The sequence below is a fragment of the Erythrolamprus reginae genome, chromosome 11 (assembly GCF_031021105.1).
Source record: "Erythrolamprus reginae isolate rEryReg1 chromosome 11, rEryReg1.hap1, whole genome shotgun sequence".
In the NCBI taxonomy this organism is placed as follows: Eukaryota; Metazoa; Chordata; class Lepidosauria; order Squamata; family Dipsadidae; genus Erythrolamprus; species Erythrolamprus reginae.
The window spans coordinates 107,666-174,706 of NC_091960.1; the positions used below are offsets into that span (position 1 = coordinate 107,666).

General features: G+C 55.5%; 5 protein-coding genes across 8 annotated transcripts in view; 1 reads left to right on the plus strand and 4 right to left on the minus strand.

The window, feature by feature from the left end:
- Window positions 1-214: 214 nt before the first annotated feature.
- DHX34 (DExH-box helicase 34) lies at window positions 215-14,705 on the minus strand. 3 transcript variants are annotated; one of them, XM_070764313.1, is made up of 16 exons: window positions 14,139-14,705; window positions 13,753-14,064; window positions 12,423-12,680; window positions 11,928-12,030; window positions 9,934-10,151; window positions 9,296-9,470; window positions 8,920-9,119; window positions 8,610-8,711; window positions 8,157-8,396; window positions 7,901-8,077; window positions 7,552-7,657; window positions 1,961-2,067; window positions 1,602-1,877; window positions 866-1,045; window positions 599-749; window positions 215-486 (listed from the first exon to the last, which is right to left on the minus strand). In XM_070764313.1, exons 1-16 carry the CDS (start codon window positions 14,688-14,690, stop codon window positions 353-355), a joined length of 3,291 nt encoding a protein of 1,096 aa, XP_070620414.1. In that variant the 5' UTR covers window positions 14,691-14,705; the 3' UTR covers window positions 215-352. The 3 variants fall into 3 exon arrangements, with proteins under 3 accessions (XP_070620414.1, XP_070620415.1, XP_070620413.1); XM_070764314.1 differs by lacking the exon at window positions 7,901-8,077; XM_070764312.1 differs by having other exon boundaries at window positions 599-1,045.
- A 2,276-nt stretch (window positions 14,706-16,981) lies between these two features.
- C5AR1 (complement C5a receptor 1) lies at window positions 16,982-19,985 on the minus strand. The gene is made up of 2 exons (XM_070763675.1): window positions 19,946-19,985; window positions 16,982-18,350 (listed from the first exon to the last, which is right to left on the minus strand). The coding sequence occupies exon 2, from the start codon at window positions 18,329-18,331 to the stop codon at window positions 17,252-17,254; it is 1,080 nt and encodes a 359-aa protein (XP_070619776.1). The 5' UTR covers window positions 18,332-18,350; window positions 19,946-19,985; the 3' UTR covers window positions 16,982-17,251.
- A 10,755-nt stretch (window positions 19,986-30,740) lies between these two features.
- Window positions 30,741-35,501, minus strand: CCDC9 (coiled-coil domain containing 9). The gene is made up of 13 exons (XM_070763683.1): window positions 35,399-35,501; window positions 35,204-35,308; window positions 34,861-35,007; window positions 34,438-34,644; window positions 34,265-34,348; window positions 34,004-34,180; window positions 33,658-33,845; window positions 33,515-33,561; window positions 33,251-33,374; window positions 33,073-33,166; window positions 32,521-32,908; window positions 32,311-32,435; window positions 30,741-31,095 (listed from the first exon to the last, which is right to left on the minus strand). Exons 1-13 carry the CDS (start codon window positions 35,399-35,401, stop codon window positions 31,057-31,059), a joined length of 1,728 nt encoding a protein of 575 aa, XP_070619784.1. The 5' UTR covers window positions 35,402-35,501; the 3' UTR covers window positions 30,741-31,056.
- Window positions 35,502-43,794: 8,293 nt separating this feature from the next.
- SAE1 (SUMO1 activating enzyme subunit 1) lies at window positions 43,795-48,488 on the minus strand. Of its 2 annotated transcripts, XM_070764478.1 has the most exons (9): window positions 48,301-48,484; window positions 48,095-48,206; window positions 47,816-47,989; window positions 47,482-47,624; window positions 47,170-47,269; window positions 45,939-46,044; window positions 44,662-44,806; window positions 44,110-44,176; window positions 43,795-43,983 (listed from the first exon to the last, which is right to left on the minus strand). In XM_070764478.1, the coding sequence occupies exons 1-9, from the start codon at window positions 48,414-48,416 to the stop codon at window positions 43,882-43,884; spliced, it is 1,065 nt and encodes a 354-aa protein (XP_070620579.1). In that variant the 5' UTR covers window positions 48,417-48,484; the 3' UTR covers window positions 43,795-43,881. The 2 variants fall into 2 exon arrangements, with proteins under 2 accessions (XP_070620579.1, XP_070620580.1); XM_070764479.1 differs by lacking the exons at window positions 44,110-44,176; window positions 44,662-44,806 and having other exon boundaries at window positions 43,835-43,983; window positions 48,301-48,488.
- Window positions 48,325-67,041, plus strand: part of ZC3H4 (zinc finger CCCH-type containing 4) — a 22,954-nt gene continuing 4,237 nt past the window's right edge. Inside the window, exons 1-10 of the mRNA XM_070764477.1 lie at window positions 48,325-49,073; window positions 58,631-58,841; window positions 59,175-59,285; window positions 60,584-60,809; window positions 62,000-62,151; window positions 62,239-62,338; window positions 62,445-62,587; window positions 65,494-65,601; window positions 66,700-66,811; window positions 67,014-67,041. The exon at window positions 67,014-67,041 is cut by the window's right edge and continues 82 nt beyond it. Of these exons, the coding sequence (XP_070620578.1) occupies window positions 48,415-49,073; window positions 58,631-58,841; window positions 59,175-59,285; window positions 60,584-60,809; window positions 62,000-62,151; window positions 62,239-62,338; window positions 62,445-62,587; window positions 65,494-65,601; window positions 66,700-66,811; window positions 67,014-67,041 (1,850 nt within the window). The 5' untranslated portion in view covers window positions 48,325-48,414. The remainder of the gene's footprint in view (window positions 49,074-58,630; window positions 58,842-59,174; window positions 59,286-60,583; window positions 60,810-61,999; window positions 62,152-62,238; window positions 62,339-62,444; window positions 62,588-65,493; window positions 65,602-66,699; window positions 66,812-67,013) is intronic.

Genomic DNA, 67,041 nt, shown 5'->3' on the forward strand with positions numbered 1-67,041 from the left:
TTTGCTGGGTCCTTTGGAATCATATCCGTTATAAACCAGGCAGTGATGTCTCTTTTTTCATTAAGCTGTTTAATTATAATGGGATGGCAGCTGGTCAGATATTTTAGCTAAAATTCAGTCATGTAATTGATGATTTTTAATCCCTTTCACCCAATTTCAGCAATTTCTGCTCTTGTTCTTCCACTTGATTTTTAATAAATTCATCTCCAAATTCTTTTATCCACCCATCATTTTTATTATAATTTGAGTTTCCTGTAGTCTTTCCAAACTGGATTTTTCCCTTTTCGTTTTGTTTGCCGGCCCCTCCCTCTGGGCCCATCTTCCGAGCCACGGCTCCCATTCCAGGGGGGGGTCACAGCAGGTCCCGCTGGTGCTGCTTCCGATGCCTCAGGATCTCGGCGGGCGTGAGGCGCAGGCGGTCCTGGCAGATGGCACAGTGGTAGAGTTGTTGCAATGCGCAGGTGCCCGATGCGCCTGCTCTGGGCTCTGGGGGGGGAGCAGAGAAGGCGCCATGAGAGGGAGGCCCCAGTGGCTCCGGCCCCTCTGCTCCCCCAAGGCCAGGAGGCCAGGCTGAAGCTGCGGCCGCAGGAGGACTTGCCTTTGGGGCCGGGCCCCCCGTCCTGAGGGTCAGGAGACCGGCAGGCCTCCTCGTGGGCCACGCGCTCCAGAGGAGTGAAGGGCATGTAGAGTCCGCACCGCGGGCAGGTCCAGAAGCTGCGCAGGCAGTCGCTGTACAGGTCTCCCTCCCCCTGCGGCGGTGCAAGGAGACAGCGGTCACAAGGCGGGCGGGCTGCTGCCCCCTCCCATGGCCGGGAGCGAGGGACACCCCCAAACCTTCCTTCCTTCCCCCCCCTTCTGGACTCACTGCCAGACAGTTAAATGTCAGGAACTCCCCAATCCTGTAGCCGCCTTTCAGCTCGTGGGGCACCAGCCGCTCCCCCTGGAAGGAGCCGGGAAGCCCCACAGCCTCCTCGCGGGCCGTCCGAGGGGCTCTGTACAGGTGCTGCCGCTCCAGGGGGGTCATTCGCCGGAGGCTGTACTGGACCTAAGGGGGCAGCCAGAGATGCCCACACCAGAGGCTGAGCCCCTGCTGGGGGATCCCTCCTCCACTCCTTAGCCCAGCAGCCACAGCCCACCAGCCTTGGCCAGCCTCCACCTCCCTCCCTCTCAAAGGGGAGGGGAGGGATGCCAGGGGGGGGACGTGACCGGGGGGATCAGGCCTTTTTTCACGCAGGGAGTGGGAGGCGTGTCCTGCCTGGCACTTCTACCAGCACCACCATCGCCTCCCTGGGCGTCGTCTCCAGGGCAGCCCGTTCTGAAAGGAAATGTCTCGCGGGTTCAATCAAACTCCATGAGCTCGTCAGACGTCTCCTTTCAGGACAGGCTGCCCTGGAGACGACGCCCAGGGACGCGACGGAGGTGCCGGTACAAGTGCCAGGCAGGACGTGCGTCTCGCGGTGGGGGGGCAGGGCGGGAGGGGAAGCGGGCTGCAAGACACGGATCAGTGGAGAGTTGGGGGGGTTTAAATGTTTACTTCTTCATGGGGGGGGGGTGTAACAGAAGAGAACTGGAAAGCCCAGCCCTCCGGCAGAGCCACGTACCTCGGTCTTCAGGAAGCTCAATAGTTCGTGTGTGAGTTGGCACAGCTCGGGGGCGCTGGGTGGCGGCTCCGCCTCTTCTTCCTCCCCAGCCTGGTGCGCCAATCTTCGCAGACACCTGTCCAGCACCTGGTCCCAGGAGGCCCGGAGGCGCAGGGCAGTGCTAAGCATCCGCACGGCCGTCTCTGCCACGTGGACTTGGAGCTCAAGCCAGGAGTCAGCCACAATGCGTGTGCAGTCCACGTTGGTGTCGAGAGAGCGAGCCAGAAGCAGCAACGCCTGGGGGGGGGGGGAGAGCAGCTTTTGTCTCGGGGGGGGAGAACCGAAGGGACGGGGAGAGACCCACACCGCGGCCCACTCACCTGCAGTGCTGGCAGCCGGAGACAGTTCACCAGGTAGGGCTTGTGGGTCTCCAGCAGCGAGACGAAGGACAGGACTTGGGGGTGGCTGGTCACCCTCTCCTTGGCGTCTGTGGGCAGGAAGGCCACTCCCTCAGGTTCCTCCAGAAGCCTCTTCCCATCCCTCCCAAAGTCTATGCCCTCCGACTGGACCGGTCACAAAGGGGGAGGAGAACCTGTCTGCAGCTTCTCCCAGCGTCCACTGCTTGGCTCCCACAGTGCAACAGTCTCTGCACTCCAATTGGTCTCCGGTCAAGGTGTTGGTTATCACCTATATAGCCGTACGTGGCTCAGGGCCAGACTATCTATGGGACCATCTCCTGCGGCCCCCCCCCACCAGAGACCAATAAGACCACACAGAGTTGGCCTCTTGCAAGTTCCGTCAACTAAGCAATGCAGGTTGGTGAGGCCACGTCGGAGGGCCTTCTCTGTGGCTGCCCCGGCTCTATGGAACCAACCCCCCCCCCATGTCCGTACTGCTCCCACTCTGCTGGCCTTCTGAAAGGCCACGAAGACCTGGGTGAGCCGGCAGGTAACATCTGCCGTGGCCAATTATACTGTGTGTATGTATGCATGTGTGTTACTGGATTGATTGTTTTTTAATTGGGGTTTACAAATTTAGATTTTCCTTATTTGACTTCTTTTTTTTAATGTATTTGTGTTTTTATATCGTTGTAAGCCGCCCTGAGTCCTTTGGGATTGGGCAGCGTAGAAGTCGAATGAATGAATGGACGGACGAAGAGGACCGCCAACTGCCCTCCAGGTGCAGAAGCGAGCCGGACCCCCCAAAGGTCTCTTGGCCTTATTTTAATCGCGGCATGAATAAAGAAGACAGAATCGAAGAAGAAGTGGAATGAGTACATAATATCTCTCCCACAACAGAAACAGGGGTTGTCACTTGCCTTGACAGGAGGAGCTGTTAGATCTAAATAACATTGTCTGAGATTTTTCTACATTTCAAATCTGGTTGACCCCCCCCCCCCTTCAGCTCCAGATGCAGCACTTGACCAACCCATTTCAAGAAGCCACTCTGTCATTCAAACCCTTGCAGAGGGACGGATCATCCCCCCTCCCCCTCCCCGGGTAAGAAATTATTAAGATAATCCTGGCATGAAAAGCTGGGTTTTCCCTCCTCCCCGCCCCCCCCCCCCCCGCCATAACATCCGAGACGCTCAGCGTGGGGGCGGGTGAGAGCCGCTGCGACCTGGGCGTCTCCTGAGGAGCCCAGCCCAGCGGAGGACCGGAGGGGGCTGCTGGCGGTTTTTCTTTTCCGGTTCCGGCGGAGCAGCGGGAAGGAAGGAGGGATGCCGCTGCTCCGCCGGACTACGGTGATAACAACAATAATATAGGTAATTTTGAATTAGTTTGAACGCCAGTGTGCATGTTTAGTGAAAGTTCCTTGTGTCGGTGTCCGGTTCCTGTGTGTGCGTCCTCTCCTTGGTTTTGCCGTGGGAGAGTTAAGAGCTGGGAGCCTCGATCAGCTGGGGCTCGGAAGATGGCGGCCGCTGTGGAGCGAGCGAACTTGACAGCCAGGCAGACCAAGACGCCGAGCAGCTGTGCGGTGGGTGCGCTCGGCGCTGGAGGAGACCTGGCGGATGGAGGACCGACCATTGCGATAGGAGAGAGGAGATTGAAAGGAGACCAAGGGAGGAGGACTGGTAGATCAAGGTCTGATGGTGGGAGAGTTTTACAGACATGGACGCCCCCCTCCCTAGTCTGGGGGGGGGGAGAGAGAGATGCTGAATGATCCTTGACTTTTGAATAACCTCTGCCCCTGAGAACTTGGCACTTTGAGAAAATTGGCACTTTTGAGGAACTTGGCACTTTGAAAAACTTGACACTTTGGGAAACTTGGCACTTTGAGAACTTAGCACTTTTATTAGTTGCTGCTGACCGTATTTCCTAATCGAATTGAATTATTCATTATTACCTATGTTTGTATTTTTATTGTTATTTTTAGTCAGTTTTAATAGTGTTTTTAATATTAATATCGTTCTTAATTGCTATTTTTATACTGCTATCAATTTAATTGCTTTTTTAACATAATTGGGGTTTTATATAATGGGTGACTGGGGTACATATACTTGTGGGTATGAATGGAATGATTGGTATGATTGGAGGGGTGGGGGGGATATGGTATGGATGAGTTGATTGATAGTAGTGCAAATGACAGATTTGGCCCACCTGACGCCCGGGAGACAGGGGAGGGAGGGACACCGATCTCTGGGGTGGCAGAGGGTCGGAATATTTCAGTGTTGCTGGGGAGAGGCAGATATGGCGGGGGCCACAGAGCTAGCCGTTCCAGGGGAACGAGGGACCGTTGCTTAATAACGGTCCCTTGTTCTGGCTCTGTGAGCCCAATCTTGGGTACTGGTGATGAGTGTAACTCTGGCCCTGAGCTCAGGTTGCTGCTGCTTAACGCCAGGTCGGTGGTAAATAAAGCTCTCCTCATCCGGGACCTGATCCTGGATGAGGAGGCCGACCTGGCGTGTATTACTGAAACCTGGCTGGGCCCGGAGGGAGGTGTTCCTCTCTCTGAAATTTGCCCAGCCGGGTTTCAGATATGGCATCAACCGCGACCCCAGGGAGAGCCTTTCCCTATGTAGACTCATTGCTCCGGAAATTGCGGGTTGCGAGTCTCTCTTGTTGAAGTTGGACTTAGGGGTCCAGGTGGGCTTATTTCTCACGTACCTGCCTCCCAGCTGCGTGTCAAAAGCCCTGCCTGTGCTACTCGAGGAGGTAGCCGGGTTGGCGGTGGAGTTCCCCGGACTCATTGTCCTGGGGGACTTCAACCTGCCATCACTCGGCGAAACCTCTGGGTTGGCACAGGAGTTCATGGCCACCATGACAGCCATGGACCTGACTCAAGTAGTACAGGGTCCGACTCACGAGGGAGGGCACGCACCTGACATGGTATTCCTTTCCGAGCAATTGAGTAATGGTCTGAGACTAAGGGGCTTAGAAGCGTTGCCTTTGTCATGGTCAGACCATTTTCTACTACGGCTTGACTTCCTGGCTCCAATCCTCCCCCGCAGGGAGGCGGAACCAATGAAGATGTTCCGCCCCAGACGCCTGATGGACCCAGAGGGCTTTCAGACGGCGCTTGGGGTTATTCCAGAGGTTATTCCACAGTTCGGCGGAGTCTCTTGCGGAGGCCTGGAATACGGCTGCTGTGGAGGCTCTTGACCGGATTGCGCCTTTGCAACCTCTCCAAGGCGTTAGACCCCGTAGAGCCCCATGGTTCAACGAGGAGCTCCGGGAGTTGAAACGCCAGAAGAGACGTCTAGAGAAGCGATGGAGGAAGAGTAGGTCTGAATCCGATCGAACACTTGTAAGAGCTTTTATTAAGACTTACAAAGTGGCGCTCAAGGCGGCAAGATGCGCGTACCATGCCGCCTTGATTGCATCAGCGGAATCCCGCCCGGCCGCTCTGTTTAGGGTGACCCGCTCCCTTCTTAATCAGGGGGGAGTTGGGGAGCCCTTGCAGAGTAGTGCCGAGGATTTTAACACGTTTTTCGCTGATAAAGTCGCTCAGATTCGGGCCGACCTCGACTCCAATTGTAAAACAGAGTCGACTGACAACGAGTCAGTCGAGGTGACTGGGGCACGTACTTGTCCACCTGTCTGGGAAGAGTTTGATCTGGTGACACCTGATGAAGTGGACAAGGCCATTGGAGCTGTGAGTTCCGCCACCTGTTTACTGGATCCGTGTCCCTCCTGGTTGGTTTCGGCCAGCAGGGAGGTGACACGGAGCTGGGCCCAGGAGATTACCAACGCTTCCTTGGGGAGGGGAGTTTTTCCATCAGTCTATAAAGAAGCGCTTGTGCGCCCCCTCCTCAAGAAGCCCTCTCTGGACCCAGCTGTGCTTAATAACTATCGTCCAGTCTCCAACCTTCCCTTTATGGGGAAGGTTGTTGAGAAGGTGGTGGCACTCCAGCGGTCCTTGGAAGAAGCCGATTATCTAGGTCCCCAGCAGTCTGGATTCAGGCCCGGTTACAGCACGGAAACCACTTTGGTCGCGTTGATGGATGATCTCTGGCGGGCCCGGGACAGGGGTTTATCCTCTGTCCTGGTGCTCCTCGATCTCTCAGCGGCTTTCGATACCATCGACCATGGTATCCTTCTGCACCGGTTGGAGGGGTTGGGAGTGGGAGGCACTGTTCTCCAGTGGTTCTCCTCCTACCTCTCTGGCCGGTCGCAGTCGGTGTTAGTGGGGGGTCAGAGGTCGGCTCCGAGGTCTCTCCCTTGTGGGGTGCCTCAGGGGTCGGTCCTCTCCCCCCTGCTATTTAATATCTACATGAAACCGCTGGGTGAGATCATCCAAGGACATGGGGTGAGGTATCATCAATATGCTGATGATACCCAGCTTTACATCTCCACCCCATGCCCAGTCAACGAAGCGGTGGAAGTGATGTGCCGGTGCCTGGAGGCTGTTGGGGCCTGGATGGGTGTCAACAGACTCAAGGTCAACCCGGATAAGACGGAGTGGCTGTGGGTTTTGCCTCCCAAGGACAATCCCATCTGTCCATCCATTACCCTGGGGGGGGGGAATTATTGACCCCCTCAGAGAGGGTCCGCAACTTGGGCGTCCTCCTCAATCCACAGCTCACATTAGAACAACATCTCTCAGCTGTGGCGAGGGGGGCGTTTGCCCAGGTTCGCCTGGTGCACCAGTTGCGGCCCTATCTGGACCGGGACTCATTGCTCACAGTCACTCATGCCCTCATCACCTCGAGGTTCGACTACTGTAATGCTCTCTACATGGGGCTACCTTTGAAAAGTGTTCGGAAACTTCAGATCGTGCAAAATGCAGCTGCGAGAGCAATTATGGGCTTACCTAGGTATGCCCATGTTTCGTCATCACTCCGCAGTCTGCATTGGCTGCCGATCAGTTTCCAGTCACAATTCAAAGTGTTGGTTATGACCTTTAAAGCCCTTCATGGCATTGGACCAGAATATCTCCGAGACCGCCTCCTGCCGCACGAATCCCAGCGACCGATTAGGTCCCACAGAGTGGGCCTTCTCCGGGTCCCGTCAACTAAACAATGTCGGTTGGCGGGCCCCAGGGGAAGAGCCTTCTCTGTGGCGGCACCGGCCCTCTGGAACCAACTCCCCCCGGAGATTAGGACTGCCCCTACTCTTCCTGCCTTCCGTAAACTCCTTAAAACCCACCTCTGCCGTCAGGCATGGGGGAACTGAAACATCTCCCCCTGGGCATGTTTAATTTATGCATGGTATGTCTGTGTGTGCGTCTGTTAGCATATGGGGTTTTTTAAATATTTAAATATTTTTAAATTTGTCTGTTTACTTATGATTTGTTTCTACATGTTGTGAGCCGCTCCGAGTCTTCGGAGAGGGGCGGCATACAAATCTAAGTAATAAATAAATAAATAAATAAATTTCCAAATCAGTCTGGAGCCAGGAAACTGGGGGGAACGGAAAGGCTGAAAGAAGCCCCTGACCCTCCCAGGTGGCCAAGGTCCCTCCCGAGGCTGTGGGGGGGGCAGAAGGGGGGGGGCAGAGATTCTTCTGGGGTGGGGGGGCTTCCTCCTCACCTGGGTCCTTGCCTGCCTTGGAGTCCAAATGGAGCAGTTCTGGGTCATCAGCAAACACACTGGTCGGGTGCAGGACCAGGCCGGCTTTCTCCCTGGTGTGGAAGATCTGGAGAGCACACAAGAATGGTTCCATCGGATCATCTTTTAACCCTTTATATACCGCATTCTTTTGTTTGGAGCTTAACGTCTGGAAGCCCCCCCCCCCCCCCCCGGGATCATCTGCAAGGTTTAAGACAAGCAGCTCAAGAAACAAGCGAGCAGGGGCGAGTCAGGGCAGGTGGCCGGTTAGGGGGTCTGGGAAGACCCCCCCCGCCATGCCGGGCCTTTTACCCCCCGCAGGGACACCTGCCTGTTCCGAATCCTTGCGGGTCTCGTTGAAAGGGTCCGGGACGGCCAGCTGAGGATAGAGGCCCCGAGCCAGCACCAGCTGCAGCAGGGCCCAGGGGCCGGACGAGAGCCCACCCTGGCCCTCACGGGCAGCTGCCTGCAGCTCCTCCATATCCTGCCGCAGCTGAAAATTCACATCCTGCAAGGCGACAATTGTGTGTGCAGAGGGAGGGGGAGAGAGAGGTGGGGGGGGTTGCCGGTCCTCCCATTTGCCCCACCTGCATGTCTAGGCGGGAACCGCCCTCCTCCTCGTCCCCAGAGGAAAAACCGGAGCTGCCTCCGCCTCCTTCCTGCGGCTCCTCCTGCAGCCGCAACTGCTTCCGCCGCCGGCCGCCCTGCTGCTGGTGCTCCCGCTTGAGTCTGTGCAGCTCTCGATGCTCCCGCCGCCTCCTCTGTCGAGCGTAGGCGCTGCCGGGCTGGGCAGGGGGGCGCAGCAGTCGGTGGCCCCGCAGCAGCTCCTGCCGGAGCAAGCGGAAGGAGCGATAGGCCAGCCTCGCTCATTGCTGCGGAAGCCCCTCCCAGACCGCCTCCTCCTCTGCCCCCCAGTCAAGACAAAGGCCCACACGGCCCCCCCCATCCCCACCAAACACCCCCCATCAGGAGCGTCCCTCTACCGGCTGCCCAGCTCCATCTGCCCTTCTCAATCCCAGCCCTCCTCAACAGGCACCAACCTGAAACTGGCGCCGCAAATTGGCCGCCTCGTAGAGTCGGTGCTCCTCCAGGCCCCGACGCCGGCACCACCGCTGGGATCCTCGGTGATTGGCCGCTTTCTCCTGCCAGCCAGACACAAGGGGAGCCTGGCTCGCAAGGCTCAGTGGGAGGGCAAGGGGCGGGCCTGGCGACAAGACCTTCCCCTCCCCTTGCCTGGAGCAGGGGTGGAGCTTGGCTGGAAAGGTGCTGCCTCGACCCTGGTGCCAGTGGGCCAGGGGGCCGAAAGAGCTCTTTGCGCCGCCCCCCTGCCCCTTCCCGTGCCCTGCCTACCTGGACCCAGGCATTGAAGATATTTAGGAGGGTCAGGGGGTCTCCCAGCGGGCTGCCCAGGCTTCGGCGGGCTGCCAAGCAGTCCAGGTCACTGCGCCCCCCGCCCCTATGCAGAAAGGGGGAGGGCACGCTGAGGACAGCGGCTATGGTGAGCGTGGGGGCAGCCAGGTCCAGAAGAGTCCCCAAGACCAGCATCTTCCCTGCAGAGGGGGGGCGCAGGTGAGGCAGCAGGCAGCCCCCCCTGCCACGCAAGGCCCCCCCCGCCCTTTCCAGCCAAGTTCAGCCCACTGCCCATGATGCCACGGAGCTGAACCGGGCAGGCGAGGAGATGGCAGGAGTCTGGGAGCAGGAGGAGAAGCCTGCAGCCGCCACTCACCGATCACCACGTCCACCGGCAGCTGAGCCAGGAGGGTCCCAATGGGTGTTAGGGCCTCTGCTGAGTCCAGGGCGCCCTGATGCTTTAGGTAGCCCAGGGCAGCTTCCAGGCTGGCCCGAGCGGGCGGCTCCAGGAAAGGGAACGCTCGGGGGTCGCCCAGGCCCATGCTCTTCATCTGGGGACAGAGGGCAGCTGTTTCAACAAGCAGGCCAGGGATGGCGGCGAAAGAGCCGGGCTCTGCCGCTCATTGCTGCTGCCCTCCCTGCCGGCCGAGGACAGGAGGAGTTTCTTCTCGGGGCCCCATCCGTAGGCTTCCTCAGGAAGACCCCGGGGGGCCAGGGGGGCCCTTGGGATACACTGTGGCTGGGGCTCAGAACGGGGCCAGCTGGCCTGGGATCTCCAGAGCTTTTCTCATCATCTCCTCTCTGTCCGCCACCTCCCTTGCCAGGAGGGGATTCCCACAAAGCAGGCGCCCACCCTGAAGAAGCACTTCCCCAGCAGCAGGGCAGGTGGCCTCGGCCAAACAGCCAATGTTCCCTCTGGCCGGTTTGAGGCCTCCGGAGGGAGCGGCGACACCCCCCCCCCGTGTCTCCCCCAACGCGCAGCCTTGAATCGCAGCCGCCACGGAGCGAGGCTACCTGCAGAATCAGGGCATCCAGTGCCACCCGCTGGATCTCTGGCACAGGGTAGGGGGCAAAACTGTCGTAGTCCGATTCAGCGTAGAGGCGGTAGCAGAGTCCCGGCCCAGTGCGGCCCGCCCGGCCCTTGCGTTGCTCAGCGCTGGCTCGGCTGATCCAGAACTCTTGGAGGCGGTGCAGCTTGGTCTTGGAGTCGTAGCTCAGCTCTTTCACCTTTCCTGGGAAGGAGGGGAGGAAGAGAGACCCCGGGAACCCCCGGAAGGAGAGATATCAAAGCGGGCATCCCAAGAATGGCGTTGGGACAGGAGCGTTCTCTCTGGCCCAGTTAATTATCAGTAATTAATCCCCAATGAAGAGTCGAAAGCAAAGTCACTGTGTATATTTGTCTAATTACTAGGAAATGTGCTGGAAACAGCAATGAAATCATAGGAATGTCAGTCCGACTGCCAAAAGTCTAACGGCCACCCCCAGGAAGGTCACTCAGTTGAGACAGTCTCTCGTGGTCCTACCCTCGGATCGGGCCCCTTTGCGCCCATTCTCAGCAACTGACACCTTTAATAGCTGGACACCAAGGTCTCGGCTGTTCCTATATGCTGTTGTCCATGGGGGTTTTTTAGTCTTCATACTGCCGCCCCTGGCAAACCAACTGGAACTGTCAATGTTATTATTTTTGCCCTGGGGATACTGAAGCTTAACCTGGACCAACCCTGGCAAAACGCTTTGGACTTGGTCCTTCCACAGGTCTTCCCAAAGATTACTGCCCTCCCTGTTTTAAATACATGGAGAGGGGAAGCTGTGCTTGGTTAATTTGGGGGACGGTCATAAGGAACTTACTCTACTAGTGCTGTAGGTCTTCAGAGTTGATGTCTGTTACGGTGTTTGGGCTTCAAGGTCCAGTGAACCCGGACTAGGCAACCCCCAGACAGGGCTGGCAAAGGGGCAATTAGGGAGTTTTTCCTAATTTTCATTGCGTCTGGAGAAGAGCAGGCCATAGATGGCAGCCATGGACCTGACCCAAGTAGTACAGGGTCCGACTCACGAGGGGGGGCACGCACCCGACATGGTATTCCTCTCTGAGCAACTGAGTAATGATCTGAGACTAAGGGGCTTAGAAGTGTTGCCTTTGTCATGGTCAGACCATTTCCTACTGCGGCTTGACTTCCTGGCTCCAATCCTCTCCGCCCCAGACACCTGATGGACCCAGAGGGCTTTCAGAGGGCGCTTGAGGTTATTCCAGATGCCCTTGTCCACAGTTCGGCAGAGTCTCTTGCCATGGCCTGGAATAAGGCTGTGACGGATTAGAATTGCCCGCACCCTCCTTGCCTTTCGTAAACTCCTTAAAACCCACCTCTGCCGTCAGGCATGGAGGAATTGAGACATCTCCCCTGGGCCTATACAGTTTATGCATGGTTATGTTTGTGTGTATGTTTTTGCTTTTTAATAAGGGTTTTTTTAGTGACTTTTAAATTATTAGATTTGTTGTATATTGTTTTATTGTTGTTGTGAGCCGCACCGAGTCTACGGAGAGGGGCGGCATACAAATCTAATAAATAAATAAAATAAATAAATAAATCATCCTCATCACCGTTTTATCTTGGACCAGTTGCTGCCATTCCAAGGAAACATAGAATTGCACACAACAGCCCATTCAGGGGGCGGGGCGGGGGGGCATGTCCGTCCCCCACAGTGCAGCATTATGGAGGTGACCTGGAAGCTCTGAAAAAGCAACTGGGGCAGGAACATGGTGTGAGCGGTGGAGAAGGAGAAGTAACGCGTTTGGACCCCAACAGCCCAGGGCCCCGGTGGGAGTCTGCTTGGGGCTGAGCCGCTCCTTTCCCTCCTGCCCCTCCTGCTTCTGGAACGGCTTCGCCTGGAAATTCCCTTCACGGTCATCTCCACCCACGGAGAGTTCGCTTCCCAGGTGAAAAAAACACAGCTGTCCTCTATCGGCCAAACCTGGATGGGCGGTGGGGGGGGGGGGGGAGAGCTCTCACCTGCATCCACAACAAACCGGACCCCATCAATGGTCACGGACATCTCGGCAATGTTGGTGGAAACGATGCACTTCCGGACTCCTGGTGGGGGCAGGTCAAAGACCTGAAGGGCAAGAGAGTTTTGTTTTGTTTTGTTTAAATAAGTCGCATCTCTCCAGCCAGAGAAAGGTAACGAGAACTGCAACAGAAACCTGGAAAGCTGCCCTGAGCTGCCCCCCTCAAAAACTCCGGCCCTACACCTGTGGACCACTCAGACAGCGCCGTGGGGCAGCAGGTCAGTCTAAGTGCTATTGCTAAGGTTTCTCCTCTTTCCGTGAAAAAAACACAAGGCTATCAAGGCCGCAACAAGCTGAAAGAGCCCCCAAATTCCAGCCCCCCCATCTGGGGACATCACCTCGCTGGATTTGACTGGCGACTGCTCTCCATAGCAAGAAGACCTCCCCACCGTTGACATTGGAGGGGGCAGCGGACCTTCTCCAGGCCTGGCCCACTCACCTTGTCCTGCTGGGCCACAGAGAGGGTGCTGTGCAGGGGAAGGACCACCCAGCGCCTGGTGGAGGCCGCGTAAGACTGCGCCGCCTCCAGCACCGCCCCGATCTCGGCCGCCCCGCTGAGGAAGATGAGCAGGTCTCCCCTCTCCTCCGGAGGGTACTTGTGGTCGATGGCCTGGAGCACCCGCAGGAAGGGCTGGACGCCCAGGCGCTCCCGGCCCCCCCGGCTGCTTTCCTCAGGGCGGATGGGCTCGTAGATGACCTGCACGGAACAGGAGATCGCCTTGGCCCACCTGCTCTTCCCCCAAGCCACAATTTCTGGATGGACAGGGGCAGCTTCTGATTGAAAGCTCACAGGGACCTGGCAAACCGCTATTGTCTCCTGATGTATGAAATCCGCACACCACCAAAGAAGGCAAATCCCAGAAGGAGTTCCAGCCACCCTTGCCAAAACACCAGCCTGCCAGGCCCTCCGTTACTCAGTTCCAAAAGGCAGGCCAGTTTCTGGCTGGTCTTCAAGGGCCGCCCCAATTTCAGTAGCCAAGCCTCAAAGTGTAATTGATTGACTGCAGGGCCTTCTAATCTGAGAACGAGCACAATTGGCACCTCAGCTGAGTTGTACAAAACTTTCCTGAACACAGCTGCTCTGTGAGCAGGCACTGTCAATCCAGGAACACCCCCAAATCGTGCACCCACTTGAATGGGGACACGTCACTCCACATTCATAGAACATCCCTAGATCTGGGTGACCCCAACAGACACAGCCACTCAGTCCCGGTGGGTTTGGAGGCAGTTCCTACCCAGCCAAACCAGCACAGCCTCCAGCCACAGGGACAGGGCTTCAGCAGCCGGGCTGGGGGTCCAAAGATGTAACTCAGCACAGGGATGATACCACACCCCAACCCGGCGGTTTTGTTTATAGGTGTTGACTAGATGGGGCGAGCAAATACAGCCCCAGAGGCCGCAACATGGGCCTAGGAATACTTCCTTTAAAGCCATAAGCATGGGGCAGCCCAGAAGGCTGCCCCTTGACAGTGAGAGTTGGAAGGAACCTTGGAGGTCATCTAGTGCATCCGCACGCAGGAGGGATTCCAATCGTCAAACTGCGAACCATTCTGGTCAACAAGCTCAGTGTCTTGGCCACTGAGCCACCTAGTCAGGCTGAGTGACAGCCGCCTGAGAGATCAAGAAGCCCAGAACTGGGTGTTTGCCAACCAACACCAAGCTTTTTGAAGGGTCCCTGAAATATGAGCCCCTCCTCATTCTACCCCCCCCCCCAAGGGACCCACCCGCTGTGGAGGCAGTCCCGGCACCGGCTCCAGGGAGAAACCCACCTGGATGGGGAAGAGGCGTCCAGGGACCTGGATGACAGGGGCCCCCCCGAAATAGTCGGCAAAGAGCTGGATGTTGATGGTGGCCGACATGAGCACCAGCTTGAGGTCCGGCCGGGAAGGCAGGAGCCCGCGCAGGACGCCCAGCAGGAAGTCGCAGTGCAGGTGCCGCTCGTGCACCTCGTCCACGATCAGCACCCGGTAGGTGGGCAGCGCGGGCTCCCGCTGGGCCTGGCGCAGTAGCAGCCCCTCGGTCAGGAAGAGGATGCGCGTGGCCGGCGAGCGGGCGCTCTCGAAGCGGATCTGGTAGCCGACCTGCGCCGGGAAAGGAGAGCGTTCGCGCCCGCCCACGCCCGCCCACGCCGCCCGCCCCGCCGCCCGGCGCTCACCTGCTCCCCGAAGCGGCCGAGGCTCTCGCGGGCCACGCGCTGGGCCAGCGCCACGCAAGCCAGGCGCCGCGGCTGGGTGCAGCCCACGTGGGCGTAGCCGGCGGCCAGCAGGAACTGGGGCACCTGCGTGGACTTGCCGCAGCCCGTGTCGCCGGCCACCAGCACCACCGGGCAGCGCGCCAGGGCGGCCAGCAGCGGCTCCCGCGAGCGGGCGATAGGCAGGGCGGCGCGCTCCCGCTGCAGCCGCGCCAGCCGCGCCAAGCCCCGCCGCTGCGCGAAGTCCAGGAAGCGGAGCAGCGCCCGGCCGACGCGACGGCCCAGCGCCGGAGCCACGCCGGGCGCCTCCCGCCGGGGCAGCCGCAGGTTCAGGCGGCTCCCGGGGTCGTAGCCCGGCCGCCCCCCGACGCCGGAGCCCCGCCGCTCGCAGAAGCCCCGCAGGCGCCGGAAGAAAGCCCAGAAGTCCTCCAGCTCCTGCCCGCTGCAGCCCGGCGGGAAATAGGCGGCCTCCAGGCGGGCGCGCGTGGCGGGGCAGTCCCAGCCCTCCGCCGCCATCTCGGCCGCCCCGGGAGCTGCGCGGGGTGGGCGGTGGGCGGAGACAGGGGCGGAGCCTTCGCCCAGCTTGGCCAGGCCAGCAGAGAGCAGCTCGGGTCCAGCAGGGAGGCTTGGAGGGCCGTGGCGGCGTGGCCGTCGGTCGAATGGACGGGTGTTTCTAATCAGCGACTGACTGACTGGCCTACGTACTTCGTTTGCTTGTTGCTGTATGTTTATCCGTTGGTCGGAGCATGAAGGCAATGCCCAACGGCCCCAAGCCAAGCCTGCTGGCAGAGGAGTGTTTTCAGTGCCTTCCGAAAAGCCAGGAGGGTGGGGGCGGCATGAATCTGGGGGTGGGGGAGTGGGACTGGTTCCACAGGGTCGGAGCTGCCAGAGAGCAGGCCCTTCCCCTGGCCCCACCTGGCAACGTTGCTTGGCTGATGGGACCTGGAGAAGGCCAACTCTTGGGATCAGGAGACGCTCCTGAAAGGTGTCTGGCTCTAAGCCATGTTGGGCTTTAAATTGTGTTCGGAGGTCGATCGGTAGTGATGGTGAAATATGGGCATACCTCGGTAGGCCCATGACTGCTCGTGCGCCTGTGTTTTGTTGGACTAACTGCAGTCTCCAGACATTCTTTAAAGGTGGCCCCATGTAGAGAGCATTGCAGTAATTGAGCCACGAGGTGAGTGAGTGTGAGAAGAGTCTCCCTGTCCAAAAAGGGCCACAACTGGTGCACCAGGCGAACCCGTGCAAACGGCCCCCTTGCCACCGCTGTGAATTGTTGTTCAAGGCTCAGCTGTGGATCAAGGATGACTCCCAAGTTGCGGACCCTCTCTGAGGGGGATAAAGATCCCCCCCCAGGTGGAATTGTCCCTGGGAGGCCAACCCACAGCCACTCCGTCTTGTCAGGGTTGAGTTTGAGTCTATTAACACCCATCCAGACCCTCACAGCCTTCAGGCACCGGCACATCACCTCCACTGCTTCACTGGATCGACACAGGGTGGAGATGTACAGCTCAGTGTCATCTGCAGACTGTTGGCAACTCATCCCGTGTCGTCGGATGATCTCGCCCAATAGTTTCTTGTAGATATTAAATAGCACAGGAGAGAGAATCGATCCCTGAGGAACCCCACAAAGGCGGGGCCCAGGGGCCGATCTCTGACCCCCTGCCAACACCGACTGCGACCGACTGGAGAGGTAGGAGGAGAACCACCACAGAACAGTGCCTCCCACTCCCTGACCCCTCCAGCCGGTGCCCTGGCCGATGGTATCGAAAGCCTCTGATGTCAAGTAGCACCAAGAAAGAGGAATAACTCCTATCCCGGGCCTGCCAGAGATCATCCATCAGCACGACCAAAGCCGTTTCTGTGCTGTAACCGGGCCTGAAACCAGGCTGATGAGGATCGAGATAATATATTGAGTTAGAATATATGATACATGTTGTCTTAATTTTTGTTTCTTTGACTTTATTTACGTATTTATACTCCTCCTTTATTGTTTTTTACGAATAACTCAAGGAAGCCAATGTACCCAACACCAGAAGATTGGGCTGATTGAGAGGCTGGTGGTGGCCCCAAATCACCCAAGCTGGCTTTTGGGCTGAAGGCAGGACTTCAACTCAAGGTCTCCCACTTTCTGGTCTTGTGCGATGACCATTAGGCCAAACTGGTTTTCTATTGGTTTTATTTTGGTGTGTTTTTCCCTGAAGAGTATTCCGTAGCCTTTTTATCTAGTGCACGGCTGGACTGTTCTGAAACAACAATCCGCGGAGAGGGCTGGCACTACAAATCTAATAAACTATTATGATTATTATTATTGATTGGTGCCGGTTGCTTTGCAATAAAACTGGATATGTAGTTGGCTGTTGCTTTCTCCACTCACAGGAATATCCAGGAAGAGTGTTTTAGACTGGAATGACTGACTGTTTTTATATTAATTGTTTTTTTATATTAAGGATGACTGTTTTCATATTAAGGGTTTTAAATGGGTTTTTAATCATTGGATTTGTATTGTGTTTCATTGTTGTGAGCCGCTCTGAGTCTTTGGAGAGGGGCAGCATACAAATCTAGTTAATAATAATAATGATAATGATAATAATAATAACAACAACAACAATAATAATAATAATAGGAATCTGTTGCTTTCTCTTCTCTTCTGAATTTAATTCCCGGAAAGGAATCAAATTAGGAAAAAGAAGGACCCTAATTGTGGGGGCAGCAAATGGATTGATTTTTAGTTGGTATCAGCAGTATAGGCTGCTCAGAAATGAAGTGCCATATAAGTTGCAATAAATGAAACTTTAGAATATCAGTAATATTTCCTAACTTTTATATTTGTACACAAATACACACAGACAGACATACTGAAGCAATACATGACAGTTCAGGTAGATTTCTGTCCACTTATTTACTTTTGCCGCTGGATGAGGGGGAAGCGGTGGTCCGGAGAATCAGCTGGACCTTAGGCGGTTGCTCCCACTGCCGAGGGAAGCGAGCGTGGGATGGGCCGAGAGCTGCTGTCGGTCTATGGCTCCAGCCAGGGGGGAGCAGGCGCACGGCTGACGGCACAGCGGGGGCCGGGCTCACAGGGTGGTGGTGGTGCTCTGATCCTCCGCGACCGTGCAGGGGCCCTGAGCCGCCCCTTTGGCCTGGGAGGCGGCTGTGGATGGTTCCTCATTCAGGGCGTTGCGCAACACAGCACTCAGTGAGCGCCAGACTTTGGCCTTGAAGTCTTGGCCTGCAATGACATAGATGACGGGGTTGATGCAGCTGTTGGTGCTGGCAAGAGCCACAATCAGAGGGTCCAGCTCGTTCAGGAAGCGGAAGAGGGGGCTGCCCTGAGTCTCAATGGCCAGAATCAGGCCCACCGCGTGATAAGGAGCCCAGCAGGCAAAAAAAGCCACCACAATCACCAGGACCATTTTCAGGGTCCTCTTGGAGCGCATGAAGCGACTGTTGTGCACTCGCAGGACCAGCAGCCCATAGAAGAGGCTGAGGGCGACCGAAGGGACCAGGAAGCCAAAGAGGAAGCGCATAACCGCCACAGAGACCTCAGCAGTCTTCTGATTCACACCAAAGAGGCCGTAGTCGACCACGCAGACCGTCAGCTGATGGAGCTCATAGTGATGTGTTCTTCTGGTCACGAAGGAGGGCAGTGTGAGGAGGGTGGCAAAAACCCAGGCTGTGCCACTCAGTTTCCAGGCTAAGCGGGTCGAACGGTGATTCTGACACCAGACCGGCTTCACCACAAGGGCGCACCGATCCATGCTGATCAGGGCCAGCAGCAGAATGCTGGCGAACATATTGAGGATAATGATGGAGGGCAAGACCTTGCAGGCAAAATCTCCCAGCACCCAGCGATGATCGGAGGCGACGGACACAGCCAGGACAGGCAACGACAGGCAGCAGAGCAGGTCTGCTACGGAGAGGTTAAGGAACCAGACTGAGCTCACCGTACTCTGCATCTGGAACCCCACCACCCCGATGACCGCCCCATTGCCCAACGTGCCCACGAGGAACACCAGGGCGTAGAGGACAACGGCCCCCAAGGCGATGGGACTCGGGCTACTCTCCTCTGTGCCCGGAGGCATCCCTGTGACGTTTGAATAGTTTGAATAATCGAAGTCAAAAATGTTAGGAAGATATTCCATGGGATCATCCATCTCCAAGGGGTGGAGAGTTCTGTGAAGGGACAAGAAAGAAAGAAAGAGAAAGAGAGAGAGAGAGAAAGAAAGAGAGAAAGAAAGACGGTGGGTGTTTCTCCCAAAGAGACCATGGAGACCAACTTCAGGGAAAGGCAAAAGGGCTTTTCAAACCCCAGTTTGGGCCTCTCTCTATTCTGGCGAGTTCTCAGTTGTAGGTAACCATTCTAAGAAGTTCTAAAATGCTTATTTAAAAATCAGCAAATGGTAATGGGGAAGTTGAGAAATAAAAGTGATGGGGAAAAACATACTCAAAACATGGTTGTAAAAAACCCCCCTCAAGCAGCTGAAATAAGGTACAATTAAAGTAAAATGGTTTTAAAAGTGTGGACTAGTTTGAGAAGAAGTCAGTGACACAGCAAGTGTCTGTATACCTAATATTTAGAAATAGTGGCTGAATACGAAAGTAAATATTTTAATTCCACAAAACCCAGGGTTCACGTAACATGCTAAATCTAGATCGGCAAAGTAGAATTAATTGCCGGTTCCTAGAAGCCGCAGCATGGATTGTGGCTCCGTAGAACATCCTGGTCCTCAAAGGTAGCTGCCCTCCCATAAGCAGCTGGACTTTGGCAGATTGCTCCTTCTACCATCTTTAACAAAGCCCAGCGAAATGACAGTCTTAGTTGACAGCAGTTCTCCATCCCAGTAAATCTGTCACCTCCACTTTGAGCTAACTTTGTGCTGCGAATCTCTTGAATGTTTTGTCTGATGTTTTCTCAGTGCTTATTTTTCATGTTCTTATTTTCTCTGTAATTTAAAACTCAGAATTTTAGCATTTAGTGGAATTCAAAGAAAATACCCAATTTTAAATTCAACTGCAGATGGCTTCAGAAAGCTTACTCTGGTAAGTAGGATCTAGTTTCCGTCAAAAGTCTGCGGTCGTGGATGGGAGGGAACAAGCAGAAAGAGTAAGCAAATCTAAAAATATGAATCTGCTGATATTCCCCCCCCCCCACACGCATTGCCTAATCTGAGAGCAAACCATAAAGCCAATGGACACGGTTCTTGGGTGGTGTCTCTCTTGGCTGTACACGTTTGAAGCCCAGGAAGATCCCAGGCAGAGTGGGTCTCCCAGAGATAGCTCCCTCCCAGCACAGTTTTAAGAGGAGATCTTTGATCCAGTTTTAAAAACTAAGCAGTACTCATTAAATCTTGATTTCTCTGACCTACAGGCCAATCCGCCACTAGACTACATGAGATTACTGGGTTCAGTAGGGGCAGTTCTCCCCACTGCCAGGCCTGCTTTGCTCAGGGTGGCCCAGGAAGAAGCCTTGCTGCCCGGGAATCCAGCGGGCAGCCTCTTTGTGTCCCCCTGCGCTTGGCTCTTTCTTCTCCTTGACTTTGGGAGGGGAGAGCCCCCTCCTGGAATTTCCCCCATCAGTGCAGAGAAACCCCCACTGGGCTCTTGTTAATCATTTGTATCCCAAGAACTGGAAAGATCGCTTGTGATGCAAAGGTGCAGGTGGATTACCAACCAAAGCCAATACAGAGTTTAACAGGAACATGAAGTCTCCACCCTCCCTCACCTCTCCCTTAGTCCCAGGTGGGGGAAAAGACAGAAACTGCACTTACTGTTCAGAGACCTCGCAGGGATGCCGGCGCTCAAGAAGGCTCGAGATGGCAATTGTGCTAGGAGGGGCTTGGACACTCTAAAAGAGGAAGCTAGACTTTATAATAAAAAAAAGTGCTCCCTAAGCAGAAGCACCAAACCAAGTCAAATGCTAATGGGATTATCATTATTATTTATTAGATTTGTATGGCGCCCTTCCCCGAAGACTTGTGGTGTATTATTATTATTATTATTATTATTATTATTATTTGTTGTGGTTAGCTCTGGCCCAGCTCCTGCCCCAAGGAATGTGCAGGTGGATGTGGGGGAGACATCCACATGCCGCAGGCCTGTTTTGCTCCCGATGGAATCTGCCGATGAAGCCTCCTCTGACCAAGGCAGCATGAGTGACAGGGAAGAGTTTGGCAGACAGCCCAGGAGGAGATCAATCATCTGTATCATCCCTGGATTCTGAACAAGAATTAATGACACATCCACGCATGCGTAGAGTGATGCATAGGAGAAAACAACTGAAGGATTATTACAAGAGAAAATGAGGCCACCTGTGGTTGGGTGGGGCTGCAGTAATTAGGGCTGCTGCTATAAATAGCAGCGTGTGGGTTTGGTGGTTGTGAAAGAGTATCTGATCAGAGTTCCTCAGGAATCCTGGGTTGCTGGTTGCTGGATTTTGCTTGTTGATTTTTCACGTCTTTGAAAACAAAGCAGAGCAATGTGTGTGTGTGTGTGTCTCACTTCTTTGGAAGAAGAAGTTTCTTCACAGCTGCTAGCTAAGTACTTAATGACTGCTTAAGGTTAATTGTACAGACTACCCGGTTGTTTTGGGACGAGTGCTCTTTGCAATACAAAAAGAGTGCTTAGTTTATTTTGACTTTTGTGATAAAGAACATTGTTCTGAATTTTCAAACGTGTGTGTGTCTGAAATTTGTACCCTTGAATTTTCAGGAGGCTCCTACCAGAGAGCCCGGCAGAACACTATTACTATTATTAATAATAATAATAATAATAATAATAATAATAATAATAATAATAATAATAGTAATTTATTGAGTACCTTCACCTCCCGAGAGTTGCTCCCACAGATCTCAGGTCAAAAATGCTACTTTGCCCCTAATTAAGCGAGGCCCCTTCAGGGCTCTGGGAGGGGCAGGCGTCCCTGGGCCCCCCCATCGCCTCCAGCCTAGCCGCTCACCCCAGCTGCTCCACGGCAGAGGAGGGCGCTCTGGGCTCAGGGTGGGGTGGTCCCTCTTACCCCAACACAAGGCATAGCACGCACATAAGAGCCAACTTTGGGGCCTGAAATACAGAACGTTTCCCTACTGGTTTGTGGGCATGGCTGGGGAAGGATATTGCAAAACCTCCACTCCCTCCCCACTCTGGGCCCAGCCAGAGGTGGAATTTACCAGTTCTCCAAACCACACAAAACTTCCACTACCAGTTGTCCAGACTGGTCCAGGGGTGCTGGATTTCACCCCTGGACCAGTCGTAGTACATCTCTAGGAGCCTGGGGACTTTGGGGATTTGTAAGCAACCAGAATGGTGTGTCTACACAAGTGTGGTACAGAATGATCACACCTTGGCAAAGGTTTGCCATGAACCAAGTTTCATATGGCCAGGCTGGAATCCTATTTATTTTATTATTTATTTATTTTGTCAAGCACATATAATATCTGTTAAGTATAAACATGTTTATGAATACATGGATGCACATAAATGGGGACATTAAGACAGGGACACCCCTTAGGATTGGGGTGAGGTCATCAGGAGACAGTGTAAGGTCAAAATTTGGGGGGGGCTGGGGAAGAAATCACAGAGGTAGTGCATGCCAGGCATTCAGGGCCGCCATCAGGAATTTTGGGGCCCCATACAGCCTAAGTGTCTGGGCCCCCCCCCGCCATTTTAAAACTACTTTTTAAAAGTTTTTAAGAAGATGTTAGATAATCATCTGAAAATAGCTGTAAATAAAACCCGATGTTCCCAGAATTAACTTTATTCATAAGATTATGATAGCAACAACTTGACCTTAGTTTTACTGGAACTATAGAATAATCATATAATAACCGCTGATGTTACAGGCCGTATAACTATATAAAGAAGGAACTGTGAGGATAACAGTTCAAAAGGGACGGGGGTGGTGTTTGTTATGGTGTGTTGTTTTGTTGCTTGTCTTATAAAATGCAAATACAAAATTTAAACAAACAAATAAGTATATTGTAAAATGATAGATTATGTACTATCTTATTTTTTTAATGTTTACATAATAACTACTTAAAAAAAATCATCTGTCTGAAGTAGTGTAGGATTCCTGTCTAAGCAGGGGGTTGGACTAGAAGACCTCCAGGGTGCCTTCCCACTGTTATTCTATTCTAATTATCCAGGGGGTTGTGTAGTTATCAGTGGTATTAAAATAGGAGCTGTTAAAAAAAAACCAAATACAATTTCATATTGCTTCACATCTCAATATCCTTTTCAATCTAGTTTTTACGCCCATCGTTGAACGCAGGTCTGAACGAGCCCGTGGTATCCAAGTTAATTTCAAAGTACACTGCTCAAAAAAAGTGAAGGGAACACTTAAACAACACAATATAAACTCCAAGTTGTCAATCAGCGTTGCTTCCTAAGTGGACAGTGTGATTTCACAGAAGTTTGATTTACTTGGAGTTATATTGTGTTGTTTAAGTGTTTCCTTTATTTTTTTGAACAGTGTAGATCAGGGGTCCCCAAACTTTTTACACAGGGGGCCAGTTCACTGTCCCTCAGACTGTTGGAGGGCCGGACTATTAAAAAAACGTGTGAACAAATCCCTATGCACACTGCACATACCTTATTTAAAGTAAAAAACAAAATGGGAACAAATACAATATTTAATATTTATTCTTCCTCTTTCTCTCTCTCTCCCTTTCTCTCTGTCCTTCTGTCTTTCTAATTCTCTCTCTCTTTCTCTCTGTCCTCTCTTTCTTTCTTTCTCTCTCTTCTCTCTTTTTCTCACTCACTCTCTTTCTATCTCTCCCTCTTTCTCTCTCCCTCTCTGTCTCCTCCTTTCTCTCTCTCTCTCCCTTTCTATCTCTCTTCTTCCTTTCTCTCTCCCTCTCTATCTTTCCCTTTCTCTCCCCCCTCTCTCTTTCTCTCTCTCTCTCTTCTCTTTCTCTCACTCACTCTCTTTCTATCTCTCCCTCTTTCTCTCTCCCTTTCTTTCTTTCTCTCTCTCCCTTTCTCTGTCCCTCTCTTTCTTTCTCTCTGTTCTTCTCTTTCTTTCTCTGTCCCTCTTTCTTTCTCTCTGCCTCTCTCTTTCTCTCTCTCTTATCTCTCCTTCTCTCACTCACTCTCTTTGTATCTTTCTCTTTCTCTCTCTCCTTCTCTATCTCTCCCTCTTTCTCTCTCCCCCTTTCTATCTCTCCTCTTCCTCTCTCTCTTTTTCTCTCTCCCTTATTTTTTCTCTCTCTATCTTTCTCTCTCATGCACCACACCAGCAGCAGAGAGAGAAAGAGAGAGGTAGAGATCGGGCGCGTTACCGGGTGGTGGAGGCAGTGTGGGGCCATGTGTGTGTGTGTGAAGATGGGGAAGGGGGGGAGTTTTGAGGAAAAGATGGAAACGCCTCGCCCCAAAGAGGGAGCGAGAGAAACGCGCTGGAAGCGAGCTAGACAAATGGGTGGAGGCCAAGGTGAAGCCGGATGACAAGCAAAGCAGGTCCGCCTCCGCAGAGGGGCGCGAAGAAGGTTGGCGCAGCCCAACGTCAGACGGCGGAAAGTTTGCTGAAGTCCACTGGCAGCCCGTCTTCGTGGGCGGGCGGGCGGAGGGGCGAAGTGTTCAGCGAGCTCTTCGTCGCCCTCCGCGCTCTCTCTTTCTCTCTCATACACCACGCCAGCAACAGAGAGAGAAAGAGAGAGAGCGGAAGGCGGCTTGCTGGTCCACGCCCGCCTGGATAAGCGGTCCCGCATGGCCCCAGCGCCGTGGCCACCACCGGGAAGTCGGAGAGCAGCTTCTTGACGAAGCAGCTCGCTGAGGAAGTTCGCCTGGCCCACACTCGACGACTCGTCCACCAGGAAGACCAGCTCCATGCGGTCGCTCTTCTCTCGCAACTGCCTCACCTGCCGCTTGAAAGCATGCCCGAGTTTCTCCACTCGGTTGCCCGCCGCTGCAGCGGGAGACACCACCAACGACGTCCCGGTGGCGCCCGTCTTGAACGGAGCCGAGAGCGCCGCTAGGGAGCTCAAGTTGAAAGGGCGGTAGAGGTTGCGCGGCTGCCCGGGCGTCCATGCCAGAGCCCCACCAACCCACAAGCACATCCCGGCGAGCCACCACATCCCTCCGGGCTCATCCACCGTCTATGATTAAAGTCCTTTTTTAAAAAATTCCCTCGAGTTTCCTCACGTCGGGCCCGCGTTTTTCCCCCCCAGACGGCGGAAATCTCCTCAGTCGCCTCACCACGGCGCGCACGTGGCGAGGGCTGGCACGCGTTTGTCTCGGTTTGGCGCTTTCCCGCTTAAAAATAAAATAAAATTATAATTACCCTCCTTTCGCCGCCCCCCTTGTAAGCCCTTCTCTACCTCTCTCTTTCTCTCTCTGCTGCTGGTAAAGGCAGGCAGACGGCAAAAGAGGGAGGGTACAGACTGGGCATGTGCAAGGAGCCGCTGACTGCGGGCCCCAATTTGCCCGGGGCCCGGTACGGCGCTCCCAGTAGTACTCGTCTATCGGCGGCCCTGCAGGCATTTACGACTCTGCAATCGAGTTTGGAGTGGTTTACTTTAAATTTGTAACTATTGTGTGTTTGTGTATTATTGTGGTTGAAGCTGAAGTAGTCATTGACAGGTAGGACATATGTACTACACTTAAGTCAGGTGGAAGGCGGTGTAGTTCTGAGTTGTCTAAGGCCAACATTTCAAGCCTTGTGGCATAAGGTATTCTGTTTGTTTATTTATTTATTCGATTTTTATGCCTCCCTTCTCCTTAGACTCAGGGCGGCTTACAACATGTTAGCAATAGCACTTTTTTAACAGAGCCAGCCTATTGTCCCCACAATCCGGCTCCTCATTTTACCCACCTCGGAAGGATGGAAGGCTGAGTCGACCTTGAGCCGGTGATGAGATTTGAACCACTGACCTACAGATCTACAGTCAGCTTCAGTGGCCTGCAGTACAGCACTCTACCTGCTGCGCCCCCCCCCCAGCTCTTGCAAGCAGAGGAGTGGAGGATTCTTCTCGTGAAATATCTATGGACTCACTCAAATGTATTAATGTCTGATATGCAGTGCAGGTTCCAGACAGATGAGCTGTATTTGAGAATTGGTCTAGCAAATGTTTTGTATGCTCTAGTTACAATATTACCAGAAAAGAACTATGCAAGGTTAGGTTAACAACTCTTAATTCCTTTTTGACAATGTTGTTACAGTGGGCTCTGGCACTTAGATAATTAGAAATGCATACTCCAAGGTCCTTAACAGGGTGAGGGTCCTCTATGAGGTCATATCCACCCAGCTTGTGTTTTGTATCCTAAGAAGAGAGGCTCCTCCATTAATTCGACACCCCCACCAGACTTTTTCTGTTCGCTAAAATCCTGCTGAGTTCTTTTTCTGACAGATTCCTTTCACAGGGTCATTGCAATGTGGGGGGGGGGAGGTGAGCTTCTTGGACAGACGGATGCCAGCAACGTTCCGGGGAGGCCAGCATGCAGAACGCTGCATATGAAAGTAATGCATAGATGGACCATCATTGGGGCAAAACGTTGCCTGAGCTATTTTTCTGCCAATGTTGCAGGTACAAGGCGGAAGTGTGAAAAGATGTCACTCCCCAAGTAGTGCAGAGTGTTACTAGGAAAGAGAGAACTCCCGCAGGCCCATTCGCTCACCCCCAGAGGTTCAGACCGGTTCTATAGAACCAGTAGCGGGAGTTTCCTCCTGCTCACCGAACCGGGAATAATGGCCGACTGGCCACACCCGCGAGCCAGTTCTCTCGGTGGCACCATTTGTGCCAGTCATCTTGTTTTTGGCTTCTCGGTTTTTGGCACTGGCCATGTGTGTGCACGCCCATGTGGCGTGGGAGGAAGCGAGCCAGTAGTGAGGTCAGTTCGAAGCCCACATGGCCCACCTGAACAGAATTGTTGCACCAAGAAGCAGGTTACCTGTGGATGAGGTATAACCCAAGGGGCAAAGCCAGGATGGACTCCTGACATGAGGCCACAGACGCCACTGTGTGGCATCTCACCCTGCACGTCTGGCTGTGGCCAGCCTCTCCCGGCGCTCTGCCCAAAGCAGCCTGCCACGCCCCAGGGCCTTCTCTGCCCAGATCTGCTTCAGGTCAGAAGCATCACAATGGAGATAAGCACAAATATAAAATTTTATTTATTTATTTATTGGATTTGTATGCCGCCCCTCTCCGCAGACTCGGGGCGGCTAACAACAATGATAAAAACAGCATGTAGAAATCCAATTAATAAAACAACTAAAAACCCTTATAATAAACCAAACATACACACAAACATACTATACATAACTTGTAATGGCCTAGGGGGAAGGAATGTCTTAGTTCCCCCATGCCTGGCGGCATAAGTGAGTCTTGAGTAGGGGGGCAGGTTAAAGTGTGTACAGGTTGAACAGGTCTGTCTCAATGCCACGAGGTCCTCAAGGGGGCACTGGTGAGGGGGCACCAAAGACAGGTGCACAGCACGCACGTGGTGGTGTCTGCAGGTCGCCACCGTCTGTCCAGGGTGCCTCCGGCTCTTCTTGCACCTGTGCAGAGCCTGTTCCAGAGTTCCCATGTTTTCCACTTTCACCAGACCCAGAGGTCAGCTCCATCCTGTGTTGACTCTTTGTCCCTTTCCATCCGTCCTCACTGTTTTTAAATTATTTGAAGCCTTGTGTCAACCTAAGGAAGCTTTTCCTGGACTTTAGTCTCAGCTGAGCTGGTTGCAGGCCATAGAAAGCGTGTGGAGTGTCTGGATATTGATGCTTGAGCCTCTCTGTTGGCTGCTGCTGCTTCTCTGCAGGTGGCAGATCTACCCAGAAGGGTGTAAGATTAAGGCATCCGGTGATAGTTCTGCTAGCTTCATTCAGAGCAATGTGTTGATTTAGATTAGACCAGGCAGGTGTGTTTGTCTGCTGAGGAGCTGTTGTCTTAAGGACCCCTGGTTTGGCAACCCAGACGGAGCTAGTTAATTTCCTGAGGATGTGATTTCATCCACCAACCTTCAGTTTAATGCTAGTAGTCTGCTTATATGTTAAGGTCCCATCTAGAATGATCCCTAAATGTTTGGGGTTCTAGCAATGCTCAAATAACATCCCTTTCCATATGTCACGCAGCTTCCAGCAGCCTTATTGCAAAGACAGAAGGCACATACCTGAGTTTTTACTGGATTTGGCCTCAAGGGGTTAATACAAGAGTAGCACTCCAGCTCTAAAAGGACTTCAGTTAAAACATGGTTGAACCTTCTCAAATAATAATAATAATAATAATAATAATAATAATTTATTAGATTTGTATGCCGCCCCCTCCGAAGACTCGGGGCGGCTCACAACAAGCGATAAAACAATATTGTACAGGCACAAATCTAATATTAAGAAAAAACTAAAAACCCTATCAATTTAAAAAACCAAACAGCACATACATACCAAACATAAATTACAATAAGCCTGGGGGAAAGGTGTCTCAAATCCCCCATGCCTGGCGGTATAGATGGGTCTTAAGTAGTTTACGGAAGACAAGGAGGGTGGGAGCAGTTCTAATCTCCGGGGGGAGTTGATTCCAGAGGGCCGGGGCCGCCACAGAGAAGGCTCTTCCCCTGGGGCCCGCTAGACGACATTGTTTAGTCGACGGGACCCGGAGAAGGCCAACTCTGTGGGACCTTATCGGCCGCTGGGATTCGTGCGGTAGTAGGCGGTTCCGGAGGTATTCTGGTCCAATGCCATGTAGGGCTTTAAAGGTCATGACCAACACTTTGAATTGTGACCGGAAACTGATCGGCAGCCAATGCAGGCCACGGAGTGTTGTAGAAACGTGGGTGAATTTGGGAATCCCCACGATGGCTCTCGCGGCTGCGTTCTGCACGATCTGAAGTTTCCGAACACTTTTCAGAGGTCGCCCCATGTAGAGAGCGTTGCAGTAATCGAACCTCGAGGTGATGAGGGCATGAGCGACTGTGAGCAATGACTCCCTGTCCAAATAGGGCCACAACTGGTGCACCAGGCGAACCTGAGCAAACGCCCTCCTCGCCACACCCGAAAGATGATGTTCCAATGTCAGCTGTGGGTCGAGGAGGACGCCCAAGTTGCGCACCCTCTCTGAGGGGGTCAGTAGTTCCCCCCCCAGGGTAATGGACGGACAGATGGAATTGTCCTTGGGAGGCAACACCCACAGCCACTCCGTCTTATCCGGGTTGAGCTTGAGTCTGTTGACACCCATCCAGTCCCCAACAGCCTCCAGGCACCGGCACATCACTTCCAAATGTACCGTCATTGTCGTTATCACCTACAGGAAGCAACTGATCATTGGTGTAAATATTAGAGTGGGAGCCAATACACTGCTCTGTGCAAAGCTGTTTCTTTCCTTCCTCCATCCATCTCACCTTCCCTGGAAGTCCACAAAAAACTTATGTTATTTGTAAAATCTTTAGTCACATCTTACACTTCCTGCTCCAATGTTCCAAGTTTGAGGCTATCACATGTAGCCACGAGATCTAGGAAGACAGTTAGGTTGCTCTTTTGGAATCTATCTTCAAACTACAGGATTAAATTAAGGACGTGTGCAGAGCAACTTTTTCCTGCGCAAAATCCAACCTGCTGCCATACGAGAAGGGATCCTATAGCCACAATGAGGCGATTTTGTAGGTGTGGCACAAGAGAGAAATTGGGCAGTAGGTCTTCAGGAGATTGGCCTCTTTATATGGTTTTAAAACTGCTCCAACTGTCGCCTTTCGCCACCCACCAGGAATCTTACATTGTTCCAAGCCTTCTGGTAGCCACCATCTCACTTCTGGCCTTATCTGCATCCATTCAACAAAGCCTTCCGTGGCCGAGTTTTCATTGCAGCCTCTTTCCATTCTTCCACAGTAAGTGGGGAGCTTTTCAAAGGACAAATGGACTTTCTTGGTGTTCAAGACCCAAAAAATTTAGTTCCCTGTTGAAAAGCATCTTTGGGGCAGCCGTGACCTGGATGATAAGAAAACCTCCACAGACACTGGTCACATCCTCATTTCTGTTCATCTTAATTGTTTTTTGTGGCCTTTGATCTAAGTTGTGGTTCTTAAGAAGTTATCTAGTGGTTTGATCTGCAGTCACATTGGCCCACACTCTGGAGCAAGCTGGGTCCTTATTCAGACGATCAACAACCTCCATGCTTTGAGTCCACTTTCTCTACCGTCTCCATCCAGTTTTCCTACTTTGAGCTATAAAAGCCATTCATGGGCAGGTGCTTATTCCTACCTGAGCCAGGTTCTCCCACACCATTTAGCAGTTGCATTAGGAGAAGATTCATTTGTGTGTGGGGTGTGTGTGTTGATATAATCAGCTTAGCATTATTACAATTCCGTAAGTGTTCCAAACAGAAGCCGCCTTGAATCCCTTTGCTGGCCCTAGTTTAGTACTGAACTAGATTCAAACCATCTGAGCTGCAACTTAACCTGCAATCCTGATCCTTTGTGCCCAAAATCACATTTGACAATACATCGCCAGCTCTGCCTCGTTCAGCCTCCTGCCGCCAAAGGCTGGGAGGGGGTGGGAAGAGCGTGTGCGTAATGGGAAATGGGGGGTGGGGTGGCAGGTGATAAAGACCAGGGCAGCCACATCTGGCTTCTGCTAGGCTCCTAAGGCCAGACACCTCAGCAATGTAGGTGGACAACCCCCGAATGTCTCAGCATTTTCAAGACATTTTGGTGGGCTGGAAACGGACTGGTCATGGGAGGGGAGGGAGAGACGGGCTGCCCTTTTTGTGTGTTTCCAGCAATGGAAAGTCCAGAGCTGGCTTGACCTTACATGCCACCAAAACCTTCAGTAAAAGAACTCTTGGCTTTAACCAAATGGAGTCACAGACAGCCCAGGCCACCTCTGGATGGCAAGAGTCCAAGCCAAGTGGACAGAAGTTTCTCAAATAACTTTCGGAAGCCATCCAGACCCCAAGCTTCTTCAGCTGGCCGCCAACCTCACCTGGGCCAGGAAACGGGCTCCTTCCAATAGCCCGAAACAAAACTTTGGTCCAAAGGACCTTACATGGGAACTACCACCTGCGCTACCCTGCCGAGGTGGACGGGAGACCGAAGCAAATAGGTTGGAAAACGCCCAGAATCCGATTGTGCCTGGCTGCTTGTGTGGATGCATCGCTTTCGGCTGTCATGCTGGTGATGCCTGAGCCAGCGTAAGCGGATGAACTCGTCTGGCATTTTCATACGGCTATGAACATAGAGGAGCAACAGCATTATGTCCCGACACCCACGCACACACACACAAACCTGGGGCTTCAGGCTGGAAGCCTCCCTACCTGCCAAGGGGAAACCAAGGCTCCCATTCCAACCCTGACCGACGGGACCAAGGGGCCATGGGGGGCCCGGGTAGTCTGGCACCAGCATGCACTTCTGGGTGCCTATTGCAGGACCAAGATGACCCGGGAGAGAAAACCCCTCTGCAGCTGGAGCTACTGGGGAGCCTCTCCTCGGGGGACGGACGGACGGACGACGACACACAGGCCAGACTCCCTCCCTTCCAAGAAATGATTTCACGGCAACCACCCTCTGCGCCCACGAGGTCACTCTTTCCTCTCCCCACCTGTGCGTCTGAGGGGGCCATGGGGCAAGTAGGAAGACAAGGCACACACACGCTTTATTGTCAAGAAAGCATTTACTTTGTAGGTGACAATGGGGAAGCCCATGAAAGGAAGCCCCACCACCACCTCTCCCAGGGCCCAGGCCACCCCTCCCACGCAAGGGAGACCACTCTCCCCACCCAAGCAGAGCTGCAGGCCCCACTCGGTCCGTGCGTTGTGTGTTAAGAGCGCTAGAGGGCGACTGGGGGCTTAGCCCAAACTCCGGAGTGTTCCAGGGCGGCACAAACATGCGGAATGCGTGTGCGTCTCACAACTCGGCTCAGACAGTCTGGCTCAAGTCCTTCCACCCATCCAGCCCTGCGAAAGAGCCCTCAGGGCGCAGCCTCTGGTGCCTCCGTCTCCAAGTGCTCCTGGGGGGGGGGGAGTGGGGGGCAGGAGAGAAAAAGTCACCGAGCACGAAACGGCGGGGTGGGGGTGGGGGTGGGGTGTCCCCAGAGCCCAAGCAACCCTCTTCGGCCGATGGCCAAATTAACTCTTCCCTTCCATACTTGGGCAGAGCCACAAACTAACCAAGCGAACTGCGTTGGGACAACAGGCCAAGTCACAAAACCTGACATTAAGCAAAATGAGCTGTCAAGTTTCAAGCCAAATTAGTTAATCAGGGTCTCAGTTTTGGACTGAAATTGTTCATTTCCTGATTTTCTTTCCAGCTTCTTAGATGGGCAAGAATTGTCCTGTTATGGACCAGTTATTGTTCTGGTGAAGAGCACAACAACGCCTCAAGGTCACAATACAGTGCTGCACGTACATATCCAACCTTAAGCTAAACTCCAAAGTATAACTCTAATTATTCCCACAACTTTAAAGAGCACAAACACAACAAGCCTGATGACCCTGCCATTAAGTTAAGCAACTTATCCATCGACAGCGGCACCCAATTCTTTCCTTGAAATTTTAATCTAGCGGAGCCCACAGTCCCTGCAGGGGAGCAAAGGTTTTTGTAGGGGGTGGGGCAGGAGGGGCTGCTGCCCTTCATCCGCCCCCCCCCCCCCGAATCAAGAACCACCTGCCATTTCCTGCCCTTTTGCAGCCCTCAATCTGCAGCCGTCAAAGAGCCACCAGATCCTTCTGCACCCCATGGAGGAGTTCAGGGGGGGCCGCCCGCGACGATGGGGTCAACGGCTGCCTCCCTCAAGAGTCTGCACACAGGGCTGAGCAAGGCCCCCCCCGCCTCTCACACACTCCCGATGGGGCAAAGCAGACCCTAGTAAGCAAGGGGTGGCGGCTGCAGAGGGGGAGCGCCTCCAAGGGGGCTGCAGAAACACAGGGGGCCAGGGCTGCCGCTTCAGGGCCCTCCCCCATGGGGGGGGGGTCTTCCAGCGGGGGAGGAGCTGAGGCAGCCCTTAATTACCACTTAGAACAATCCCTCCAAAGCTCTGAAACCAAACCCTGGATCCAGAGCAGCAGGCAGGGAGCCACGGGGGGCGTGGGGTGTGTGTGTGGGGCCCCCCACTGGAGCTCCTTCCCTGGGCTGGGCCGACAGTGGGAGTACTGGGAGGCCAAACGTGTGGGATCCCCGACTGCAGGGAGCTCAAGGGGGGGTGGGGGGCAGAGGGTCCACTCACCCCCTTCTTCGCCTTTCTGGGCTCAGGCGTTTCTGCCCCCATTTTCATCCCGGCCTCCGGGGCTGCTGCTGGGGGATCCATGGGAAGGGACCCCTGCGCTGCCAGGGGTACGAGGGGACCCACTCCTGCAGGGAGGGAAGGACACCACAGGGCAGCGTCCCATAGCGTCCCCTCAGGAGCCCCCCCCCACCGGGCGGCTCTGTCCTTTACCAGCAATGCCAGCAGGCAGCTCCTCCCTGGGCTCGGCCAGGGGCCCTGGGCTGCTGTGGCCGGCCCGCGGGGAGCGCAGCTCCATCTCTTCCCCCCAGTCGGACACGGGCTCGTAGCCCTCTGCCGTATCCCCCAAGGGGAACATGGGGGGCCCCTCCGTGGTGGCGGCTTCTCGAGGGGAAGCAGACCGAAGGGCGGGCTGTAGTCGGGCCTTCCTCTGGGGCCGGGGGGAGCGGGAGGGACGAGGCCCGTTGTCCTCCGAGGAAGAATCCCGGCTGCTGTTGGCTTCAGCGTCCTCCTCTTCCTCCTCTTCCTCCTCCTCCCCACTGACGTCCTCCCACTCGTCCTCCTCCTCCTCTTCTGTCCCTGCTCCTCTCTGTGGCTCTGCCTGGGGGGGAATCACAGGGCAGGGGAGGAAAGGGTCACGAGGAGGGGGCTAAGGATCGCTTCCGACTCAATCGTGGACCGCAGGTGGTCCCCTCTCTAGCCCCCCAGGGGCCCCCCTCGCTCTCCCAGGCTGGTCTGGGCATCGGTCGGACACCGTGCACACACCTGCAGCACAGAGGCAGCCCCCGCCTCCTCCTCCCCTGCAGGTGCAGGCGGCGTCCGGTCTGCTCCCTCCTTTCCCCAGCGGTTCTCGTGCGAGCTGCAAGGACAAGACAGTGCTGAGCCGAGCGTCCTGCGTCAGGGCTCCTCCGCCACAGTTCCCGCCCTCCCAGCTCATGTTCACCTGTAGGACTTGGGAGGACTTCCCCGGGGTCGCCCACGGCCTCGAACCCTCCGGTCCCGGTCCCCGGGCTGCCCGGCTACGAACTCCCCAAAAGTGGGCTGTGTGGGAGGGGGCCTGGGTGGCTCTGCAACAGCAAGGAGATCGGGGGAAGGCAGCGGCTCTCAGGAGGGGCCGAAAGGGAGGCGGTGCTTGCCAAGGGCCCACTCTCTGCCCCTTGGCGCCAGCACCACGCGGGCAGCCACGCCTCGCCCCTCCCCTCCTTACCGTGCTTGCCAGCCAACGAGCCTCGCAGCCGGCTACCTTCCTTCGGCCTGCAGAGACAAGAAGTAGCCCCAGGTGAGGGAGAAGCGCCGCCTCCCCCCTCCCGGCCCTCTGCCCAAAGAGAGGCCGGCAGCCGGGGCACCCACGTGGGATCGGTCTTCTCGGCATCCCATTCTCGGCGCCACTCCCCGGTGGGCTGGCGGTGCCGGGCTAAGCGATCCCGGTCAATCTGCTCCCGTTCCTGCTTCCAACGCGTGTACTCGGCCCGTTCGCGGCCAGTCATGGAGAGTGTCATGTCCAAGGTCGGGCCCCTGCGTCTGGCCCTGCCCCCGCCCTGCCAGAAGAGGCCACGTGAGGCCAGAGCCCTCCGACACACACACACACACACACACAGGCCGTGGGGTGGGAGTCCAGTCAGAGAATTTCCCCTCTCCCCAACCTCTGCCCCACATACACACACACACACACACACACACACGTCCTCCAACGCACCAGCAATGGCGGCTCTGGGTCTGGCTCCTGGCCCGTCTTGACCTTTTCAAAGTCGCCCCCCCCCCAGTTCCGAACGTGGCGGCGGCTGCCCTCCCGCCGGCCGTCCTCGGAGAAGGCGCCGCTGCGCCGCGGGTCATCCAGGAAGTTGCGGACGGGGTTCTTCTCTTGCAGCCCGTCCTGCCCAGGGGAGAGCAGGCGTCCTGAGCCCAGCCCTGGGCTGTCGCCCACCCTCCACATTCCTCCCCCCCGCAACGCACTCACCCGTTGCCCACGCTCGTACTCTGCGATCTTCTCCATCTCCTCATTCATCTGCTCGATGTTCCGCCGCCGCCGCTCCTCCCATTCCTGCAGGGGGGGGGAGAAAGAGCCCTGCAAGCGCCCCACCGCCGGATACCCGCCCGCCCACTTCCCCGCAGACCCTGTCGCGGCCTTACCTGGGAGCGCCGGTCGCCTCCAGCCAGGCCCACTCGCCCCCGCAGCCGCCCTCCTCGCTCGATTCGCCCCCGCGGCCCGCCACCCTCTCCGTCTGCGCCAGGCCCCGGCCGGCCGGCCTCAGCTCGCGGGAGGCAGCCTCCACGGTGCGGCTCCCCCCGGGCCCCTCTGGCACTGGCGGTGGCCTTCCTCCCGGGCGCCCGCCGGTCCTGGCAAGAGAAGCAGGGGGCGTGAGATTTGCCCCGCGGCGGCAGCAGCTCCCCTCCCGCCTGTCCCCGGCCTCCCTTCCCCTCCCCCTGGCCTCCTGTCCCCTCCCCCTGGCCCCGGCCCCCCCTCCCCTCCCCCTGGCCCCGGCCTCCCCTCCCCTCCCCCTGGCCCCGGCCTCCCCTCCCCCTGGCCCCGGCCTCCCCTCCCCCTGGCCTCACCTCGGGCGCCAGCTGGGCCCGCCCCACGTCTTCCGCCTCCGCTCGTCGCCTCTCGGACTGCCCGGCCGCCTCTGCGGAGCGGGTCTTCCGTGCCCCGGTCACGGCGACACCCTCCTGCTCAGCCTTGCGCCGGTCCTCCTCGATCTCCTGCGCGAGCGGCCGGGGGAGAAGCACTGAGCCCCGCCCAGAGACACGGAGCCCCCCAACGCACATGCACAGAGCGGGCCCCCATGCAGCGCCCCTCCCCGCACACGCACGCGCACACACGGAGCCCCCCCAACACACACAGAGGGAGCGATCCCTCAACACACACGCACAGAGAGACCCCCCCACCCGACCCCACCTGGTAGCGCCGGACCAGCGCCTCGTTCTTGCGCCGCAGCGCCTCGATGCGCTTGTCGAGCTCGGCGTCCTTCTCCTCCCGCGACCGTAGCTCCAGCGAAGCGGACTGCACAGAAGGAGAGAGCGGAGGGAGGGCGCTCGCCAACCGTGTGTGTGTGTGTGTGTCCCCAGCCCCCCCCCGGGCCCCCCCGCCTACCATCCTCCGCGCCGGACCCGAAGCGCCCGAGCGCGCAGTGTCGCCCCCCCCACGCCACCAACACCGCCGCTTCCGCTTCCGCCCGAGGAAGGCCGTCCTTTTGCTGCGTGCCGCGCGGTATCACGAGCGTCACCCGACGGTCGGAGGTCGCCCATCCTTCAGGGAAGCGGTCGTCCCGCTGGGGCTGCCGGCTTGAAGCGCCCCCACCTGCCGGCCGCGGTCGAGGCGCTTCTCTGCGCCCAGGGCAGAGGCTGGCCGCGCCGCTATCCTCTCGCCTCAAGCCGAAGAGACCCGGGCAGGGGGGGAGTGAGAACAGGCAGGGCCACCATCAGGAATTTTGGGGCCCCATACAGCCTAAGTGTCTGCCCCCCCCCCCCGCCATTTTAAAACTATTTTAAGTCGCCAAGCCACTCCATCCCCCGGGGATCATTTCCCGCTTCACGCCAAGTGAGGCGGTCCCATAGGCCAGTGTTTCCCAACCTTGGCAAATTGAAGATATCTGGACTTTAACTCCCAGAATTCCCCAGCCAGCAAATGCTGGCTGGGGAATTCTGGGAGTTGAAGTCCAGATATCTTCAAGTTGTCAAGGTTGGGAAGCACTGCCATAGGCTATTTCAGGAACTGGGTTAAGCCGATTGTGTGGACTCGTCCAGGAGAAAGAAAGAAGCGGGAGTGACAAGGGAAAAAAAGATCCTGGCATTGGTCAGGCGGAGCGAGGTTTATTTACGGCTCCTTGGCACTTCTCCCTTCTTGTTGACAAAACCATGTGCTTTCTAGCGAGGGGAGAGGGGAGGGGGATCCCACACCCGGCAGCCACCGGCGAGGAGCTGGAGAGGACGAGGGGAGAGAAAAAGCAGGGTACCAGCAGTCAGGCGGGTGTCTTGAGGGGGCACTCCCATCTGGAAGGAAGGGAAGAAAGGCGAGGGCGAGCTATGAAGGAAGGAAGGAATGGTAAAAGGGGCGATCAAGAGAGGAATGGGTGAATGAATGGACGGAGGGTGGGAAGGAAGGAAAGAGGAAAGGGACAGGAACAGAGGAAGGGTGCAAAGCAAGCAAGGAAAGGTGTGAAAGGGGAGAGTAAGAGAGGAAGGAGTGAAAGAAGGGAGTGAGGGAGGAAAGAAGGGAGGAAGGAGAAGGAAAGCAAGAAATGGAGGGAGGGAAAGAAAGAAAGAAAGAAAGGGGGAAGGGACAGGAACAGAGGAAGGAAGGAAACTTATGAAAGAGGAGAGTAAGAGAGGAAGGACTGAAGGAAGGGAGGGAGGGAAGAAGGTAGGAAGGAGAAAGAAAAGAAGAAATAGAGGAAGGGAAGGTAAAAGAGAGAAAGAAAAAGAGCAAGAAAGAAAGAAAGAGAATGAAAGAGAAATTAAAAAAGAGAGGGGGAATGAAAGAAATGGAAGGAGGGAAGGAAGGAGAGAAAGAAAGAGGAAGAAAAAAAGCAAGAGAAAGAAAAAAAGAATGAAAGAGCCAGAGAGAAAGAGAAAGAAAGAAAAAGAAACGAAATAAAGAAAGAGAAAGAAAGAGAATGAAAGAGAAATTAAAAAAGAGAGGGGGAATGAAAGAAATGGAAAGAGGGAAGGAAGGAGAGAAAGAAAGAGAAAGAAAGAGAATGAAAGAGAAATAAAAAGAGAGAGGGGGAATGAAAGAAATGGAAGGAGGGAAGGAAGGAAGGAGAGAAAGAAAGAGGAAGAAAGAAAGCAAGAGAAAGAAAAAAAGAATGAAAGAGCAAGAGAGAAATAGAGAAAGAAAGAAAAAGAAACGAAAGAAGTTGTGATTTTGACTATGCCGGCTCCTCCCCTCCCCCGCTCAGCAAGAGGGAAGCGCCCGAGGCGCCGGGTTCTTCCCTTTCTCCCTCACCCGCATCCTTGCCGCGGTGACTCACCAGGAGAAGGCTGGAGACCCACGCGGCTCCTCGGGGGGCCTTGCGGAAGGTGGCAGCGGAAGCCCCCATGGCCGGCGCTGGGTGCGAGGAAGGATGCTTTCTGCGCGGGCGGAGGCCAAGAGCTGAGAAGGGCGCGCCCTGCCCACCCTCGCCGGAAGAGCTGCCCATCTAGCAGTCCCGCTGCCCCATTGCCCGGCAAGGGACGCCTCGGGGAAGGAGGGCAGGGTGGGAAGGGAAGGAGGGTGCTGGCGGGGGTTTAGGAAAGGGGAGCCCGCCGGGCCCGAGGGAACGCTGGCCGCGCGGGGCTCCAAGGCCAGCCTTGCAGCTCCTCGGCGGGAGGAGCCGAAAGCCAGCGGGAGAGGACTGGGCTCAGCAGGAGAAGCGCCGGGCCCCGCCCCCCCCCCCATTATTCAATTGCCCAGGGCCCGTGACACCACTCCCACTAGTACCGGTCTATCGGCGGCCCTGAGAACAGGAGTCAGTCCCACGTCCTGCACCTTCACTCTGCTGCTCTCCAGAATAAGACACTGCTTTTATTAATGCTGGACAGTGCTCCAGCCCGTTGAGGTTAGAATTTAAGCCCTGCCCCAGATCCCATCCTTGGCGGTGCATAGATAGTGGCTGGCCACAACGAAGCCCCCCTGTAGGTGCCTTCACAAAAGCCCCTCTGCCACCACCGAGGCCAGTGCAGAATTCAAAAGTTTAATTACACCTTGTATTTTATGGATCCTTTTTTCCCTCTCCTGATTCTTCCCGGATTCGTCTGGTATCTTGTGCTTTAGGATATTGAAACCTCTATTTCCAGTCACATGTTCAATGCCATGAACTCTGTTTTGTGTCTGTGTATCTCCCTAGTTACCTATCAGCTGTAAATTTGGTAAGCATTTAGTCCCTGCCACCCTCATTAGAATGGCGTCCTAGTGAACCTGTCATACCTCCAAGACAATGCAGGACCATTGACAAGCAAGCAGTGGGTGGGCCTGGTCAAGGGATGCAAATTGAACACAATGCACAGTTTCTAACCTGCACAAGGAGACCCTGAGAAACCTGTGACTTTTCTCATTTAGAAAACTCCTCTCCACATCCACAAGCCTCTGCTGCTTCTTGCTCCTAATCCCAATTGTAAACATTTCACAAATGCTAATGAAGACAACATTTGTAGCTCAGGGTTGAGCTGTGGGGTCCTCATTGCTCTGAGCTTCCTGAGTTGCCTAATGAAACCTCTGGCAACCTCCGCAGGCACATAAGGCTTCTTTACGTACACAACTACTCCCTCACATTTCTTTGGAACAAGGCTATGGCAAGCCTTGATGCTCCAGTCACGACTCGACCCCCTGCACGACTCGACCTTGCTGGATGTGGGTCCTTCTGCTGGTCTTTGGGGCCGCTGGTTATTTTCACACCAGGTGGCCTTTCTGGCACCCCCCCCCCCAGGCTGAGCACTCATGCTCGATCACCAGGTTAAAAGTACCTGCGTTCCATGCAGCTCCTTCCCCTCCCCCTTCACCCCAGAGGTGGAAGCAAACCCAGCAGCCGCCTCTAGCAGCAGCCTGGGTGGCTCAAGGGGACGGCGCCCGAGCCATCCCCTCTGACCCGGTCCGGATGCAACTTCTGGGAGACTGCAACCACAGGAGGCTCTTCAGCCGGCGGAGGCTGTGGCAGCTGTGCCCTGGCCCCAGCCGAATAGCCCCCAGCTCTCCTCTTCCTGGCGGGGGGGGGGGGCGGCTTCTGGGCCAGTGGCGGCTCCTCGGAGGAACAGCCGCGGATGCTGTTTCCATGGCAGCTGCTTTTCCTGCTGGGATGGTCAGCCCGGATTGGCTGCGGCGGCGGCGGCGTGGAGGGGGGGGGGAGCCAAACGCCGCCACGCTTCTGCTGTTGCTGCACCGGTGGCGAAGGCAAAAGAGGGGCGGGGGGAAGGGGTTGGGCTGGCGAACTGCGAACGAAGCGTCGGGGCCCTGGAGATGCTCTCGGGCCGCTGAGCGGGCGCGGCGCGCTTCCCCGGAACGGCGTCTGGGCTTGGGGCTTTCGTTCTGGCCCGCCGGCCAGGCATAAGAACCGGGCAGCGTCGCTCCGAGGTCCGAGGCTGTAACTGCCGCTGAGTCGGAGGGCCCGCGGGCCTCCCCCTTCTCCCCAGGCCCAAGCAGCGAGGCGAGTGTGCGGCGCTTAGGCCGGCGGCTGCCAGCCCAGCGCCCCTCGGGATAGTCAACCGGAGCCAGCCCGCCTCGCCTTGGCATCCTCGGCTACGGTTGCCTGGTTTCTTGGCTGTCGACAGGCGCTTTCCTGTGGAAACAGGCACCTGCCCGCCGCTGAATGGCTGGGCCCCGCCCTCGACGGCCAATGGAAGCACCCGCCGCGGAGGGTCCGGCGCGCGTGGCCCAGCGCAGGGCACCCCTCCCAGACATCCCCGGATGCCCCCCCCCGGCTGGGTCCGAGGCTGGATCAGGGCTCGATTGGAGCGGTCCGCCTTCGAGGCTGCGGGAGATTCCCCGCATCGCCGCCGCACTCGGCCGGTCGGAAACCAGCCGTCCCGCATCCTTCGTGCGGGCGAGGCTCAAAGGGCCAATTTAGGCGGAGAGCGCGGCCAAGGTGCCAGCTGGAGACGGACGAGAACGAAGGGCGGGCTCTCCGGGCAGCCCCGATGCTGCCTGCCCCGGACTATCCCCCAGCCCCGGGCATGACCTCATCGCCAGGCAGCGCGCGCACGAAGGATGGGGGGGGGGGGCTGTCACTGGGCAAATTCGCTTGCGCCGAAGCGAGGCGTTCGTCACGGCCAGCCCGACGCATGTGCCAGCAAGCCTCCTCTGCCCCCCCGGCCAAGAAGGAATAAACAGTGATGTCAGTGCGGGGGGGGGGGAGAGCAACAGAGACAGCAGTAAAAGCGCCCCCGCCCGCCCTCCGCCTCGCGTCGCCATTGGCTGCTTCCGGGCTGCCGTCCCGGCGACGCGGAGCTCGTTGGCTCGGCGGCGGTGGGGCTCAGCCAGCCAGGCGGCGGGATCCCTCCACCGGCGGCCGCGCGAGCTGCAGCTCGGGGAACGAGGGGGGAGGGGGCGAGCGAGTGACTGCAGCCCCGCCCCGGCGCAGGGCCCGCTTCTTCCTGGATGCCGCGCGACCCTGCGCTGCGCCCCCCTCGGCGACCGCGCGGCAGCTCCCCATAAACAAAATGGTTTGGCCGCGCCGAGCCGTGGCGGGCTTGTCCAGAGCTGTGTCCCGCGCTCGGCCCGGGCCAGGGGAGCAGCCCGACAGGTCTGGCCGGCAGCCACGCTGCCCCTCCCAGCCTCTCCAGCGGACTGTCCCAGTCTTTGGTTGCAGAAGAGCCCCATCTCTCGGCCCAGCCGAGGGCTTAGCGGAGGGACCCCTCGCTGTAGGACGTCCCCGCAAAGGCCCCCTCGACCCCAGCGCGTCTCCCCGGGGCGCCCCTCGGCCCATCTTCGCGGGGAACCCAGAGGCGGCCTCTGCAGGCACCTCCGCTCCGCTCCTGGTGCCGCTGTCCAGGCAGGAGAGCCCGGGCTCGGCCGCTCAGAGGCCGCCTGCCTTTCGCCGCCGGCGGGGGGGGGACGGGGGGCCCTAGGCGGGACTTGGGGGAACGAGCTCAGGTCAAGGGGGAGCCGCTGCCACTAATCGCCCTCGCCAACCCGGTCCCGGGGCTCCGGCGCCCGCTGCGCTCGTGCCTTCGAGGCCGGGGTGCCCCGCCGCCCGGTCGGCGGTCGAGCGCTGAGCCGGAGAGGCGGCTGGGCGGGGGCAGCTCGCCCCTCCCGCGGGGGGATCCCCGGCTCCGGCACAAGCCCGAACTTGCCTGGGGGCGGGGCGGTGACGTCACGACGGGCGGGGTCTGCGGGCGGGCAGCTCTGCCCCGCGCGGCTGCCTGGCTCGCAGCGAGGATCGTGCCACCGCCGCCGCCTGCACTGCCTTGCTGGTTCCACCGCTTGGGCCCCTGTGTCAGTCGGAGCCCCGCCACCCCGAGCCGCCCCGGAGGGTTCATGCAGCTGCCGTAAGTGCGGGAGGGCGCGGCGGCGGATCTTCGGGCCCCGGTCCGGGCGGGGCACACGTGGCCGCGGCGGGGTTGGGATCGGGGCGTTGGCGGCAGGCGGGGCAGGGGGGGGGGGTCTTGTGCCCAGGGCAACCCGCAGCCGAGAGGAGCCGGGGGCCGGACCGCCGCGCGGTTTGTTTACAAACACGGGCTTGGCGCGGCCGTCCTGCTCCGCCCCTTGGCTGGGTCGCCGAGCCTCTGCCGCCTTGACCGCCCTTCGCCCGGCAGATCCCCTCGAGAGCCATGGCCAGACCGCTGCAGGACCGGAGCCTCGCCGAGCCGACAGCCACTGTGTCCCGGAGCCCCACCTTCCCTGTGGGGGGGACGCTGGCCCTGCCGCCCTCCGTCTGCCGCCCGCCGCTCGTCTTGCCACCCGGGCTGAACTGCCTCTACCGTTGCGGGCGGGCCCTGGAGCCTCCCGCCAGCGTCCGGGGTGAGTGGTTTGGCTGCGCGCGTCGGCCAGGGTAGCTGACGGTGTCGCCGCCAAGCCTCGACGGGCTCGCCCCAAGCCTTGCCCGGAGCGCGGCCCGACCGCTCGCCTCCTGCGCTACCTCCACGGCTGTCCGGACAAGCCGCGGCTAGGGCTGGCGCCGAGCTGCGCCTCCAGCGGGGCGTCTTTTCTTGGGAGCCCTCGCCTCGGCCCAATCCCGGAGCCTGCCTGGCTCCCCCAGCCGTCTACGAAAGCTGCCCCGCCACCAGGCCAGCCCTCCGGGGCCCGGGAAGAGGCTGGGGGGGGGGGGGGGTCCGCAGCCTCCGCGAGAGTCCTGCCAGGCTCTTCCTCGGCTCCTCGCTGACACCGGGGCAGGCAGCGCCCCTGCCCTGCTGCGGGTCATGGGGATCCCTCCGGGCCGCCCTTAGGACCTCAAGCCCCCTGCTGCGCTGAGGGCAGCCTCGTCCTGAAATGATCCCGCTAAGCTGCAGCCGCCCCAGTTGCGGAGAGCCCCACCCCGACCTGTCCCCCTCACCTCCCTTCCCTTCTCCTCCATAGCCAGCACGCAGCCCGTCGTATCCTGCGCCCGAGAGGAAGCCCCCGCGGAGCCAGAGCAGAGCGCAGGGGGCCCTAATGGGCACCTCCCAAGAACCCCGCTCAGCCTGGAGCAGGCCATCGGGGCTCGGCTGCGCCACATGGGAGACCGTTTCCACCGAGAGCACGAGCAGAGGGTGAGCGTTGAGGGCAGCCCAGGAGGGCGCTTTCCTGGGGAAGGAATCCAGCTTCCTGGCTTGGAGGTTCCGCATCCTAGGCTGGGGGGTAATGCTGCTTCAGTCTGTGGAGTGGTGGACAGGGCCTGGCCCAGCAGCCTTTCTGAGCCTTGGAGGCAGCAGCATAGCAAAGTTTGTCCTTTGAAGCCCCGTCCCTGCTGAAGAGGCTTTCTCCCTCTGGCCCCTTTAGGAAGGCCGGCCTCGGGGTGCCCTCCTGGCCCACGCGTGCCACTTTGTCTTCCACCTACTGGGCATCCTGGACAACGTGCCTGCCAGGGAGTGACCAAGAAGCCCTGGAGCAAAGAAGAGCCAGCCGCTGGGCTGCCTTGGGACTTCTCTTCCTGCTGGCCAGGAGAACGGCAGCCTCAGCTGAAGAACAGATGCCCGCAACTGGCTGGCCTTGAGCCCATCGTGGTGGGCACACAACGCCCTGCTCCGAGTTTGCCCCCAGCCCAGCAGTGCCTTAAGGGGAGCTGCACAGATGGGTAGGGGCGAGACAAGTTAGCACTAGGGGAATGTTTTTCACTGAGCCTGAACACGCGGGTTGGGGGAGAACCGAATTGCACTTGCCACCTCGACTCCAGAGGGACGGCCTACAGCGTCCACTGTAAATAGGACCTGGACTGGTACAGCCACGTGGGGAGGGCGAGAGAAGCGGCCCATTGGGTGCAGCTGCTGCTGTGTGGAGAGACGGTCTTCATGCCTGTACATAGAACACAATTGGGTCCCACTTGTTACATACCTGGGGGGTTGGTTGTCCGTATCTTGTGAAGAGGTGGAGATTTTTTGTATATTTCCTTTTCAATAAAACTGGATGAAAGCAGAAATGGCACCGGCCTCTTTTATCCTACGTGCCAATGGGCGAGGAATCCCCTGGGCGTCCTCCCCGATGACGCTTGTGGGGGAACAAGGACCGCAGGAGGTCACAGTCCTTGCCAAGGAAGCCTGGTCCCCCCAAGAGTGGGAGAGGGGAGCCAGGCAAGGCCAGCCAGCTGCTCCTCTCTCAACCTAGAGCCTGAGCTCCCCCCCCCACTGGAGCCCCCCCACCCAAAGGAAGCCTGAGACACCAAATTTCTCTGGAGAGGTGAAGGCTGGCCAACGAGACCGCCCTTCCCCAGTCTCTGGCAAACCGGACTGAGCGGGATTCTGCTCAGAGCGGCACTAGCCACCATCTCTTCTGAAGCCAGATCTTCCTTCGTCAAGGCTGGGGGACCCTGCCCCCCCTCTCAACCCCACACTCCTGCCACTCAAAGGGGAAACTGTGGGGAAATCACTGCCAGAGAGACTTGGTAACCAAATGAGTTTTTATTTGTGCTAAGTTGGGAAGAGACGTTTTGAGGGTGGCTGTTCAGGAAGGGAATCCATAACTGAAGAAATTCAGGAGGGGAGGTTGGGGGCCAGGCACTCTACCACCCCACTACCCTTCATGCCATTGAAGAAGAAGAAATTGTTGAGGGGAGGGTCCCGCTGTGAGAGCGCCTAGGAATAAGACAAAGTGTAGGCAGTGTAAGACAGACCTGGAGGCAGCAGGAAAACCCACTGCCCTTCGTGCCCCTGGCCTGTTTGCCTTCGGTTCAAGGGTGGGGTGGGGGGCAGAGAACATACCTTGACAGCCTCCTGGCTCAGCACCCCTCCAACCACAGCACAAACGGGGGCCATTTCTGAGAAGCAGCTGTTGATATCAACATACAAGAAAGTCAGGCTCACAGGGACTAGGAACACACAAATACATGAACTGTCTCCTCATCTCCTCCTGCACCGGATGCGCAGACGAGGCAGCCCCACATCAGCTACAGGCAGTGCTCCACTAAGGTTATCCCCCCCCCCCTCTATGCCCAACAGCTGCCTCCTCCTGGCATTGGATCAGCTAGCAGGAACTGATGAAGGTGAGCGGGGTGTGTGTGTGTGGTGTCCCAGCCAGCATCCTTCTCCCAGAAGGCCTGGAGAGGATGTTGGGGACAGCATCGCCACTGCTGCCCCCCCCCATACACCAAGAGCCCCAAGGGGAACTAGGGACTGCTAGCATCCTGAGCCAGATTTTCTAGAGGAAGTCCATCCACTGCCAAGACCACCTTTCGCGCAGGGGGGGGGGGGGGCTGTTGACCCACAGCACGGCTGCCCCCTTAATCTGGTTAAAGGAAGAAAGGAGGCCCGTGCCTGGCAAAGTCATCAGCAATGAGGTCAGTCCCGACACCCAAAGAGGTCAGCACAGCCGAGCGCATCTGGCCCAGCGCCTCAGCATCCTCCAGGTAGGTCTGTGGGGAGGGGTCTCGCCCCTTTTCTGTCCGGAATTTGAAAAGCACTGCAAGAGGAAGAGACCAGACATACATCATGCCCAGTAGCCTGCAAGGCTGGCACCACGCCTAGCACCCCACTTTTTATCTGGGGGCGGCCACCTCTGCTCCCCTCGACCAGTCTTGAGCTCCTGCTGGGCCGAGATTCATCCGGGCCACATCTGTCTTCACGGAGCCAACCTGCAGCCTATACACCAAAGTGTGTTTCCTGCCCTGACCCCTTCTTTTTCCCCAGGGAGGGTGAGCCCACACACAACCAACGACTCTCTATTCCCCCCCCCCCCCTGCGAAAGAGGACCTGCGGATCATAGCAAACTGCTACAAACAGGGGCCAGACCAAAAAGATGGTTTGGCCTAGTGATGACGGCACCAGGCTGGGAAGCGGCCAGTTCAATTCTGCCTTAGGCATGAGAGCCACCAATAAAGAAGAAAAGCATTTGTAGCTTGGGTCAAAACGAGGGGTCCTGGCTGCTTTTTCTGGGTTTGGTTTCTTGCAGGCATTTCGGGACCAAACTAGGCAACGCCCTCAGTGCTACTGAAAGCGTGAAAGCCACCGGTGTGACTCTGGGCCGGTCATTCCCTCAGCCAACCCACCTCCCAGGGCTGTTCTGCAGAAACAGGGGGAGGGAAAAGCAGTAGATACGTTCAATGCTTGAATTGCTTATAAATATTAAGTTGAGATTTTTTAAAAAAACCTTATAAAAAGGTACATAAGGTAAGAGAAGAGGCGACTGTTGCCCCTCCCCCCCTCCAACCAAAATGCCCATAGTGAGGTTAGTATACAAGGCCCCGATTTAGCCTGGGCAGCCCCAGAATCTCCTCTGGCCAACTGAACCAAATTTTGGGCCCCCTGAGGCTTTAGGCTCCAACGGCCAGGGCGGGGCACCTGGGGCAGCCCAACCTCTAAGCCAGGCCCCCCCACCCCCACTCCCTACGGACGCCTGGCCTGTTCTAGGGCCAATTGCCAGGACACTTTGTCTGCTTCTCCCTCGGACCACAAGGAGCTCACATGGCCATCACCCGCTGGAGACGCCTCTATTGTCCGCTCCGGCCAGGAGTCACACTGCCCAGAAGGAACGCTGGCCTCCTAACCGGCTGCCCCTCTGCCAGGCCAGGTGCCGGCAGAGCCTCCCCTCTCACCTTGCAGCAGGAAGTAGTCGGGCGCAGTCCGCTTCAGGGCTGCTTGGCCCCCTTGGCTGCTCCAGCTGAGAGCGAGGGCATCTTTTAGCAGGCAAAAATGAGCATTCTGGGCGGGGGGGGGGGGGGGAGAGAGAGAAAGAGACAGTGAGGCAACAGAGGCCTTCAAAGGCTTCACTTGACCTGCCAGATGCCTTCAGCAGGGACCTTCCCAGAGAACTAAGGAGGTGCACCAAGACCCATGAGGATTTTAACTTAGAATAACTGTCTGGACACTTGAATCTGATTGTAGGTCTGCTTTCCTGTACAACGTGTCTGCATCACTTGCTCTGTTTGCAGGCAGCTCCACTGAAGGGCCAGCTATAAAGTGGCCGAAGACACTGGGCAGTGGCAGCACCCCTCCTCCCTCCGGCAGAACCTTGGCCCTTTCTAGCGGACAGGAATGTACAGCTGCAGGTGTATGGGCACTCCCTCCTTGGGATCCACAACACAAATGCAAGATCCCTAAAATCACCAAGCATTCAGTAGAATCAAGATATCAGTGTGATGGCGCATTATCTTTTAAAAAATTGAGGCCAGAAATTGGGGGGCTTCAACTGGAGAAACTTCAGAAGCCCTTCATTGCTTGTCTGTCTTCAAACGGTTTTCAGGGGGGCACAGAGAGCTACAACTGCCGTCCGTAACTGGGGCATTGGCTCTGCAATCTCCTTCTTCTCTGCTATTCTATGTCCATCCAGGCACAGAAGCCCAAACGCATAAGCCACGGTGGTTCTCAACGGAGGAAGTGCATTCAAGGGCATTTTTGCTCTTTCCATTTCAACCTTTAAGCCCAGGCACTCCTTGGTGTCAATACAGGTTGGACTGATGGGTCAACCTTCCTAGAACTTCAAGCCAGGCCCAAGTGAGGAATGAACCGGACAGTGCGTGGAGAGTTCAACTAAGATGCTTTAGTGGATCGTCCACAGTGCAGGGGTCAGACCAGGTGACCTTCTCGGTTCCCCGAAAGGCCAAAACTAACTGTAACATGGGAGCCACGCAAACTGAAAACCTGCAGAAGGGCAGCTGGCCTGAAGGGACGGTCCGCTGCAGGGAGCCCACGGACAGCCGGCCACGGAGGGCCTAAAACCTCCTGCAGCACAAACAGAAGCGACACGGGCTCTGAAAGAAGCAGCCAGAGGGCCAAGGCTTCCCGGCGGAAGCCCACCATCTTCCGTGCTCCCCAGACTTCACCCACCTTCTTCACCAGGGTCGTCTCTGCAATGTCCAGCTTGGCCTTCTTGGCATCAGAGGCCCCCTGCCCTTCCTGGCTGGCTTTGGTAGCTTTTGTCTTCTCTCTGTAACACAGGGGCGGGTGGGGGGCAAGGAGCTTAATATACTGGTTTCCATCCTCCATTTCAGCCAGAAAGCAGCCCACGGAAGGGCAGCCTTCGCGTCTTCCAATAGAGAGCCACTCTTGGGCCCCTAGCCCCCTCCCCCGAGGAGACGGAGCCCCCCAGACCTCAGATACAGGGGTTCCGCCCCCAATTCCCAGCCAAGAGAAACTCACTCAACAAATTCATGTTCGCCCAGGTTGGCAAACATGTAGCCGTGATAGCCAAAGACGTCCCCAGTGAAAAACTTGACCCCGTGTTTCTTGCATACTTGGTCCACCTTCAGGAGGACTTCCGGGGAGCAGCAGGTCAGGCAGACCTGGAAGACACCAGGGAGGGAAGACTTGGCCTCTCTGCGAGTGGCCAAAATGAGCAGCGGGCCTGCTCTCTCCTCCCTTCCACAGAGGAAGAATTCCCCAAGCCAGCCAGGCGGCCCCCACGGGCCTCTGCTCATCTCCAGAGCCCCCCAAGAGGCTCGTGCAAGCGGGCAGGCAGAGAGAGGAGACTCACCACGTCGAAGTGCCTGAAGAATTCCTCCGGCTTCTGCTCAATGTCCTCGGGGTCTGCTCTCACGTCCACCATGGGGTTGAGGTCCTGGACTCGCCCCAGAGACGCCTCCGCTCTGGTCTTGCCCGCGCAGCCGGTGGGAAGCAGGAACTGGGCCCTCGCCTCTTCCAGGGACACCTAGGGGGAGCAGGAGCAGGAGCAGGAGGAGGCGCGCTCCCTTCCGAGGGCAGAAGACCCAGGGCCAAACGCCGCTCCCCCCCCCCGCAGGCCCTTCCGCCTCACCTGGCGGTGGTCGAGCAGCGTCAGCGCCTTCACTCCGGCCAGCGCCAGGTTCTTGGCCACCTCCGCGCCCAGCCCGCCCAGCCCGGCCACCAGCACCCGAGAGCCGCGCAGCCTGCAGAGGCGCCGAAAGAGACGCGCGTCAGGGGCGCCTTCACACACATACGCAGAGACCCCGAGGGGCGCCCCCCCCCGCAGCCCCCCCGTACCGCTTCTGCGCCTCCAGCCCCCACAGGCGGATCTGCCGGTCGTACTGCGCCGCCTCCTCCTCGCTGATCCCGCCGCCGCCGCCGCCCGGGCGCCCCTTCTTCTTCTCTTCCACCATGGCGCCCACGCAGCCGCCCCTCGCCCGCTTTCCGCCCTTCGCGCCTGGCCGGCTTCTACGAATGGCGGCGAGGGGGCGGGGCCGCGCCCCGCCTTCGGGGGATGACGCGGCCGCTCGGGCGCGGCCGGCAGTTTCCGGCGTCGTTCGGGCGTTTCCGCCGTCGGCCCTGCCCCCGCGCTCGCCGCCTCGGGTCGGGTCGGGTGTGGCCGCGCGCACCGCGCCTGGCTGGCTCGGGCGTCGCTCTCTCTCTCTCGCTCGCGCTCTCTCCTCTCAGGCGGGCCGGCGCCATTTTGTGTGGTGCAGCCTCGGAGCCAGTCTGCCGTCCCTGCCGCCGCCGCCGCCGCCTGCCTGCCTGCCTGCCGGCCAGCGAGCCCCCGAGCGAGCGAGCGAGCGCGGCGCCAGGCCCGCCCGTACAGTGACTGTGCCCTGTGCCCCCGTCGCGCCCGCCCCCCCCCGGCCCGGTCCCCACATGGCGGTGGAGAGCCCCAGCGTGCCTCCGCCCAGCAGCCCCCACGCCAGCCCCCCGGCCCCCTCTCCGGCCGCCGCCGCCAACCCCCTGCTCCTGCACGGCCCCCTCGGCAGCCCGGGCCTCGGCGGCGCTGGCGCCCGGCCGCTCCAACAACACCTCCTCCTCCACGGGCCCGGCCCGGACGAAAGGTCCAGTACCCGCCTCTCTTTTCTCTCTCTCTCTCTCTCTCTCTCTCGGGGTCTCGCGGTGGGGGGCGGTGGGAGGGGGTCTCGCGGGGAGGGGGAGGGGGGACCCCCACCAGCGCAGGGGCGAGAGCAGGCCCGGCCCGCGGTAAGTAGCAGCCGCCGCCGCCGCCGCCCGTTTCCTGTCACGGCGCGCCCACCGAGGGGCCTTCGCTTCGGTCGGGTTAAAAAGCCCGAGCCCGCCGCGCCGCGTCCGGGAGCCTCCAGTGGGCCGAGTGCGCCTCCGCTCCGGGGTTCGGCTGAGCTCGAAGGAAAACTGTAAGCAGCCGCCGCCAAGTGCGACCACCACACGAGTTGCCCCCAGTCACCGCACGCCCCCCCGCCCCCTCCCCCCCCTGCGACCGAGCGTGGCCGTGTACAGTACAAGCACCGAGCGCCCCCGTTGTTCACCACACACCGTGCACAGGTCCAGGAGGCAGCCCAGTAGCTTAGCCCCGAGCCCCCCACTCTGGTGGTTCCCTCGCAGACCAAGGGCATAACCCTGGTTTTTCCAAGTCACTCTTTGGTTAATCTCAAATAATGTTGCCTTATTTGTTCCTCTTTACTTGCCTACCAAGTTAGGGTTATACTCATGTACTGGAAAACCTAGATTTACAAAACAAGCATTTTAAAAAGTTAACATACAGTACTAATGCACCATTGAGCCAAAACCTGAAAAGTTCTTTGTAATTTCTGCCTCTTTAATGTGGTTGTCATTGACTTCACACTCTAGGGTCAATCAAGTATTCTTCTCCAGTATAAAATGTCCTTTCTGGCACAAAAATCTAACAGGAGTAGTTAACTTGACCTATGTTTGAATCTGGGAACAAAGTAGATTTCACTAGTATACTTTATTTTGTGAAGCAACAAATACACATTTCCTCAAAGGACACATATCAATATTTCTAACAGCTCACTATATGCAACACTTAGCCATTTTACTTCCCCTTCAACCGACCTTTAGAAATTCCCGTAACCCAGTTGACTTTTGCCCATCATTTCATAGGAAGCTTGGGTCCACAGGAGAGTGAGGCGGGAAAGGCCAAAAGCGGCAGTTTGACTTCAGCTTTCAATAGAGATTGCTATCTTGCCCCACCAGATTTATCATTTCAAATTAATCATTAAGAGTATGTATTGATGGAACTTTCTCCTAGCACTTAAAATGATTCCTTGATATTTCTAAATCTTAAGTAGATAGGCCAGAGCTTCTGGAACCCATCAGGATCTTTTCTTGATAGCTGTTATGAAATGGGGCTCAGAGTTCACATAGGAAAACACAGAATTGCATACCAAAAATTCATATATTGTTTTACGCTGTAAATTCTGTCTTTTGCCCAGTAGTTTGGTATACACTCCAAATATGTTACAAAGCTTCTATGTTCCTGGAGATATGGCAAATGATTTAGCTTTACTAGATAAGTGGTCAAAGCAATGGAAACTGCAGTTTAATGTTTCCAAATGTAAAATAATGCACTTGGGCAAAAGGAATCCTCAATCTGAGTATTGTGTTGGCAGTTCTGTACTAGCAAAATCTTGAGAAGACAAGGATTTAGTGGTGGTGATTTCTGACAGTCTCAAAATGGGTGAACAGTATAGTCAGGCGGTAGGGAAAGCAAGTTGGATGCTTGGCAGCATAGCTAGAGGTATAATAAGCAGGAAGAGGGAGATTGTGATCCCATTGTATAGAGCACTAGTGAGACCCCATTTGGAATACTGTGTTCAGTTCTGGAGACTTCACTTACAAAAAGAGGTGGATCAAATTGAATGGGCCCAAAGACGGGCTACAAAAGGTGGAAGGTCTTAAGCATAAAATCTATCAGGAAAGACTTCATGAACTCCATCTGTAGAGTCTGGAGGACAGAAGGGAAAGGGGGGACATGATCGAAACACTTAAATATGTTAAAGAGTTAAATAAGGTTCAGGAGGGAAGTGTTTTTAATAGGAAAGTGAACACAAGAACAAGGGCACAATCTGAGGTGAGTTGGGGGAAAGATTATAAGTAATGTGAGAAAATACTATTTTACTGAAAGAGTAGTAGATGCTTGGAACAAACTTCCAGCAGACGTCGGTCAATCCACAGTGACTGCATTGAAACATGCCTGGGATAAACATACATCCATCCTAGGATAAAATACAGGAAATAGTATAAGGGCAGACTAGATGGACCATGGGGTCTTTTTCTGCCATCAATCTGTGTTTCTATGCTCTAAATAGTTTTGCAGAAAAAAAAGGGAAAATCGGGATTGGGAGATTGCAGGATTACGGGTGAGCTGGGCCAGCTGGCAGATTCCCACTTGAAGTGGCATCTTCTGACTTCCCACGGGTCTTCTGCTCTAAGAATTTGGCACGTGCCCTCTCGGAAGAAGAATTGGCTCAACAGTGAATCTTGTGAGTCAGCAGAGTTCTGTGGGAACGCAGCACCTTTAGTTTTCTGGCCTCTTCACTCGGGTGTTGTGTTTGCAAACAGGCCCTGAGACCGCTTGGCATTGAACGGCTTCCATAATTGCTGCAATTCTCCCAGAGGCAGCAGCTGCAAAGAGGGGCAGGTGAACTGTCTTCCATGTTTGGTCTTGGAGGTAGGGGGGTCCTAGATTTTAAGGAAAGCGAAGCACAGTTAGCCCTCCCGGTATCACAGTGTGTAACCCTGCTGCCTTTGAAATTCTCCATCATTTAAGGCAGCTGCACTCCTGGCTCTTGCCATGGAAGTGAAAATCCAAAGTCAGATTAGTCTCTCGAACCCGTGCTGGGATGTAGAATTGATCAGGCGAATTGGCGGAAATCAGTAGAATATAGTCAGGCTGAGCAGTTGCGTACTTTTCTTTGGTAGGAGCCAAGGCCTTTCCTTTCGTCTGCCTCAAGGTCGACTCGGCCTTCCATCCTCCCGGGGTGGTAAAATGAGGACCCAGATTGTTGATGCTGATTCTGTAAGCAGCTTAGAGGGGGCCGTGAAGGCACTACGGAGCGGTATATAAGTCGAAACTGCTATTGCTATTGAGTGAAGTGCACTTTTAGCACAGCAGGTAAAAATCTACTTTGCCCATTCACAATAATGTTCTTAAAATGTTACTGGTGGCGAGTGTTGCTTTTTGTGTAGCTGCAACTCTATGGTCTACCCTAGTTTTGTGTCCCCGTCCAAAGCAGGCTAGGAGGAACTCTGGAGATGGAGCTGTATTGGTGCAGAGACCCCACTGTGGATGCTGCCGGCCTTGGGGGTGGGGGTGGGGTGGAGGCTCTGGTGCAGAAGCCGCCGCGGTAGCTTTGAGCGTGCAGAGCTCAGCCGCCTTCCCTGTGGCTCCAGCTGACACTTCCTGGATGCTCCTGGGCCTCCATTTTGTGGCCGGGCGATGATCTTGCAGCCGAGGCCTGGCCGGGCAGGGTTTCCTCTGCGGGGCCACTAGGCGGCTGCAGGGACAGCCAGTTTTAGAAGGAGACAGTTTGACAAAGTTTTTTTTCTGTCTAGTTTTCAGCCCAAAGCCAGAATAAACCTCCTTGAGTGTATATGTATGTAGGTGGTAACATGGAATAATTTCCTGAGCCTTCTTCCATTTATTTTTCCTACTGGAACTAAGCCAGAATATGAAGTTCTGTCATAGAGATTCTAGTCCATAGCCTTTTTTAAAGAGTAGGGATGCGTTATTTGACACAAGGAATTTGTCTCTGGCGCAGAAGCACTCAGTGTGCTTGTATTCAAACGAAAGAATCGGAATCATATCCATAATAATCCTAGTGCCAGTGACATGGCCCCTCTCGGCTCGTCCTTCATTCCCCTTCAGGTCCACATGATGCGCTCTTTGGGCTTTGAGACTGTTGAGTCCTTCCTGCCTGGTTCCTGGACCCTCCAGCCTCCTTGCACGTCCAGCTGCCCTGCCCCTCTTTCTCTTTCTCCTTTGAGCTTCTGCCAAGGCTTCTTTGGTCCCCAACAACCAGGCACTGACCGTTGTCCTGAATTCTGCAATGTGTGGTGCAGCCCTTGCGAAAACTGCCCGAATTGGGGAGAGGAGAGGATGGGCAGTGTCTGAGCCAGAGTGGCCTGGAGCAGAATCCCATGCTGGCTCCAGTCATGTGACCTGTGAGCTCACACAGGGCGACTGTGAGGCAGCAGCCTACCCGAAGAAGGTTCTGCACAGGTGGGCCAACATAGTCCCATGGTGGGCTAGCCACAAGACTCGCCATTCCCCTAGTATCGGCCTTACCCTGTGAAAACACCGTAGCTTCATGGCAACCGTGTTGCTTTCCTCTGTAGCCAGGGTGGAAACGTTTGGCAAGTTGGAGGTGGCAGAATCGTACACTTTCCAGTAATAATAATTTTACTCCGAGTTGTAGTTGCTGTAAGACAACATGTGTTGCATCTTCTGGGATTATTTTTGCTTTAACATTGCAGCCTTAAAACCCAGCACTTGAAAAGTACCATATTTGGGAGCAGTCCCCAGGGAATGCCGAATATCTGAGCAGACATGCGTTGGAGGGTCAGTTTGGTCTCCTGGCGAGGAGGCCGTGAGTCCCAGTCCTGCAATGGGCACAAAGCCAGCTGGGTGACCTTGGGCCGGTCACTCACTTTCAGCCCTAGGAAGGAGACCGTGGCAAACTGCTTCTCTAAAACCTTGCCCAGAAAAATGCAGAGACTTTCGGACAATCTCCAAGAATCAGACAGGATGGAAGGGCAGGGAGAAAAAAGGCAGCCTTGAGATTCTGCTCGTCTTTCCTCTGCTGTCTTGCCAAAACATTCATTTCCTGGAAAGGGGTTCTGTTCTTTTCAGCCTGGGGAACTGGTGTCGCCTGATCTAATTCTGCTTTGGTCATCAAATCATAAGTGCCCAGTGGTCTCTAAATAATTCTGGAGTTCCCTTTTCTGCTTTGATCCTTTCCCAGTTTGAGGCGAAAGACTTGGATGTTGAGCTTAGCAACAGAAAATACAGAGATACAGAAGTCGGGTTGAGAACAGAGCTCTAGGCACTTTTGACAAGCTCTTTGTGCGGAAATCTAAAGGCCCAAAAGAGGCCAAAAAAAGTGAAGGGAAAGAGCTGTCCTGCAATGAGGCGCAAACGTATCTCAAGACCGGAGAGATCTTTAAGTTTTGCTTCCTTTTTTTCATTTCGATATTGATAAAACCAACTTGTCAATAATCGCAGGAAGAAATGTTTTAACTCGGTTTGTATTGAGATAGTACCAGTAGCTTCCTGCAAATTTGCTGGCCTGTAGTATAAAATATATCGGCTTCTTTATTGGCATTTCTTTATTGGCATTTCTTTCTTTCCTATTTTAGAATAATGGAAACTAGACTTTTAAAAATAAAATGGTTTATCAACAGATTTTATTTTTAAAAACCAGTTAGGCCCATTCATCATGCTGAGCCAAAGCCTATCTTGTTGTGCTTTGTATGTTGTTCAAATCCATTGTATGTAAATTAATTTATTGCATTGCCAGTTGCTGTTGTCAATAAACTCTGGTTAACTAATTCTGCTTCAGAATGATTGTGAAGCAGTTCACATTAGATGCATAATAGCAAGGGCTAGATGGCCAGCTGCCAGGGATGCTTGAGAAATCCATAGGCCACATCTGATGGCTTTTGTGATTGGCAGGTATCAGGCACGAAAGGCCACTTTTATACGTGAAGGTCCAATTAGTCTAGGCAGTTTATGAACAGGCAGTTTATGAACAAGGTCCAATTAGTCTAGGCAGTTTCTCAACTGACGGTGCCTTCTTGGAATTAGCGAAGGGTCCAGGGAATTCAAGTGGGTTGAATGGGGTTTGCCCACTCTCTGTCCCTTGTGAAGAGCGGAGGAAGAGCTGCCGCTCTCAGATAAAAGGGTCCTGAGCCCAGCCCAGGAATATAACATGAGGACACCTAACAGAGAAGCTCTCCTCCTCCTCTTCCTCCTCAGGTCACATGAAGATAGAAATCGTACTGACCTGCCTGGCATCAGTTTTCTAGTCTGGCCTTCTTCTGCTTTTAATTTCTCTTGAAGGATCAAATTTATTTTATTTATTTATTTATTTATCTGGTAGTTGACTAAATGAAATATTATTTATCTAAGCTCTCCTAACTCCATAACTGAAGAGAGATTGGCTTCTTGTTGTTGTTGTTGTTAGTTGCAAAGTCATGTCCAGCCCAGAACAACAACGTTCCTGTGGGGCTTCCTGGTCAGCTGCCCCAGGGACTCCATCCGGCCACTGCCGCCCCCTTCTTCTCGGGCTCTTCTCCAGCGAGTCCTTCCTTCCCATTAGGCGGCAGCCACAGTACTTGAGTTCCATCTTCAGGATCTGGCCTTCTCTTGGCTTGTATCCAGACTTCATTATAATTTGAGCAACTACATTCAAAGGTCTGGGCCTACGTTGCTTTTAACGAATTTAAATGTGAACTGTTAGAGTAACTGCATTTTATTTATAAGTTTCAGTCTTACTCCTTTTTGTGCACCACTGAATTTGCTGCACTGATCGATTGTATAGGGTTAATTTGGCTGCCTTCCACTTTTTCCCCCTGCCAAATGTGCTAGGCTTATTGATTGATGATTGACAGTTACCTCTGCAAATATATATACAGGTGCCATAATTGTGGCAAAGGTATCATACTAATTAATTGTGTCTGCAGTGGGCAAAAAAAATTTGGACATGAGATTTTATACAGTAGTGGCAAGCAAAAAGGGAGCAGGGGGGGGTAACATTTAAAAAGCTAAAACTACCAGTAGAGAGAGATCTCCCCAAGCACCTACACTACAGTAGAAGCCCTGAGGGGGGGGGGGACGACACCTGTAAGTGGGGTAATGGCACATTTACCATTCCCCCCCCATCCCTTGCTCTGAGACCTCAAGGGGAGGGGGGAGGAGGGAGGAGTTCATTGGTTTTGATGGCTGTCAGTCTGATGGAAGACTTGGCGTTCATAAAATAATAATGCCTGGTAAGTGATCACACAGGTACTCATCTGTTTTTTTCCAGGTGTGTGCCTTTAGGTATGCAGTAACCGCAGATTAAATTGTATTGAAATGAGACCCTGGCTCTGCAACCCTGCCCCCCAGGACAGGGTTCCTTTTGCTCTTTAGAAAAGGTTTGCAAAACTTGGGTTTTCAGACAGTCCTGAATGTTTTGTCATTCCAGTTGATTGATTGATGGCTGATTGGCTGACCACTTGGAATTCTTTGTTTATTTTCACAGTGTGCTATTTGGTGGTGTGTTATTAGATGACACTGTATGCTGCCTTTTGATTTGATAGTATTATAGATCTAACCTACTGTTATTATCATAAGGCCCTATGTGTGCGCAATCACACTTGGCCCATAAAGAATTCTCTCTCCCTCTCCATCCATCCATCTATGGACCAAAGAAAGGCCTTGGAAATGCAGCACTAAATTCTGCTAGTCAGCAGTTCTACAGGGGAGGAGCTGCTTCCTTCTTGCACCTGAAGGCAGAAGCCTAGCGCAGCTTTTGCGGTTCAGGCTCCTCTGGCCCCGCTGCCATTCTCGAATCCTCCTCAAGGGACCCCTGTGGAGTGAGCTTTGAAGACGCTTGCGGTCTTTAGGGCCTTTGGACCCCTGGCCTTCAGAGAGAGAGGGGCTCCGTGGTGGAAAGAAAGAAAGAAAGTAGAGATTGGGCAACCACACTTCTAATACAGCACCCGTGGCATTGGTCGCCTTCTGTCTCGAAAGAGAACGATACCCTGCCCGGGACTCCCCGGAGCACAAAGCCCGGCTCGTTGGATAGTATGGAGGATAGGCTGTCACCCAAGCCGCAGACACCCCCTCCCCACATCTCTGGAATGATCCAGTGGCAGGGCAAAGGCCAATACGGTTGGTTCCAGCCACAAGCTGCTTCCGGGACCCTGGCTCCGGATTTTGCCCCCAGCCTGTTCCAACGGTGGAAATAGCCAGAAGGCCGTGGAGATTGGCAGCCAAGAGTTCCCCTTCTCCTCGGGGTTGGCCAGGGCGTCTTTTGTGTCTTGCCGGGCCCTTCGCGTACCACACCGCTTGCAGAGTCCGTCTTCATGACTGTTGACCTGTTCTAGTAGGTTCCGTCCGCTCAGTCTGCCGGAATCTGTCTTCGCATGTTCGGGATAGACAAGTCCCTATCTCGCCAAAGGTCAGTGGCCCATCGGCTACTCTCAACCTCGTTTGGCCAGCCTGTTGAAGCTGTTGCCCGGGGTGTGGCTGCTGTGCATGCCACAGCTGCTAGGAGCCACAGGTGAGAACTGAGTGACAGGTAGGAACCAAAGGTGGACAAGCTGCCCTGTCTGGGCTGCTGTGAAAGGATGTCCCTACACCAGAGGTGCCACCCCCTCTAAGCACCCCACGCACGCACCCAGGTCTGGAGTTTTAGCTCATGAAATCACCTAAGGCTTTTGGAGAAGCCTGATGTTCTGCTCTGGGTTCAGCCAGTGGTGCTGTCCTCTTCCGAACATGAGAAGCTGCTCCCTGTTTTTAACCCTTGGTTGCTAAATGAGAAGAGGACACACATTATATGCCTGAATTCCCAAAGATGAGCTCAGGTAGGAGTCTGATGTGAAAATGCCAGAGGATTTCAGCTTAACTTTTGGAAATAAAATCCAGGCAACTTTCATCATAAATGAAGAAGCTGGAAACAGTTGCAGCTTTTAAAGTGTTTGAGATGAATTTACATACTGCTCAGACTTCTTAGCCCGGCAGGTTCATCCTCCAGATTGCAAAATGTCTTCATCCAGAACCTCCGAGTGGAGGAATGGTTTCTCCATGTTTCTACTCCAACTGGGGCAGGTCTAACCTTGCTGCCATTAAACAATTGCCGTTGGGGGGGGGGGGATCCTTGCCAATGTATTAAAACCATTCTGTAGTTCCAGGATTATTTTCCGGTCCCTCAGGCCAACTTCACCAAGTCTCCTGGCTTTCCTCCTTCCAGTGTCCACTCTGAGAATAAGAAAGAAGCCGTTTCTTTTCCAGTAAGAAGAACGAGGTTTCTGACTTTGGGTTTGGAATGGAGTGGCTTCCTAGAGACACATTTTACATTGGAAGATACACCTCGAAACTATTTCAGTGTTATGCATTTGTGTGCAGAAAATGATTTCATTAAATCTTTGGTAATTGACAGCTGAAGGTTGATTATAAAGCCAATTTTACTTTCTGTTTGGGCAGCAAAGCATTTAGTAAGTGAAAATTTGGTGTTTTCAGTCACAGATGTGTGTTTTGCATAACAGAAAAATCAACTGTTTTTGGACAGTGCTGTATAGTCTTCGGAGAGGGGTGGCATACAAATCTAATAAATTAAAATTATTATCTAGCAGAGTCACACTGATTTATCGCTTACCAAAATCCATGGAATTGGTCAATTGCAATTTATCTAATCAAAATATGTAAATTATAGTGAAATTGATAAACTATCTTTGTTCGTAGGTAGGTTTCTGATCTTGGGGAAATATTACAGGGATCTGCTCTGGCTAACATAGTTTGTTTGTTTTTTGGTCTTGTCACTGAATTGCCCAGAGGGATTTTTGTGGAAAAAACCATGGGAATATTTTGTAATTGCTCCTTCCAATGGTTCCTTTGGCTGTCCCACCTTTTCAGGGAGGATGGCGAGTTGGAAGAAGGAGAGTTGGAGGACGATGGGGGTGAGGAGCCCAATGGAGCTTCGGAGGCGCATGAGAAGAGCAGGAAGGAAAAAACCGAGAAGCACCACAGTGACTCGGACGAAGAGAAGGCGCACCGCAGGAAAAGGAAGCGTCGGAAAGAGAGGGAGAAGCGGAGGGCGAAAAAGAAGAGAAAATCTAAGCACAAAGTGAGTCGTGGGAGGTGAATCTTGAGGGGCTGACCTACTTCCCCGCCCCCACCCTTTGGAAGCAGGAGACCGAGGGGGGGGCGGGTACGAAGCGCAGGCTGCCTTTCTGGGGCCCTCGCAAAAACCAGACCAGTTGATCGGCCAGGAAGTGGTGCAGTGTCCAGGCCCTTTCCTCTGCACGTGGCCTGACACCAAATTCCAGCGATGGGAGGGTCATGGCTGACCCAGGCATCTCCCAGGCTTTGGCCAGAATGGGAACACGAAGGAGCTGGGGGGGGGGGGGGGGGGAGAGAGGGCCTGTTTGGGAGCCCACCCCCTTCTCTTTCCACACAGCGCCACGCCTCTTCCAGCGAGGACTTCTCGGACTACAGCGAGGACTCCGACTTCAGCCCAGCTGAAAAGGGGCACCGGAAGTACCGGGAGTACAGCCCCCTCTACTCCTCCGTGAGTGGGGATTCTGTGCGCGTGGCTTGGTGTAGTCATGGGAGTGGGTGGGTGTGGGCATTAAAAAATATTGCCATTTTTAACTAAAAAGAAGTTTTAAAAGTTACGGCTATCAGCTAGCGTTTCCCCAGGTTACAGGCTAGCAGCCTCGTGGGAAGGTAACACGCCCCCCCCCTCCCCAAAGCCTTGCAGGTGGGCAGAGCTCTGCAGAAGACCCCACCGGGCTCCCCAGCTTTTTGTTGGCAGCCTCCTGGGCTCTTTTCCCCTCACTCGCCGCTTCCCAGAGATAAACCACCCGAGGCATAAGGGGCTTTCTTGGTGAATCCAGTGCGCATCCAGCCGGCAGAATGGAGCCTCCCGAGCGCTAGGACCTGGCCATGGCGCCTCAGGACAAAGTGCCATTTCCGCTGACACTGCTGCCTCCAAGCCCCCTGGACGGGCAGCTCGAATTACTGCTTTTCCCTCAGCCGTGGCTGCGCAAGGCTGCTAGCCCCTAAGCTGGGGAAACACCACGGGGCTGCCAAGCATGCTGTCAGAGGGCGGGGAGGGGCGGACGCTTGGCGGGCCCTGCACTGGTGCCTCTGCTCTGCCCAGCTCCGCCTGCCGCCACTCCCCATGGACGTCCCGGGAAACAGCCAGGGCGGGGGGGCAGGCGGCAGTGCACATGGGCACGGCCAGCCCCCCCCCCCACTGTCTCACGGTCTCAGCCAAGCAAAAGGACAGCGTTCCAGGGACCAGCCCCAGGGGTCTCGCCCCGGGATGCTCCGGATGCCAGAGCCGTTGTTGTTTTGGTATTTTGCTCTTTGATTTTTCCTACCTACGGCTGGAAAGGAAAAGCAGTCGGCAGCCCCCGCGGCCTGGGACAAGGTCTTCAGCCTGCCCCGTCTTGCCCCGAGAGGGTGGCAGCTACAGCTTCGGAGGGCGGGAGGGTGTCTGAGAGTACAGTCCCGGGACAACCCCCCCCCCCTGTTTGGCCATCCCAGAGCAGCGCCACTGCCGCCCCTCAGACCCAGAGCGGAAGCAGCTGCGTATCCCCCCAGGCTGACCTCCGACCTCGGAAGGCAACCCGAACCGGTAGCCTTTCCCCCCAGGTAGATAATCCTGTCGGGCGTCCGGGGGGCTTAGCAGTCAAGGTGGTGCTGTTTGGATTGAAAACGGCAGCCGATCCAGGGTCTTTGCTTCTGCTTGCAACCGTGATGCTTTTGGGAATCAGGCCTGACCGAGCGGGTCAAACCGCCCTTCTTCAGCTAGCGTCCTCCCTTTTGTCCAGCCATAACCCTTTGTGTGTTTGCCTCCAGTCCCATCCGCAGTATTCCTCCTGCTCCTCCTCCCACAGTGCCCCAAAGAAGGGGTACCCCAAGATGGAGAACAAGAGCTACCCTCCCTACGAAGAATACGAGAACGAGGGCTACTGCGACTACGAGGGGGGGGAGGAGGAGGACATGGCGAAAGAAGAGTACGATGACTTTGCGAAGGAGCTGAACCAGTACCGGAGGGCCAAGGAGGGGACGCACAGGGGGCGAGGTACGATGGCTTTCCCTTCAGCCCAGAACACGGAGCGAGCGAGGGGGCAGGTGGAAGAAAGGCCACGTCCAGGCCCCTCCTGAACCAGGAGCTCTCCTGGATCAAACTGCCCCGGAGAGGTCGCAGAATCTGGTCTAAGGCCCCCGATGAGGCCCTATTCCAGGCCGTCCCCATGGACTCCGCCGGTCCGTGTACGGGAGAGTCAGGTATTTCCCGAAGTGCCCCCTGGAACCCCTCTGGCTCCATTAAGCGCCTGGGGTGGAGCCACTTAGTTGGCTCCGCCTCCCTCAAGCCGTAAGAGGAAAGGATCTGACCAGGACAAGGGGGAGAGATCTATACCCCTGAGCATCAGGTAAACGGCTCCACTGCCTCGAGAGAAGCACCAAGTCAGGCAGGTGTGTGAATCCCCCCTCGCGAGTTGGACTCTGCACGACCTGGGTCAGGTCCATGGCTGTCGTGGAGGCCATGAACTTCTGAGGAGCCGCCGAGCGACGGTCAATTGAAGTTCCCCCAGGACCATGAGCCTGGGGAACTCCACCGCCAGCCCGGCTACCGCCTCGAGCAGAGCAGACAGGGCTGTTGTAATGCAGCTGGGAGGCAGCCCACCTGAACCTCTAGATGCCCAGCCTCAAACCCCACCGTCTCGGGAGCAGGGGTGCTGCGAGGGCTCAGGGTCCCCCAGGCTACGAACGCCCCTCCTCCCCTCCTTCCAGGCACACGTCTCCCAGAGGGGGAGGCCCAGCCAGCCCCCTTCCCCCACCCAAGAGTAAATCCTGGACCGGGGGGGGGGGGCTTTGCTAACAGCAGCAGCAGGCTGAGGCCAGGCCCCCGACTTCCCCTGTCACCAGCTGTGCGGGATGAGGTCACTGGATTATGGTTCAAGAGGCCCGAACAAGGAATCGCTGTAAGATAGCAAGTCCTGGTTCCCCGTGAGCAGCCGCGCCGCCTCCCCCCCGCCTGCGCGCCGGCTCTCACCATACCTGCCTCTCCCGGTCATACCCGCAATGCTCCAGCTCCCAAATCCCCCCAGAGATCCCACTCCCCACACCACCGGCACCCTCATTTCCAGCAAGGCCTGTCCAACATCCATGCCAAGCCAGGCAGATCAAACAAAACCAGTATATAGTTTAGTATACGTGGAAATGCTGGCGTCTGGTCAGTTTTGCACCTTTCCTGGTTTGAATTAACAGGTGGCCGTGGCCGAGGCCGAGGTTACCGTGGCCGAGGAAGAGGTGGAATGAGAGGACGAGGCCTGGGCAGGAGCAATCGAGGCAGGGGAAGGGGAGAGCACCCGGAGGAGGAGGAGGAGGAGGAGGAAGACGTGTATGAGGAGGAGATGGAGGTGAGCATGGAGATCTGCCCCCTTGCCCAGCCTGGCCCCCGCCCTGCTCCCCTGTGGCTCCTCATTTCTCCTCTGTCTGCCCGGCAGTTCTGCGAGGGGGACGAGCCCCCCGGGGGGGAGGAAGACTACGAGGATTATTCCAAAGAAGTGAACCCCTACCGCAGGAGCAAAGAAGGAAGAGGCAGAGGTATGTGCCCCCCGCCCCCCATTTCCTCAACTTCCCAAGGACTCTGCCAAGCAGATGGTGCTTCCGTGGCCGGGCTGCAGAATCAACTTGAGTGGTCTTGTTGCAGGCATGGGACGTGGCCGAGGCCGTGGCTCCAGGGGGCGAGGAGGCAAGGGAATGAGCCGCGGACGTGGTCATCGTGGCCGATCAGGCCTAGGCAAAGCGGGGCCACTCAACGAGGAGGACGACTACTATGAGGATGACCTGGGGGTAAGTGGCCTAGGTGGCCCCTCCCTGGCTTTGTGCGTAAGAGGGGCTTGAGGCTGGCAGTGGACTCCCGTGGGCAGCGTATGGGAGGGAACTCTCTCCGTCCAGCTGCTTAGCACTGGGGCCTCAGCGGTGCCGTTTCCAGGACAGATGGAGCTGGACTGTCCAGTAATAAAGAAAACAGGGTGAGGCTGTGACTGGTGGCCATATTATCAGATTAGACCTGGATTAAAGGAAGAGAAAAGAAAATTTGGAATAGCAAAATAGTAATCAGCATTGGATGAAATTTTACAGGGGCCTGGGGAAAAATGATAACAAAAGTTTATAAATATTTACTAAATCATAAAATGGAGGAAGAAATCATTAAGGGTAATATAATTAGTTGGGCTAAGAATTTGGGGTATAATATTAACTTGGACCAATGGGAAAAATTTGAAGTAAAAATTATAAATTAATCAAAACACCCTCATATAAAATGGATTACAGATGGCATCTACCACCAACGAGATTGGCCAAAATGTATCAAAATATGAACCCCAAATGTTGGAAATGCCAACACATTAAATGGAACATACTATCACATGTGGTGGACCTGCCCAGTAATAAAAAAAATTCTGGAAAGATATACATATCTGGCTTTTAAGAAATAACCGAACAGAAAATTAATAGGAAACCAGAAATATTTTTAATAGGAATATTTGATCAAAAAATAGAAAGAAAGTATTGGTATATTACATATATTGACAGCGGTGAGAATATCCCTGGCACAACATTGGAAACATGGTGATGTACCGACAACATAATTATCAGAAAAAAATTAGAATTAGATAAATTGACAATGGAATTAAACGAGAAAGAGGGTTCAGAATATTTTGTAGTTTGGAATTTGTTCTATTGGTTGGAACAGAAGAATAAAAAGAAGGAAGAAGTTGCATGAATGTTTATATTGATTAGAATGAATATAGGATTTTATAAGTTTGAATGTAATGAATATACACTACAAAAAAACAAAGGGAACTCTCAAATAACACATCCAAGATCTGAATGAATGAAATATTCTCATTGGATACTTTGTTCTGTAAAAAGTTGAATGTGCTGACAACAAAATCACACAAAAATAATCAATGGAAATCAAATTTATTAACCAACCAACGGAGGCCTGGATTGGGAGTCACACACAGAATTAAAGGGGAAAAACACACTGCAGGCTGATCCAACTTTGATGTCGCCTCCTTAAAACAAGTCAAACCCAGGCTCAGCATTGTGTGTGGGGGCTGGGCACGCTCCTGACGAGGTTGCGTGTGTGTGTGTGTGTGTGTGTGTGTCTCCAGAGGGATCTCCTCCCAGACCCTGACCCTGTAAGCTTCCACCAACTCCCGGACGGTCTGTGGTGCAACGTGAAGTTGGTGGACGGAGCGAGACAGGATGTCCCAGATGGGCTCAGTCAGGCCCAGGTCTGGGGAGCAGGCGGGCCAGTCCATGCCTTCATCTTGCAGGGACCGCTGACCCACCCCAGCCACAGGAGGCCTGGCACTGTCCTGCCTGAGGAGGAACCCAGGGCCACCCCACACCATTACTGACCCACTGCCAAGCTGGTCATGCTGAAGGGTGTTGCAGGCGGCAGACCGCTCTGCACGGCCTCTCCAGACGCTGTCACGTGTGCTCAGTGGGAACCCGCTTTCGTCTGTGACGCGCACAGGGCGCCAGTGGCGAATTTGCCAAGCCTGAGGTTCTGTGGCAAAGGCCAAGCGCCCTGCACGGTGTTGGGCTGTGAGCACCACCCTCACCTGTGGGCACCCTCACGAAGTCGTTGTGCAGACGCTTCCATCAGGGTCCTGGCAGTGCCCCCCTCCTGTTCCTCCTGGCACCAAGGCCCCCTCCACGTCTCCTGGTGTACTGCCCGGTTTTTGACGCACCTTTCTGAGGTAAAAAGGCGCATCTTATACTTACCAGTAGATAAAAACTGTAAAGGAAATACAGTTTATACGATGAACTATATATAAATGAAAACTTATAAAGCCCTACATGGCATTGGACCAGAATACCTCCGGGACCGCCTTCTGCCGCACGAATCCCAGCGACCGATTAGGTCCTACAGAGTCGGCCTTCTCCAGGTCCCGTCGACTAAACAGTGCCGTCTGGCGGGACCCAGGGGAAGAGCCATCTCTGTGGTGGCCCCAGCCCTCTGGAATCAACTCCCCCCGAAGATTCAAATTGCCCCCACCCTCCTTTCCTTCTGCTATTTATCCCCCCCCCCCAATCTTTCTGACTCTAGCATTTGAGAATGGTGTGTTTGTGTAGAATTGAATGTTTTTTTAAGTAATAATGGGTTTTAAATTAGTTTTAATATTGGATTTGTATTGTATTGTATTTTGCTGCTGTTGTGAGCCACTCCGAGTCCTCGGAGAGGGGCGGCATACAAATCTATATATTATTATTATTATTATTATTATTATTTTATTATTATTATTATTATTACAATTTACTGTAGAAATGCCAAAGAGGTTGCTATGTATGTATGTGTTGTTTTGTCTTGTTTATATGTTTAAAAAGGAAATAGGATGATGGTGAGGGTCCCCCGTTCCTTCGCATTGGCTCTGGGCTGCGTGTAAAGCAGCAGTCTCAGCTGCACACCTCAGCCCTGACCACCTCGGCGGCCTGGGTTCTTTTTAAGGGACCTCCGGGGCTGCAGGGACCTGACTGGCGTGCAGCTGCAGACTAAGGGGTGGACCAGCCAAGTAGGGTCCTGGGCTGTTCCTCTTACTCAGCTGCTGTGGGAACTATTGAGCATGCCATTCTAGCCACTATTCCTTCTTACAGGTGGTTTTGATTTTATTCACATTGTTAATGTCTGCCTAGCATTGACCCCCACATGCGTCCAGTGAATATTTCTTTCGCCCTCTGCATAGGATGGCAGCTGTGGCAGCTACAGGCGGAACGATCACGAGAAATCCCACCAGTCGGATAAGAAAGGGAAAGTCGTCTGCAAGTATTTTGTGGAAGGAAGATGCACGTGGGTAGGTGCCCTTGGCCCTTTGGCCCCCGCAGGGTCAGTGGTGCAGCTGCCCACTGGGGTGTGGCCCACAATCCTGCTGCTCAGCAAGGCCTTGGTTAGGTTTAAGAGCCAGTTTCTTGCCACAGTTGCCAAATAAACCAGTTTTCAAGTCAGTCACATGGTGGCCAGAAGGTCGCCAAAGAGGGTCAGGCGATCCCGGCACCAAATTCTGGCCCCATCTCCATGGGGGCACTGCGGGGGAAATGGCCACAGGTCTCTTTCTCCAGCGCTCTTGTGATTTCAAACGGTCACCGAATAAACGGATTACTTGCGGGTGCCCTAGAACAGGGGTCGGGGGGGAGGGTCGGGGGGGCCTTTTGTTCCGCCCAGGAGTGGAGGGAGAGGCCGCAGTCTTGGTTCCCTGGGGCATCGGGCAGGGGACTTGGGCGGGGAGTGCCACCCCCCCCCACACACAGTTGTTCTTGTGGTTCGAAAAGGAGCTGTGAATCCTCCCAGCCGTTGTCCAGCCCCCTGGTCAACCTGAAAGGTCCAGAGGCCTGAGGTTATAAGAATAATGGGCCTGAAGCCAGTGGCGAGTGGCCCCCCAGGCCAGCAGCCCTTCCCCATAGCCGGTGTTCTCGCTTGCCTGCTCCAGTCTGTCGTAGCTCCTCTCTGCCCCACGGAGGCACACACCTTGGCCCCTGCCATGGGCCCTCCCCCCCTCCACTGCACAGGTGAGGGGACTCCCCCCCACCCCACCCGGCTCCATTGGGACATTTTAATTCAGTAGCAACAACCACAGACTCGGAGGTCTTCTGGTCCAGCCCCCTGCTTCTGCTGGGGTCCTTGGTCAGTCTGACTGCCTCTTGGCTCCCTTGCTGTTCCCATGTCTCCCGCCCTGTGTAGGTGCTTCCCCCAAAATTGCAGCCATACTTGCCCAGTTGCGAAAGGGCCGGATTAGCCCTGGGCCGGGCCCACCCAGCGGGAGGCAGGAGGCGGGAGGGGGTAGCCGTGGCCACCAGCCCTTCTCCCAGTGGCCAGGGTGGTAGGCTGTGCCTCTTGACCACTGGTGGCGCTCGTGCCTGAGGGGTTGTCCACCCACCCGTGTCTTCCCTGGCAGGGGGAACACTGCAACTTCAGCCACGACATTGAGCTGCCAAAGAAGAGGGAACTCTGCAAGTTCTACATCACCGGCTACTGTGCCAGGGCCGAGAATTGTCCGTACATGCATGATATCCTTTCCCGTCGCTTTTGTCCAGCGATCATCGGACGGGGAGTGGGGAGGCGTTGGGCCCCTTGTGGCTGCAGGCCCTTTGGGGAAGCGAGTGAAATCTTGGGTCTCCTGCGGCTGGTGGGTCCTCGTGGCCTTTTAAAAAAAAACCCGAACAAACATTGGCTTGTTTCCCTTGACCCCCCCTGCCCCTCCCCCCGCACGCGACTTCCCTTGCAAGCTGTTTCACAC

Coding starts and splice junctions, on each gene's coding strand:
- SAE1 (XM_070764478.1), bottom strand. CDS start 48,416: ATGGTGGAAGAGAAGAAGAAGGGGCGCCCGGGCGGCGGCGGCGGCGGG. Junction 48,207..48,300: donor GGGCTGGAGGCGCAGAAGCG/GTACGGGGGGGC, acceptor GCGCCTCTGCAG/GCTGCGCGGCTCTCGGGTGC. Junction 44,807..45,938: donor CGACTACTTCCTGCTGCAAG/GTGAGAGGGGAG, acceptor TTCCTCTTGCAG/TGCTTTTCAAATTCCGGACA.
- CCDC9 (XM_070763683.1), bottom strand. Junction 32,436..32,520: donor GCTGCCTGCTGGCATTGCTG/GTAAAGGACAGA, acceptor CCCTCCCTGCAG/GAGTGGGTCCCCTCGTACCC. Junction 31,096..32,310: donor CCAGAAAGGCGAAGAAGGGG/GTGAGTGGACCC, acceptor CCCCCCCCCCAG/GAGCACTTGGAGACGGAGGC.
- DHX34 (XM_070764312.1), bottom strand. CDS start 14,690: ATGGCGGCGGAGGGCTGGGACTGCCCCGCCACGCGCGCCCGCCTGGAG. Junction 9,120..9,295: donor GCCGGTGGACGTGGTGATCG/GTGAGTGGCGGC, acceptor CCCCCTCTGCAG/GGAAGATGCTGGTCTTGGGG. Junction 7,658..7,900: donor CCCGCAAGGATTCGGAACAG/GCAGGTGTCCCT, acceptor TGTGCTCTCCAG/ATCTTCCACACCAGGGAGAA.
- C5AR1 (XM_070763675.1), bottom strand. CDS start 18,331: ATGGATGATCCCATGGAATATCTTCCTAACATTTTTGACTTCGATTAT.